At 61.7% G+C, this 65570-nt stretch overlaps 5 protein-coding genes across 7 annotated transcripts in view; 4 read left to right on the top strand and 1 right to left on the bottom strand.

The window, feature by feature from the left end:
- TONSL (tonsoku like, DNA repair protein) overlaps positions 1-10529 on the top strand; it is a gene marked incomplete at its 5' end in the record, with an annotated part of 12836 nt that extends 2307 nt beyond the window's left edge. The window contains 19 exons of one of the 2 annotated variants that reach the window (XM_079722224.1): positions 440-585; positions 679-831; positions 1002-1127; positions 1252-1441; positions 2371-2450; positions 2550-2639; positions 2914-2986; positions 3086-3249; positions 3338-3461; positions 3580-4340; positions 4456-4532; positions 4946-5096; positions 5178-5256; positions 5656-5957; positions 6114-6285; positions 7015-7190; positions 7655-7728; positions 8065-8198; positions 9426-10529. In XM_079722224.1, the coding sequence (XP_079578350.1) occupies positions 440-585; positions 679-831; positions 1002-1127; positions 1252-1441; positions 2371-2450; positions 2550-2639; positions 2914-2986; positions 3086-3249; positions 3338-3461; positions 3580-4340; positions 4456-4532; positions 4946-5096; positions 5178-5256; positions 5656-5957; positions 6114-6285; positions 7015-7190; positions 7655-7728; positions 8065-8198; positions 9426-9619 (3266 nt within the window). In that variant the 3' untranslated portion in view covers positions 9620-10529. Of the gene's footprint in view, positions 1-439; positions 586-678; positions 832-1001; positions 1128-1251; positions 1442-2370; positions 2451-2549; positions 2640-2913; positions 2987-3085; positions 3250-3337; positions 3462-3579; positions 4341-4455; positions 4533-4942; positions 5097-5177; positions 5257-5655; positions 5958-6113; positions 6286-7014; positions 7191-7654; positions 7729-8064; positions 8199-9425 lie in introns of both variants that reach the window. The other variant, XM_079722223.1, reaches the window with a different exon arrangement.
- A 483-nt stretch (positions 10530-11012) lies between these two features.
- VPS28 (VPS28 subunit of ESCRT-I) lies at positions 11013-16395 on the top strand. The gene is made up of 10 exons (XM_079722782.1): positions 11013-11274; positions 12628-12694; positions 13264-13292; positions 13413-13450; positions 13678-13767; positions 14462-14567; positions 14679-14780; positions 15103-15156; positions 15234-15325; positions 15410-16395. Exons 2-10 carry the CDS (start codon positions 12658-12660, stop codon positions 15525-15527), a joined length of 666 nt encoding a protein of 221 aa, XP_079578908.1. The 5' UTR covers positions 11013-11274; positions 12628-12657; the 3' UTR covers positions 15528-16395.
- Positions 16396-20116: 3721 nt separating this feature from the next.
- Positions 20117-24555, top strand: SLC39A4 (solute carrier family 39 member 4; the record flags this gene model as incomplete). Its single annotated transcript, XM_079722180.1, has 12 exons — positions 20117-20356; positions 20902-21186; positions 21666-21861; positions 21974-22125; positions 22215-22386; positions 22728-22900; positions 23070-23207; positions 23284-23412; positions 23586-23640; positions 23764-23916; positions 24081-24268; positions 24361-24555. 12 exons carry the CDS (start codon positions 20117-20119, stop codon positions 24487-24489), a joined length of 2010 nt encoding a protein of 669 aa, XP_079578306.1. The 3' UTR covers positions 24490-24555.
- A 3806-nt stretch (positions 24556-28361) lies between these two features.
- Positions 28362-43379, top strand: CPSF1 (cleavage and polyadenylation specific factor 1; the record flags this gene model as incomplete). Of its 2 annotated transcripts, XM_079722564.1 has the most annotated exons (37): positions 28362-28505; positions 35367-35394; positions 35487-35629; positions 35709-35789; positions 35875-36026; positions 36116-36262; positions 36412-36551; positions 36625-36735; positions 36822-36915; positions 37001-37088; positions 37159-37281; positions 37364-37415; positions 37499-37593; positions 37673-37747; positions 37828-37908; positions 37983-38072; positions 38284-38394; positions 38470-38611; positions 38697-38875; positions 38950-39086; positions 39169-39343; positions 39427-39633; positions 39703-39792; positions 39872-40015; positions 40099-40251; positions 41037-41153; positions 41253-41343; positions 41415-41499; positions 41586-41727; positions 41816-41968; positions 42045-42221; positions 42311-42377; positions 42447-42494; positions 42578-42733; positions 42811-42940; positions 43024-43162; positions 43265-43379. In XM_079722564.1, 37 exons carry the CDS (start codon positions 28362-28364, stop codon positions 43310-43312), a joined length of 4335 nt encoding a protein of 1444 aa, XP_079578690.1. In that variant the 3' UTR covers positions 43313-43379. The 2 variants fall into 2 exon arrangements, with proteins under 2 accessions (XP_079578690.1, XP_079578689.1); XM_079722563.1 differs by lacking the exon at positions 35367-35394 and having other exon boundaries at positions 35462-35629.
- ADCK5 (aarF domain containing kinase 5) lies at positions 43371-59594 on the bottom strand. Its single transcript, XM_079722565.1, has 15 exons — positions 59568-59594; positions 51196-51302; positions 50562-50711; positions 45872-45947; positions 45558-45758; positions 45328-45468; positions 45136-45249; positions 44927-45058; positions 44775-44858; positions 44613-44694; positions 44441-44519; positions 44258-44349; positions 43943-44195; positions 43721-43837; positions 43371-43635 (listed from the first exon to the last, which is right to left on the bottom strand). The coding sequence occupies exons 1-15, from the start codon at positions 59577-59579 to the stop codon at positions 43530-43532; spliced, it is 1746 nt and encodes a 581-aa protein (XP_079578691.1). The 5' UTR covers positions 59580-59594; the 3' UTR covers positions 43371-43529.
- Positions 59595-65570: the final 5976 nt, after the last annotated feature.

Below are 65570 nucleotides of genomic sequence, written 5' to 3'. Positions count from 1 at the left end.
GGTGGCAGCGTCAGTAGGGTACCCGTCTCCCCCCACCTTTTGTTGGGAGGGACCTCGTTTTTCTCTGAGCTACATTCAGCACAGAGTGTTAGAAGGGCACCCAGGGCGGTCAGGAGGTTAGTGTCTATGCACAAGCCAGCCTCGTTGGCAAACTGGAGAGAGAAGCTGCCCCGCCTAATGGGGTGGGAGCGTGGACAGTGCGTGTGGCCTAGCAGGACTGATAAGTGGCGGTCAGCAGGCCCCCACCCCATGCTGCGGACCAGCCCCTGCCCTGACTTGTCGTTGGTTCTTCTACTCTTGCTGCGACCCCACGAAATAGTTCCTCCCACCACCCCCCTTACCAGCGGGTGAGCGGAGGCTCTGGCAGGTGGCTGGCTGCCTAAGGGCACAGGGTCAGGCCCCAGGCTGTGCCGCCCCTGCACCAGGCTCTTTCTGGCAGTGCTGGCGGTGGTCCACCTGCAGCAGCAGCTGGAGGAGTCTGAGGAGAGTGACCCGCGGGGCGCCATGGGCATCTGCGAGCAGCTGGGTGACCTGTTCTCCAAGGCGGGCGACTTCCCCAAGGCTGCGGCGGCCTACCAGAAGCAGGTGCGTGCCCGGGCTGGGGCGGGGCTGAGGGCACCGGGGCTGTGGGCTGCGGGGTGTGGCGCAGCCCTGGCCTCCCTGTTGCCGCCTTCCCAGCTGCAGTTCGCGGAGCTGCTAAACAGGCCGGGGCCTGAGCTGGCCGTCATCCACGTGTCCCTGGCTGCCACCCTGGGGGACATGAAGGACTACCGCCAGGCCGTGCGCCACTATGAAGAGGAGCTGAGGCTGCGGGACGGCAGCGCCCTGGAGGTGAGGGGTCACGGCACCCTGCCCTGCCCGGGGCTCTGTCCCAGGACTGCTGCCCTTGGGGGTGGGCACGGGAGGGCTGTCGTCCTCCTGTCTCGTGTGGGCAGCCATGGGGAGCCGGGGCCAGCGGGGTGCAGGGGCAGCCGCCACCGAGTTCATGCCTCCTCCTCCAGGAGGCCAAGACCTGGTTGAACATCGCACTGTCCCGCGAGGACGCCGGTGATGCCTACGAGGTGCTGGCACCGTGCTTCCAGAAGGCTCTCAGCTGTGCCCAGCAAGCTCAGCAGCCGCGGCTGCAGGTATGGGAGCCCGCCCGCCCATGCTGGGATCCCCACATAACAGCTTCCCCGCAGCTTGTCTGTCCCCCTGTCCCCCGTCCCCATCTCTGCTCTGGCCCTGAGCTGGGTGTCCCCTGCTCTTCAGAGGCAGGTCTTACGGCACCTCCACACGGTGCAGCTGAGGCTGCAGCCTCAGGAGGCCCCTGGCACTGAAGCCAGGCTGCAGGAGCTGGGGGCGGTTGAAGATGAGGAGGATGAGGGGGATGAAGAGGACGAGGAGGACGAGGGGGACGCCGCCGCCCTGGAGGCCATCGAGCTGGAGCTCTCAGAGAGCGGTGAGGCTCGGACGCTGTGCCGGCGGCCCCGGCGTTCCCTCCCTGACGCCTGCGCGGGGCCGGGCCGGTGGGTCCTGCTCACAGGCTCGTGATGGGAGGGAACAGCCCAGCGCCGGGTGGGTAACTGGCGCAGGCGAGACGGGTGGAGGAGGGTGGAGGAGGGTGGGTGCGGGGAGCTGGGCACAGCCCGGGGACGTCCTTGGAGGGGCCGGTGCCAGGAGGCTGGCGGGCGTCTGCAGGGGAGGTGGCTCGGGGCAGACCTGGGAAAATGCACCGCCAGCAGACAGAGCAGCCGAGCGGGTCCCAAGACCCTCGAGGGCCCGCGCCGGTTCCCGAGGCCGGTGTGCTCAGCTCTGAGGGGCGGCCCTGAGGGTGGGCTGTGGCGGAAGGCGGCTCAGGCAGCGGGCCAGCGGGTGGGCTTCAGGAGGCAGCTGGCTCCTGGCTGCACGGTCCCTGAGGCCAGAAGGAGTGGCTTCAGTTTTGAACTCGAGGGGCCTCCAGAACCTCCGGGAAGTTTCAGCCTTGCCTTAGGGGGGTGCCGAGCTGGTCGTGGCTTGTATGCAGGTGTGCGGGAGGGTCCTCAGGAGGGGCGGGGAGAGAGGACCCAAAACGAGAACTTCAGGCGACGTTACCCACGGAGAAGCCGGGCAGGGCCAGAGGCGTAGGAGGGAGCAGGGGTGGGGGGGTGGGCTGAGAGCAGGCGGGAGAAGGCAGAGGCACCGGGAGTCATGCAGGGGGAGGACGCCTGGGCTCCAGGGACGAGCTGTCTTCACCCTGGGCCTGACGTGGCCCGACAAGGATGCTTCCCAGGAAGGAGACGGCAGAGGTCTGGGGTGGGGGAGGCTGCCCCACAGAGCAGTCTCCTGGGCGCAGCAGAGCTCGGGGCAGGGCCTAGGCTCACTGGGCTGCTGGGCCTGGCTCTGTTCCAGAGGGTGAAGCTGACGGGTCCCAGCGGTTGGAGGAGGAGGAGGAGCTTCAGGGCTGCCTGGGCCGGCGGAGGGTGAGCAAGGTGAGGACAGCGGCTGAGCGGGTGTGTTGCCCTCCCTTGCCCACCAGTGCCGCCCTGTCCCCTCACGCCTACGCCCCCATGGGGCTACTGTGCCCACAGTGGAACCGGCGCAACGACGTCGGGGAGACCCTGCTGCACCGAGCCTGCATCGAGGGCCAGCTGGGCCGCGTCCAGGACCTCGTGAGGCAGGTGGGCCCACTGCCCCACCCCAGTCCCCCTACGGCCATAGCAGGGGCTCTCGCTGGGGTACTGTCTCCCAGGGGCCAGGGCAGGGCACAGGGGCTGGAGCCAGCACTGGGGACTCTGTACTTGTGGTGGGGGGTGTCTCCCTCACTCTGGTGTGACCTGGGCCAGGGCCAGGCTCAGGCGTGGGCCCCGGGGGCCCTCCTCAGGCTTCAGAGCCCCAGGGCAGGCCAGGCTGTGGGGTACTGGGGGCCAGGCTCCTTCCCGTTCTTTGTCACAGGGCCACCCCCTGAACCCTCGGGACTACTGTGGTTGGACACCCTTGCACGAGGCCTGCAACTACGGGCATCTGGGTGAGTGCGGGACTCTGGGGTGCTAGCATACGACAGGGAGAGGGAAAGGGTCCCTCCCAAGGAAGGGTCTGGGAAGTGGCTCATAGCCCCCGTCCACAGACATCGTCCGTTTCCTGCTGGACCATGGGGCCGCGGTGGATGACCCGGGTGGCCAAGGCTGTGAGGGTATCACTCCCCTGCACGATGCCCTCAACTGTGGCCACTTCGAGGTGGCCCAGCTGCTCGTTGAGCGAGGAGCGTCAGTCACCCTCCGAACCAGGAAGGTGAGCAAGGCGCAGGCCAGGCAGGTGTGGGCCGCACGCGGTTGGTGGTACTGCTGCTGCCAGCCCTGCTTAGCTGGGCACCCCACAGGGCCGCAGCCCGCTGGAGACGCTGCAGCAGTGGGTGAAGCTGTACTGCAAGGATCTGGATGGCGAGACGCGAGAGAAGGCTGCTGCTATGGAGACGCTGCTCCAGGCGGCCTCTTCAGGCCAAGGCAAGCGGGGACCTCCTCTGCTTCTAGGGACCTCGCTCCTTAGCCTGAGGGTCCCCGGGCCCTGGGTGGCAGGGATGGTGCCAGGCACTGCCTCACAATAGATTCGATCTCTCCGCAGCTCCCCACAGCTCCCTGGCTCCCCCGACCCTCCCAAGCAACCATCTTTTTGACCCTGAGACCTCTCCTCCCTCAAGTCCCAGCCCAGGACCCCCAGAAGCCTGTCAGGCCAGTGCCAGGGTCTCCCAGGGGCTGGCGGTGCCAGCTGCAGCCAGGCCTTGGAGGAGCAGGCACAAGCTGGCCAGCAGTAGCAGCTCGGAGGGGGAGGACAACCCAGGCCTGCCCCAGCCAACCCAGAAGAGGCTCCGGCACTCTGGCCCTTCACTGCCCGCCACGGCCCGGATGCCCAGCCCTGCCAGTGACGGGGAGGCAGCCACAGCAAGTGCCGGCTGGGCAGTCTACCGGGCGGCCATCCGCAGTGTGGGCAGTGCCCAGAGCTGCCGCCCTGGCCCCAGCCCCCTTCGAGGCCCCGGCGAGGCCCCCACCCCCCGGGCGGCGCTCCTCCCTAAGGAGGAGTGCTTGGCCGGGGACTGGCTGGAAGAGGACTTGCCGCTGGCCCACGGTCACCGGGGCAGCCACCCGCCCCGCCCCCATAGCAGTGCGGATGGCAGCAGACACAGTGCCTCGGGGTCAGGCAGTGAGGCGAGTGCCATCAGGCCTCGGGCCCGGGCCAGGAAGAGCCGGCTGTCCTGTCTCAAGGGTTGGAGTGCACTGGTCAGAGCAGATGGAGCCTTCAGCTCGGCCGCAGAGCCCCTGAGGAGCCCTGATGTCCCCAGGGCCTTGGGGCCCAGTGGGGGGAACCCTGCAGCAGGCCAGCCCTTGGTGGGTGTGCAAACCTGGAGCAGAGCTGCCTCCCAGGCTGGGGCGGCTGGGGATGGTGGGCAGGGGGCTCCGTCTTCCCTGACTCAGGCTGTTCTTCCCTGCCCGCACCCGCTAGGGTCCGGCCCTGCGCCCTCCCATCCGAGTTCGGGTTCGTGTTCAGGATAATCTTTTCCTCATCCCCGTTCCACACAGGTGAGGTGTCACCTGTCTTCTCCCAACCCCTGGCCCCCTCTGCGCCTCTGCGGGTTCTGGGCCAGGGGATGGTGCCCAGGGGCAGCAGAGGGCCCTCGTGGCTGTAGATGGCGTGGGTTGTGCAATGCGAATCCATCTGGTTTTATACCCCACCTCTGGGGGGCTGGTAGCTGGGGGAGGTGATGGCAGACACAGGCTCGGGGAGGCCCTGCGTCCCTAGAAACGGCCCGGAGGTGCTGCAGGTGTGCACGGGGCACTGGCATGTCACACGTAGGGGCAGGGGGAGACGAAGGAGCCAGACGAGGGAGCTGTGGACGCCAAGCTGGGACGCCAGGACCCCGGGGGCCGCTCCTCGGCGTGTGCAGGAACCTGGCCAGGTCCAGGACTCAGCTCGACCTCTGTCCCCACAGCAGGGAGACCCACTCCGTGGCCTGGCTGGCTGAGCAGGCCGCCCAGCGTCACTACCAGGCCTCTGGGCTGCTGCCTCGGCTCTCCCTACAAAAAGAGGGGGCCCTGCTGGCCCCACAGGACCCCATCTCCGATGTGCTGCAGAGCAACGAGGAGGTAAGTGGCAGCCTGGGCCCCGAGCTCGGGGCGCCCGCCTGCGCTGGGTGCCGGGGGCTGCTCACCGCTGGTGCTTTCCAGGTGTTGGCTGAGGTGACTTCGTGGGACCTTCCCCCACTGACGGACCGCTACCGCCGGGCCTGCCAGAGCCTGGAGCAAGGTAAGGGCCCAGGGGGCCCTGCGGCGGTGGCCTGGGCAGCGGGCTGGGTGTGTGGGCTCCACCTGCCCATGCCACTCCCAGGTCAGCGGGCCTCAACTCCCAGGACCCCAGGTGTCCACCAGGGTTCCTTCCCACCACACCTGTTCTCGGCTTTTCCTCCCCTACCTAGTGGCCCTGTGTGTAGGTAGTGGGGTGGGGTGGGGGAGATTGGCCCCGTCTGGAGGTAGGTGAGCACCACCCCCTGGCTGTGCGGCATGGCTCCTGGGGCACGGGGTCCACAGGCCTCTGGTGGCTGCCCCAGGGCTCGTGAGTGAGGAGGGGCTGCCTGGTTTGCCTCTTGTGATGCACAGGGCAGGGCAGGCAGGCTCTGGTCCTGGTGACACCACATGCCCCCTCCAGGGGAGCACCAGCAGGTGCTGCAGGCGATGGAGCACCAGGGCTCGGGCCCCGCGTTCAGTGCCTGCTCCCTGGCGCTGCGCCAGGCCCAGCTCACCCCACTGCTGCGGGCCCTGAAGCTGCACTCAGCGCTCCGGGAGCTACGCCTAGCTGGGAACCGGCTGGGGGATGGATGTGTTGCCGAGCTGCTGGCTGCCCTGGACACCGTGCCCGGCCTGACCCTCCTCGACCTCTCCTCCAATCACCTGGGCCCTGAAGGCCTACGCCAGCTTGCTGTGGGCCTCCTGGGGCTGTCTGCCTTGCAGGTAGAGGCGTGGGGAACGGTGGACCAGTACCAGGGCAGCATCTGAACGTCCATACCTAGCCCATGCCTGGGTGGGAAGGCGCGGTTGAGAATACTGGCCAGCACCCAGCTCCGGGTGGCCCAGACCAGATCCTCTGGGGAACCCATGTCTCCACAGAACTTGGAAGAGCTGGACTTAAGCATGAACCCCCTCGGGGATGGCTGTGGCCAGGCCCTGGCCTCCATCCTACGGGCCTGCCCCTTGCTCAGCACCCTGCACCTCCAGGCCTGTGGCTTTGGCCCCAGCTTCTTCCTGAACCACCAGGCGGCCCTGGGCAGCGCCTTCCAAGGTGAGCTGCCAGGCACGTCCACTCCCTGGCCCCAAGGGCTCGGAGAGCCTCAAGCACGAGGACTCCTAGGGCACGAGCCCAGCTTTCGGGAGCACGTAGGTAGACATGCAGGTGCTGGACCTGTCTGGGCTCAGAGGGACGTCGGGTGCTTGCCTGGCCTGGGTGGCCCCCTCAGGACACAGCCCCAGTCCCAGCTACGCTGCAGGCCAGAGCCCCAGCCCCTCGGCTCTCACCAGGTCTGAGCATCACGTTTGCCGGAGACGATTCCACCACAAGCCCACTGGGGCTGCAGAGACCCACCGTCCCAGCACTGAGAAGCTGGAAACTGGGGTCCTCTAGGGGGCTTTCCACAGAGCTATGAGCACAGCGGCAGGGGAGGAGGGGTCTGGGACTGGGGTGGCAGACGGAGTGCTCCCCAACCCACCCCACCACGTGTGGATGTCCCAGCCTAGGGCCTGTCTCGGGTCACCTGGGGCCATCGTGTTGTGACTAGGGGCAGGTAGAGGACCCCGAAATGGTGGGAAGAAGCTGGGCTCAGGAGTCCAGTTCTGCCCACCGCCCCCCGCACTGCGAGACACTGGGCCGGAGCCACCCCAGTTTCCCTGCACACCAAACCTCAGGGATGAGGACGGCTTCCCGAGGGTCACGAGGGTTCTGGGCCCAGGACTGTGCGGCAGGGCTGGGGGCGGCGGCACGCGGGGCTGACAGAGGTTCTGGCCCTTGATATAGGCGCCAAGTGCCTGAAGACACTGTCCCTGTCCTACAACGGCCTGGGCGCCTCTGCCCTGGCCCAGGCCCTGCAGAGCCTGCCAGCCCGCACCCTCCTGCGCCTGGAGCTGAGCTCTGTGGCCGCCAGCAAGAGTGACCCAGGCCTCACGGAGCCCGTGGTCAGCTACCTGACCAAGGTATGCGGTCAAGGAGGGATACCGAGCCAGAGGCACCTTGGGCCACCCAGGATTGGCGGGTGGTGCTGGGAAGAGGCTTGCACGTTTGGAAAAAACAGGCGGGGAGGGGCTTCCCTGGTGGCGCAGTGGTTGAGAGTCCGCCTGCCGATGCAGGGGACACGGGTTCGTGCCCCGGTCCGGGAAGATCCCACATGCCGCGGAGCGGCTGGGCCCGTGAGCCATGGCCGCTGAGCCTGCGCATCCGGAGCCTGTGCTCTGCAACGGGAGAGGCCACAACAGTGAAAGGCCCGCGTACCACAAAAAAAATAATAATTAAAAAAAAAACAGGCGGGGAAAGCTTTCTGTAGACCTGCCTGCCTCAGGCTGTGAATTCCTGGCCAGCAGGAAGGACGGCTGGGATCCAGGGAGGCAGGGAGGGCAGGTGCCCCACTCAGGCCGGCTCCCCTTGGGCCTCCGCTGTCTAGGAAGGCTGCGCCCTGGAGCACCTGGGCCTGTCGGCAAACCACCTGGGCGACGAGGCCGTGAGAGATCTGAGCAGGTAATGCCAGCCAGCTCGTGCTGCCCCCATCCTGCAGGGGTTCTGATCTCAGGGCCCAGGAGCCCAGCTGGGCCTCGGGTCTCTTCTGCTCCCACGGCTCTCGAGACTTTTTCCCTCTACCGTGTCCTCTCCTGTCGCCCTTTGTCCAGCAGCCCAGGCAAGGGCCACTGCTTCTGTGGCCCTCCAGCCTCAGCTGGCTGGCAGGAGTGTGAGGCACCCGTGCCAGGCTGGGGGCAAAGCCTGTGGGCCTGGCCTGCAGCTCCCCGAGCCTTGGGGTCACCTGGGCAGCTTCCCGTCGTGATGGACGCTGACCCCCAGGCCTCCTCCCCATCTCAGATGTCTGCCCCTCTGCCCCTCGCTGCTCTCGCTGGACCTGTCTGCCAACCCCAAGATCAGCTGTGCTGGCCTGGAGGAGCTCCTGTCTGCCCTCCAAGGGCGGCCCCAAGGCCTCAGCTTCCTCGGCCTGTCAGGTGAGTTCTGGGTATGGTGGCTACACCTGCCACACCGGAGCTGGTGACACAGCTCCCTCCTTGAGGACCTGCCTTAGGCCCAGGTGCCTCCTCTGAAGGGGCCGTCACTGCCACCAGCCAGACCGCAAGGGTGGGCTGGGCCCCTTGGGGTTGCCACAGTGGAGGACGGTGACCAGTGTGGCTGGAAGCGGGCGTGAGCCTTGTTCCTCAAACCATAGGGTGGGAGGACCGTGGGTCTCTGCCTCTGGCCTGGTCAGCCTGACCCTCGAGACCATGGCTGGGGGGCCCAATGCCACAGGGTCTTCCTCGTTCCTGTTGTCCAAAGGGAGGGACATCGGGCTAGGGCGGCAATACCTGCCTCTGAGGGACCCCCCGCTTCCTGGCCAAGGCTGCCCTGACCCCACTGTCCAGACCTATGGCCTGACTTAGCTGGTTTCTCTGGCCACGCCCTGGTACAGGACCCTACCAGAGCTATCTTGAGAAGGACCCCAGGGAGGTGCATTTGGTGAACTGGCCACCCAGCAGCCTGGGGCCACATCCTGCTGGGGCCCAGGGCAGGGCAGACCAGGCTTTGCCCTCTAGGAGAACAAGAGCTGGGAGGGTGTCTACACACAGGGGACCCCTGGGTTCTTCCTGCTCCTTGCCCACGGGCCCACAGGGCCAGGCTGGCTCCTCCAGGAAGACCCCCCTGAAGGTGGGCTGGTAGGAGACCTGCGCTCAGCTGAGGGGATGCTCTCCACACACCTGGCTTCTTGGCACCTGCACCCTCTCACCCAGCTCCCTGGGGTCGTGAGCCTGCTGGGTATTCTCTGGTCTGAGGATTGAGCCTTGTAGTTCAGTGTCTTGAGACTCACAGGTAGCCCATTGGGTCCATTTTATGGAGGGAGAGACCCAGGCATCGTCAGACAATGGCAGAGGCACAGCTGTGAATGCGGTGTTTACTTTAGCCAGCCTCCCTTGTGCCTGACCGCTGACTGGGAAGGGAGTCCACAGTCCTGGGCACACAAGGCCTGGGAGAGCACACTCCTTCCTAGAGAATTATCGGGCTTCTGCTGGCCTTTACTCATGCCCCTCGCTGCAGCCCTTGGGGCCTCAGAGGAAGTGTGTTTCCTCCCGAGGGCCACACTGGTAAAGAGGAAAGCCCCACAGGGCCCCCTCTACGAACACCACTGGTCCCCGCGGGCCCCCGGCCGTAGCCCGAGGCCTACTCCTGCTTCCCCTCTGCAGGCTGTGCTGTCCAGGGCCCCCTGGGCCTGCGCCTCTGGGACAACTTAACAGTGCAGCTGCAGGAGCTGCAGCTGTGCAGCAGACATCTCTCTGCTGAGGACCGGGATGCCCTGCACCAGCTGCTGCCCAGCCAGCTGGGCCCCAAAGCATGCACCCTGGATCAGGGACCCAAGCTCTTCTTCAGGCACTTCTGACTGGCTGAGCCATGCCCTGCCCTCCCCATGCACCCAAGCCTCTAATAAAGGAAGCCTCTGCTGCCGCCTCCCTCCCTGCTGTGGCCTTCGGAGGGGTTCACCTTGCTGTCAGAGCGCTCTGGAATGAGGCCTCCCTGCCCAATAAGCAGTGAGCCACAACCAGCAGAGAAAGGGTTTATTCATATGCAGCCAAGTGAGGGGACAGGAGGACGATCTCAGATTGGCTCCCCCAAAGTAGGGGCGTGGGATATTTACGGGATGAAGAAGCAGGTCAGGGGGATTCCCTGGCAGTCCAGTGATGAGCACTCCAACACTTTCACTGCCGACGGCCTGGGCCTGGCTCCATGTTCGGGGAACTAAGATCCTACAAGCTGCGTGGCCAAAAAGAAAGAAAAGAAAAAAGGGTGACCTTAAGCGTGGGGAAAGGAGATTGGAGGTAGGAAAAAGGTGACGTAATCTGTGTTCTACAGAGGCGTGTCTGAATTACCTGCTTCATGGGACCCATGTTAAAAAATGGACATGATCTGAGGGTGGGGGTTTGGGCCCTCTGATGTCAAAAGGTCATTCACTGGACACCTGTGCAGGCCCAGTTTTAGGGTTGGTGGTCCCAACCAGTCTTAACTGGCTTGAGCTCAGACTGGACACAGGTGACTCCAAGTTCCTGGAAAACAACTCGGAGCAAACATCTTCTTTTTCAGGACATGCAGGTTTTTGTATCAGCAATTAAGGTGCGCTTGATCAGTGGAGGCAGGTTACAAGCGGGAGGTTTTTTTATTGAAGTACGCTTAATTTGCAATGCTGTGTTTGTTTCAGGTGTACAGCAAGGCAATTCAGTTTAGCTCAGTTTTGTATATATGTATTGTTTTTCAGATTCTTTTCCATTGTAGGTTATTAAAAGATACCGAATATAGTTCCCTGTGCTGTACAGTAGGTCCTTGTTTATGGAGGAGTTTTTAAGAAGCTGTAAAGACAAGCTCAAGGATTTCTGTTACCAATTTCTATTAACCCTGTGGGGCACAGTTTCAAGGGCGGATCCGGCCACTTAGAGGCCCTACAGGTGAAGGCAAAGCCTTCTCCCTTCGTTACCTCTTCCGGTTCCTATCAGGCATGGCTGGATCAGACCCGCAGAGTGTTATCCCCGGCCCGGCCTGGCCTGGCCTCAGCGCGGGGTTGGGGGGAAGTAGCCAGAAGCCCAGGTAGACCGGCCCCGCGCGCAGGCGCAGACAGCAGGTTCCGGCGCTGAGAAAGTGCGCGCAGGCGCATACGTCGGGGCCCGCGCGCAAGCGCAGACGTCAGGGAGCGCTCCGCCCCCGCGCCATTTCCGGGATCCGCGAGGCCGCCCAGGTACTCCAGGCCGGGGGCGGGCGGGAAAGGTGGACCTGGCCGAGGCCCGGGGGTGTCGCTGTGCCGCGGAGGGCGCTCCGCACCCGTGCTCCTCGCTCTCCGTCTTGTGGTCCCCTCTCCCGGTGCCCGGCTCTCCTGGCTCCCCCCAGGGTTGCAGAGCCGTTTGCCCGGGACTGGCGCCTCGGAGCGCGGCGCTCAGACCGCCGGGCCCGAAGGTTCCCGCGGCCTATGCGCCCCGCACCCGGCCCGCCCGATCGTCCAGCGCGCTCATTGGGCTTTCTCTAGAAGCTCGCCGTTCTGGGTCGGGGCAGGTTGGTGAGGTTCAGCCGACTATTCGCTTGTGGCCGCGGACGTCCGTTTTCGTGGCTGCGTGGAATCCCGTTGTAGAGCCACAGACCAGCCCCTTTATTCCTCCTCTCCGTTGCACCTCCTTTCGGATGCTGCGGGAGGGTGGCTCAGGGGTATCCATGTCCCCACCCCACCCCCGCGGGCTCTCGTAATTTCATCGGCCTTCTCGGCCCCGTCCCCCCTCCCCTCCTGCTTAACTTAGACAACCTTGGCCTTTCCCAGCCCTGATCCCGCCTTCCCTCTGCCCAGCCTCCGCACGCCGCGGTGCCCGGGGCTCAACGTGGGCTGCTTTCCCTCCTGCCGTGGTTCGCCCTTAGCCATCTCCTGTGGGACGCCATCCACCCCCTCAGTGCCACTGGCTCAGCCCTGCCAGCCCCCGGCCTCTCCCCTGATCTTCAGCCGCCTCAGCAGCTTCCTTGGATGTCTGCGGAGCCTCTCAAAGCCAACAGACGAACCGCAGCGCTTTCCTGCACACCCGCCTGCGCTCTACACGTACTTTGTTCACTTTCTCCATCTCAGTTCACCTCACTGTCTTGGTGCCACTGGCCCCAAAGTAAGGGGTCATTCTTGAGTCCTTTTTAATTTTTACCCCTTTTCAAATTCTCCATTGGGTCTGGTGGTTCCGTCTCCAAAGCACGTCAGGACGTGGCCCCAGCCACCGCATCAACTTCCGGAGTGGTCAGGGGCTCCTGCTTCCACGGTCTGCTCAGCCCACCGCCCACCTGGCGCCTGGAGGACTTTCTTCAGTCTTCCAGTAGTTCCCTCTGGCTGTGCCAGGATAAACCCAGACTCCTCCTCCTGGCCTGTGAGATCTGTGCCCTTTGATCCCCCTGCTGCTCTGTTCTCGTCCCCTAGAACGCCCCTTACTCAGAAGGCTCACCTCCCACCACCACCCCGCTTGTCTGTTTCTCTAAATTCATTTCTGCATAAAGACCTCACATTATACATGCTGTCTATCGTATGTGCTGTTGCCTCTGCCCAAATGTTCATCCAGGTCATTCATCTGATAGCTGCAGCCCCCTCCTCTCCTGGTCACCTGACTCAGAGCAACCTGCCCTGACCATGCTCTAGGGGGCACCACTCCCCCACCCCACCCCCTCTGCCATCCAGCCATTGCTCACTCCTGAGATGCTCACCTGCATCTGCTTCCTCCCGGCAGCCTCCAGGGCGGCGTGGTGTTCCCAGCACAGTGCACGGCACCCTGTGTGTTCATTGCTCTTTTTGTTTCTGCTGAGGGTGGGGAAACTTTTCATGAGTCCCAGCCCTCAGGGGTGTTAAGGGGTCACCTTTGCGTCAGCACTGGTTCTGCTCCCTAGGTCTCTGCTGTGGCCAGCTGAGCCTGCAGGATGTTTCACGGGATCCCAGCCACTCCTGGCATGGGAGGTGAGTGTGGCCCAAGCTGGGCCCAGGGACCCAGAGGGCCTAGGCTTTCAACCTCTGCGGCAGAGGCTGATGGGAGTGGTGGCCGGAGCATTTGGGAGGTCTATAAGTGTCCACCCCCACAAGACCTCGGGTAGTGGCCAGGGGCCCAGAGGCCTCCTCCAGGTGGGGTCAGCTGGGCACAGAGATGACAGCTTTAGTGTGGCTGGAACTTCAGGGGGTCTTGGGTATCCCACAGTCCCCAAGCCAGGGAAAAGATTACGAAGCACATGACAAACGTGTGTGCCCATCACTGCATCGTAAGCAAGGTAGCCCAGAAACAGGTGGAATGGAGGACCAGCCCTGGCGTGCAGCCCCCTGGACCCAGAGGCATGTCCTCTACTCAGGTCACCCCACAAACTGATGGGGATGCTGAGATTGAAATTCCCCCAGCTCCCTTTGGGTTCTTTGGGACATAGCCCGGGGGAGGCCTTGGGAGGGGTGCTGAGACGGGGCTGGGCCAGGGCGGTGGACAAGCTTGCCAGGGTGACCTTCGTAAGCAGCCTGCCAGCTATCTGCCTGTTCTGTCGCAGCCCCTGGAAACAAGCCGGAGCTGTATGAGGTGAGTTGCGGGCACCTGCCTGGCGGCGTTGGCCAATAGTCTTTGTCTGCGTGGTCCTCACTGGGACCCCGCAGCCACTGTGGCGCTGCTGGCCGACCCTCTCCCCTGTCTCCCTAACAGGAAGTGAAGCTGTATAAGAATGCCCGTGAGCGGGAGAAGTGAGTCCTGCACCCAGGCTGCCCGCCTCCCCTGTACTGAGGGTCAGAAGGACCTGGGGTCGGCCCAGGGAAACGGGTCCCAAGAAGCCTCTGCCAGGGGTGGGGTGAGGGGGCAGCCAGACACGGAGCTCTGCGTCAGCGGCACCTTGGGTAGGGCTGGCACCCTAGGCTCCGGGACCCTGGCCTCCCTGCCATGGCGGCCGCGCCTGAAGGATGCGCCCCCTCAGGTACGACAACATGGCAGAGCTGTTTGCGGTTGTGAAGACGATGCAGGCCCTGGAGAAGGCGTACATCAAGGACTGTGTCAGCCCCAACGAGTGAGAGCCCGCTTCCCTGCACCGCCGAGCCGCACGTGGAAGCTTGTTTCTGCCTCCAGGGCTGGGGCGCTCAGTGAGGAGCTGAGGCCCACCCGGCGTGAGGAGGGTCGCCTGGGTGCTGGCAGCCCTGGCGCCATCTCGGGCAGGGACATCCTGGCGGCAGTAGCCCAGCATTCTGGGGAGGGGGAGCCCGGCGCCCTGGCTTCAGGATTCTGCCCCAGCTTTGCTACCTGGGGCCTCATCAGTGCAAAGGCATAGAAGGCAAACAGGGTGGCACAGGCAGGCAGTCCGTGGGGTGCCGCTGGCCAGGCCTGGCAGCCAGGAGGTACGTGGGGCCTTTGTTCGGTGCAGCAGCCCCCCCCCCCATAGGACCATGAGCTGTCGACGTGGAGGCACAGCCAACATGGCCCGAGGAGCGGGCACAAGGGGTCTCGCTGGGCCTCTGCCTGATGTTGGGCTGGGGGCCAACCTGCACAGTCCGGGCCAGGTCCATGTGGCAGCCGTATTTTGGCCATTACCACCTCCTGCCACCTTCCAGAGTTCTTTTTTTGTACAAACCAAGTGGGAAGGCTCGGCCCTCGATGGCCAGCCCTCCGTGCGAGATGCCACCTGTCTGGAAGGGCCGAGGATAAGCAGGACGTGCCAGGCGGCGCTGGCCTGGCAGTGAGGGCGGCAGCCTGACCCTTCCCCCCAGGTACACTGCGGCCTGCTCCCGGCTCCTGGTCCAGTACAAAGCTGCCTTCCGGCAGGTACAAGGGTCAGAGGTCAGCTCCATCGATGAATTCTGCCGCAAGTTCCGCGTGAGTGAGCGGCCCCTCCACCCCGATGGGCGTGGGCGGGCGTGGGCATGGGGGCCATTGGGCTGGGGCTGGGCTGCCCCACGAGGCCCAGCACCGTGCGCCCTCCCTCAGCTGGACTGCCCGCTTGCCATGGAGAGGATCAAGGAGGACCGGCCCATCACCATCAAGGACGACAAGGGCAACCTGAACCGCTGCATCGCAGACGTCGTCTCGGTGCGGAGGCGGGAGGGCCGCGTGCCCACGGCCCCGTGGGCACAGCGTAGCTGGAGTGGGGGGGGCAGGCCTCCTGGGCAGCGTCCGGGAAACCCCCTGAGCCCCTCCCATCCCAAGGCCCACGTGGGATGTGCCCAGGGCTCCCACCCACTGACCGCTCCTCAGCTGCAGGGTCAGGGTTAGGGCCCACGTGACCCCACGGCGGAGGCTGAGGAGGGTGAGGGCCGGCTGGTGCTGCCCCGGGCCCAGCCCTGCAGAGGACCGGGCTGGCGGGGGTCTTTGCTGGGGGCCCGTGTCGTCTCACACACACACTTGCCGCTAGCTCTTCATCACAGTGATGGACAAGCTGCGCCTGGAGATCCGGGCCATGGACGAGGTGCGGCTCCCGGGCGGTCGGGGGTGGGGGCAGGGGAAGCGGGGTCGGCGGCGTCCCAGCGGGTGGCGTTTCTGCAGATCCAGCCCGACCTGCGGGAGCTGATGGAGACCATGCACCGCATGAGCCACCTGCCCCCTGACTTCGAGGGCCGCCAGACCGTCAGCCAGTGGTGAGCGTGCCACCTGCTGAGCCGCCCTGTCCGTCCCAGCCCCATAGCCCCCCACTCGCCCCAGCCCGGCTCTGTGCCCCACAGGCTGCAGACCCTGAGCGGCATGTCAGCCTCCGACGAGCTGGATGACTCCCAGGTGCGCCAGATGCTCTTCGACCTGGAATCGGCCTACAACGCCTTCAACCGCTTCCTGCACGCCTGAGCCCAGCCTCCCACCCCCACCTTCTGCGACGGTCCCATTTCCCCCGACGTCTGCACGCGTGTTGCCATGCACAGTGGCCTAGAGCCCGCTCCCCCAGTAAAGATGCTTTCTGACCTCCCTGCTGCTGTGGGCGCCCCCGACCCGCCCCAGGCCCACCCTGCCTGTTTGTCTGCCGTCTGGGCCTCGGGAGCACGCAGCCCATTCATCAGGGAAGAGCCTCAGTGGCACTTTAGAAGCAGCGGCTTCCCTGGTGGGCACCGCCTGGCAAGCCAGCAGGGGCGCGCCCACCACCCCAGGCCAGGTAGGCTTGCATCTGCCTGCCACACCTTCCCCCACCCCTCGGCTGAGAGCTTTAGGCAGCGTGGCTGCCCAGCTGGCCGGGTCGGCGCAGAGCCTGACACCCGTGCAGCAGGGCCCACACTTGTGCGCTGGCTCAGGGAGCCCCTGTTGATAGCTCACAGTAGCACAGCTTGTCCTCCTGCCCGCCGCCAAGGGTGTCCCTCACCCGGGAACAAGGCCAGCTGGCAGCCGTCACAGAAGCCCCAGAGCTGGCCTCGCCCGAAGCCTGGTGGGGAAGCAGCGCCAGCTCCTCCTTGGGTTCACTACGCCTGCTCCAAGGCCTCGTGCCGTCAGTGCTGGAAGTTGCCTGGCCCCGCGGTGTTCATGTCCGCGTGCTCATCCTCTGGGGCAGACAGCAAGCAGCAAACCAGAGACCAAGGCTCTGGGTTCCAAGGGGGGTTCCAGTTTTAGCAGCTGTGGCGTTGGGATAAGGGACATGCCAGAGTTTCATTGTAGCATTTTCTCTCTCTTAGTGGTGCTTCTTTGTATCTGGCTTCTAGAGGCAACCAAATAAAGTGTGTGGTATTAAGAGTGGTGATGGAGGAGATCCAAGGCTGCCAACGAGGAGGTGCCGTTGCATGTGGGGTGGTCAGGGACAGCTCTCAGCGTTGAACAAAAGGTCCAGGAGAAGTGAGCAGGGCTCCCTGGGGAAGGAGGAAGGGGGTGGGAAGCCGGGTGGGAAACGGGGCTGGAAGGCGGGTCAGGACTTGGGACTGTACCCAGGAGCCCCAGATACCAGTGAGGGACTCAGAGCAGAGGCCCTCATCTCCCTGGTGTGTTAGGGGGAAGAGCAGAGTCAGCAAGTGACGGGGAGAGACCGTCAGCTTCTGGGTGTGGACCGTGCTGTGTGTGGCACCCACAGTCTTTGCTGGATGCAGCGGTGGAATGAGAACTCCGGGGTTACACCCAGGCTTGAGCCTGAGCACCTGGAGGGGTGGAGGAGCTCCTATTGAAATGTGGACACCTGGGGAGGAGGGGCCCTGTGTGCACAGGCTGAGCTGGACTTGGCTCTCCAATGGTCAAGGGGAGCTGTCAAGTGCGTGGCTGGGCACCAGCGGGTGGAGTTCCAGAGAGAAGGGTGAAGGCTGGTGTCTGGCGCGAAAGCACGCTATCATGGGTGCCAGGAATTCTACCCGAGGTGCAGGACTGGTGCTGCATCGATGCGGGAGCTGAAGGAGGGGCGACCAGGACCTGGGGAGGAGACCAGAGGCCCAGGTGTGGAGGACAGTGAGCTCCAGGGCGGACCGAGCCGAGGAAGAGCCCGCGGGGCTCTCCGTGACTTGGACAACAGTGTGGTTGGGGTGAGGCTTCAGTGGAGCCTGGGAGAGGCCACCAGTGCCTGAGTCCCCACGACCTGCTGTCAAGGGAGCTGAGGGGGCAAAGGGCCAGGGAGGGTTGTTTGGGTCTATTATAATTTTTTACTATTTTTAATTTTTTATTGCAATGAAATATGTAAAACATAAGTTGGCCACCTGAAACATTCCTAAGTTCAGCGGCATTGGGTGCATTAGCCACGTCATGCATTCATTGCCACCATCTGTCTCCAGGACCCTTCTCATCCTCCTAAACTAAAACTGTCCCCGTTAAACAGCTCCCTATCCCGCCCAGCCCCTGGCACCAACCATTCTACCTTCTACCCCTGGATTCTGATGACCCCCAAAACCTCAAAGTATGAATGGAATCATACAGAACTCGTTCTTTTGTGACTGGCTTATTTTGCTTAGCATGATTCCATCAAGGTTCATCCATGTTTTAGCATGAGACAGGATTTCCTTCCTTTTCATGTCTGAATAATACTCCGTGGTATGTCTAGACCGTATTTTGTTTATCTGTTCACCCACTGATGGGCCCTTGGGCTGCTTCCGTCTTTGGGCTTCTGTGAATATCCTGCGATGAATGTGGGTGTCTGGCGCTTGCTGGATGATGGACTGATGCTGGAGGGGCCTGGGGATAAGCCCAGCGCTGGCGGGGGACAGGCAGATGTGCAGGGGAGTTGGTGACACACACTGTGGTTGCTCTGGGCTCGGAAGGGAGGGCCTGGGTAAATGGTGGGGGGGACATGAAACGGGGAAACGTGGGCCCACACAGAGGGGCGCTGAGGCCCGAGGGCGTGCCAGCTGTGTGCCAGGCCTCCACCAGGGGACCTGAACGGCTGGGCTGAGACCTTTTCCCTGAAGCTCACCAGGCCTTGAGCAGTGGATGACCTGAGGCAGCAACTTGGTCCCAGGCTCAGCTCCAACCAGCCCCCGGCCCTGACAAGGTGGGGTAGGGAAAGGGCCAGTTTGGGCCCAACAACCGGGGTGGGGGGGGTAGTCCAAACCCTTCCAGCCTCCCTTCTCATGGACTCGGGGGTCCAGGAGTCATCTGAGCCCCTGGCAGACTCTTCCCATCCCCTCCCCTCGCCTGATACCCTGTAGGACCCACCGGGGTCACACTGCAGTGCCATCCAGCATGTGTGTGGGTGGGAGGGCAGGAACCACACCTGAACTCGGGCCCAGGACACCGTCCTCAGCCTGAGGCCCTGCCCTGGGTGGCACAGGATGTTGGGGACAGAGTCCTGGGGCCGGAGCTCCCAGCTCCCCTGGAGCCTCTCCTCCCCCACCCCAACCACGCCCCCTAGGGACAGGGTCAGGGTCAGCAGTCGGTCCAACCGGGTGTGGAAGGGGCCACCCACACACTCCCTCTAGAAGGCAAGGCTGCCCCGAGACTGGGGTGTTGGCTAGCCCCCTGGGGTCTGCCCCTTTCCCCAGACTGCCAACTAGGCAGAGATAAGGCCTAGACGTTCAAAGGCCGGAGCAGGAGCCAGCGGGGAGGGGCAGGGCTGGGAGCCACAGTTCCCCCCTCTCCCCGAGCCTAGTGCCCACTTCCTGCTTCCTGCTGCCCTCAGGGCCCAGGAGACCCTCACTGGCTGGCGAGCGGGGTGGGGGTGTGTGTGTGGGGGGGGTATGAGCAGAGGGCCCAGCCTCCTTTTTGCTCTTGTTTGTTTGGGGCTTTGGCCACTTCCTGGGGAGTTTTCCCTGGAGGGTTTGCACATGACTCAGCCGGCACCTTATCTCAGTTCCCTCGGATTCCAGCCCCCGCAAGGATTTCAACACAGAATTCCACCGAAGCTCAGGACCCCACCCCCAGGGAGGCCTTCGAAGGCTCCGGGGGTGTCTAAGCTGCCTGAGCCAGGGGGTGGGGGGCCCTGCTGGGGATGCTGCAGGGAGCGGAGTGGGGCGGGGCCGTATGGGGGCTTTCAGGTGGGATGTGGGGACCGGGCCTGTGGTGGTGTCTTGGAACCTCTGCACCAGGCCCCCTTGGCTTGGGGGCAGCTCTCAGAGAGAGGGCCCCGGGAAGCAACACTCACACTGAAACGGAGTTCCCCTAAAACCTCTGCCACGTTCCTCCGTAGCCTCTCTATGCAAACCTCATTCCCTGTCTTGTCCGACACCTGTTCCCCTCAAGACTGAGGAGTACCCCAAAAAAGGGGGGGATTGGAACTGAGCAGGACCCTGGGGGGCCTCCTGAGTACAAATCCTTCCCTTGTCCCCTGTTTCTTGTCTGTAGGAAACGGGCTTCATTCAGCCCCCTAAGACCTTCCCTGAGTTCCAAAGGGCAGGTTCAAACCGTTGCTAATCAGGGAAGGGAGGGGCACTCAAGAAACTACAGCCCTGGGGCAAGGTCCTGGCTCCCCTTGGAGCTCTTCTGCCAGAACTAAGGCCCCCACCCAGGTGGAGGATGGCGACTACAAGCTGGGACCCCAGAGCACCGCTGCCACCTCCCCACCAACCACTCAGGAGAAAGTCACATGCCCTGCTGCCCTCACCACAAATTTTGTCTATTAAAGGCTCCCCAGAAACCGCCGGGGAGTTCAGGGCTTTTAAACACGAGCCACCCGTTCTCCTTGCTTGGCCCCGCAGTGAACCCTTCTCTGCTCCAGACTCCGATGTTTCGGTTTGTTTGGCCTCCCTGTGCGTCGGGCACACAGACTTGCATTCGGTAACAATATCCTTGCGGAAGCAGAGGGGGTGGCCCAGGGCCACAGCTCAGTGGGCCGCCCAGTCCAGCCCGGGCTCGCCCCCCGGGGGCAGCAGCAGCACCTCGCTCGCTCGGGGAGGACCTGGAATGGTTAACCTGCGACACCTCCAGCAGCCAATCACAGGGCCCCGCAGGAAATGCCTGGAGAGCCTCGCTGGGGCGGGCGGGTCCCAGCCCAGCCCGAGTCTGGCACCAGGCAGCCCACGCGGCCCGCAGCCACCCAGGCGACCATGGCCTCCCTGGAACTCGGAGCACCCGGGGGCCGCAGCTTGGCTGGCCCGGCCGGGCCCAAGCCGGGGCTGCTGCTGGCCTTGCTGGCTGTGCTGGCGTTGACCGGGATGGCGACCCCACCTGCCCGTCTGCTGACCCTGCTGTCCTCAGGCCGGGGTGTTCTGGACCGCATGGCGCTGGGCGGCCTGTTAAATACACTAGCGGTCCGTGTGCATTGCGCCGACGGGCCGTGTGGAAAGGTAATGGCCCCACCCGACGGGTCCCCCCGGCCCCAGCCCCAGCCTGCCGCTCCACCCCGAGGGCCGGCGGCAAAGGGCTCGGGCAAACTCCAGGAGGCGGGCCGAGTGCAGTGGCCTGGTGCCCGGGCCCTGCCTGCAGGCCCGAGCCCACCTTCCCCCACTCCGCATTCAGACCCACCTGCCCTCCCTGTTGGTGGGATGGTGGCGTGTAGGGACCCACGGCTCCGGGACCCCAGCGCTGCCCCACCCCCACCCCATCAGCCCCCAGGCCAGCAAAGTGGCAGTGGCTCCAGGAAGAAACCACCCTGAGGTGGCGGGACCCCTGTGTGTGTGTGTGTGTGGTGTGCGTGTGTGTACACAGGCGCACGCACAGTCCTGTCATTGGGGGGGATGGTGGGGAGAGCACGTGACTGAGCAGGTGATGGAGGGGTGTCGCTGTGACAGGGACGGAGAGGATGGTGGTCCCTGTGTGAGGCCCCCGCAGGGAAGGGGGCGGCTCCTGGGCCACAGATACCTGGCCCCTGCCCACCTGTCTCGGCCCACAGTGCCTGTCTGTGGAAGACGCCCTGGCCCTGGGCAGGCCTGAGAGGCCAGGGCTCCACTCCGCTCCGGCCCTGGAGCCCAGGCACATCGCCCGCCTCAGTGCTGCCGCCGCGCTCTACCTCAGCAACCCGGAGGGCACCTGTGCGGATGTCCGGGCTGGCCGCTGGGCCTCCCGCGCCGACCAGCTCCTGGCCCTGCTCGAGAGCCCTGAGGCCCTGATCCCAGGCTTGACCGGGCTGCTGCAGAAGATTCAGGCCCAGGCCGCTGGCCAGCCCACTTCTACCGAGGTGGGGGCCCGGACGGGCTGGCCAGGGGCGGTGGGTGAAGAGGAGCCAGGAGGGATTGGGGGGAGGGGGACCCCTTGGGGGTTGGGCCTCAACGCCTTTCTGGGTACTTGGGGGAGTCTGGGCTGGGGGAATCACAAATGGACGCTCACCACTGAGCAGGACTGGACTGCAGGAGCCCCAGGAGGGGCCCTGACCCTGGACGGGGTCTGAGAAAGCTCCTGGGGCTACAGGGAGGAGCCCTGGGGGGAAAGTGGGGGCCTGGACCCACTGGGCCAGGAAGGGGGAGGCCTGTGGTACCAGGGAGGGGCCCCAAGCAGGGGAGGGGCCCAGCCCAGGTCTGAGGTGAACAGGAAGAAGCGGTGCTCCCAGGAGGCTGGTCCAGGGTCGCTGGAGTCCAGGGGGCACCAGGGGCAGGGACAGAGAGCTGGAGGCCGGGAAGTCCGCGTTGCCGGTGAGGCTGAGGTCCAGCTCCTCCCCAGGCCTGTGTAGACCTGCCTCAGCTGTTGGAGGAGGCGGCGGGGGTGGGGTCTCCCGGCAGCCCCGGCCCAGTGCTGGCTGCCCTGCTGGACCACGTCAGCAGCGGGTCCTGCTTCCGAGCCCTGCCGACCCCTCAGTACTTCGTGGACTTCGTGTTCCGGCAGCACGGCAGCGAGAACCCCAACCTCACACTGGCTGGTGAGGCCTGAGCTGGGCCACTGGGCAGGGAGTGCCCTGACCCCAGCGTCGGTGCCCCGGGGAGCGCGGGGCTGGAGCCCACACAAACGGGTCACTCTGTCGTCCCTGCCAGAGCTGGAGGCCTTGATGCAGCGCCTGGGGGTGGGCGGAGTGACCGAGACCCCTGGTGACCACAGTGACCACAGTCATCTGGGAGAGGAGGCCAACCGCCAGGGCCCTGTGCCCCTTGCCACCCCCAACAGCAGCTCCAGCATGTGGGACACAGTGAGCAGCCCATGGGCCCTCGTCTTGGAGAGAGGTGGGGTGCCACCAGTCTGCTCAGGTCCCTGACCCCCAGGCCTGTCACCCCCCAGGTATGCCTGAGTGCTGGAGATGTGATGGCTGTGTATGGGCTGTCTGAGCAGGCTGGGGTGACGCCAGAGGCCTGGGCCCGGCTGAGCCCTGGCCTGCTCCAGCAGCAGCTGAGTGGGGCCTGCAGCCCCCGGCCTGCGCAGCCCACCCAGGACCAGCTCAGTCAGGTGGAGAGTGAGTGCCCACCTCCCCAGCCGTGCCTGGCTGTGCCCAGGGAGCCGGCAGCATGGAGGAGGGACCGAAAAGGGAGGAGGAAGTGGCCGCTGGGTTCTGGAGGGGCGGGGAGAGCTGGGCCAGGGCTGGCAGGACAAAGAGCCATTGGCGTAGAGGGGTAGCAGGGACTGTGGGGGCCTGAAAGGGAAGAGGATGCGGTTTTGAGGCCGGAAGGCTATAGCAGGAGCAGCCTGGCGGGTCTTGCTCACTCCTGGACCCCACCCGGACACCCTTCCCTGGGAAGCAGGGGGTGCGGGGCTGAGGCCGAGAGGGAGGCTCTCACTGTGTCCCCCCCCGCCCAGGGTACCTGTACGGCTCACTGGCCACGCTGCTCATCTGCCTGAGCTCCATTTTCGGGCTCCTGCTCCTCTCCTGCGCCAGGTGCAGCTCTGCTACCCACTACGTCATCCAGACCTTCCTGAGCATGGCTGTGGGCGCGCTCACAGGCGACGCCCTTCTGCACTTGGCGCCTCAGGTTGGCCCCCGGCCCGCCAGGACCCTCCCTCCCCCACCAGGGACTCCCCTACTCAGCCTTCCTTCCAGGCACACCCTCCTGGGGCCCTTCCCTGATCCCTAACCCCATCTCCTTGTCTGGGGGGAGGAGGCCCTGGGGCAACTGGCCCAGTGCCCTCTGCCCCCCCCAGGTGCTGGGGCTGCACTCGCATGATGGCGAAGGCCTTGGCTTGCAGCCCACCTGGCGCCTCCTAGCTGTGCTGGGTGGTCTCTACGCCTTCTTCCTGTTCGAGAGCCTCTTCAACCTCTTGCTGCCCCTGGACCCGGAGGTCAGGTGCATGGGGGCTGGACGCGGTGTGGGGAGGGGGGGGAGGCGTGGTGGACCCTGAGCCGCTGTCCCCGCAGGACCGAAAGGACGGGCCCTGCAGCCACGGCCACAGTCACGGCGGCCACAGCCATGGCGTGTCCCTGCAGCTAGCGCAGAGCGATCTCCGGCCTCCCAAGCAGCCCCACGAGGGCTCGCGCGCAGACCTGGTGAGCTGGCCCTGGCCGGACGTCCCTACCCCACGCGGAGCCCTGTCTGCACCCCCAGCCCCCACGCCAAGGCTTCTGCCCCGGCCTGAGCTGAGGACCTAGCTCCGCGAGCCCCTCCTCACCTCCCCGCCCAGAGGCTCATCTACGCGGACCGCATCCCCCCCGCCCCACAGGTGGCGGAGGAGAGCCCCGAACTGCTGAGCCCGGAGCCCCGGAGACCGAGCCCAGGTGAGCCCTGAGGGAGGCCCCGGAAGCACTGGGTGCCAGGGGTTCGGTGCGCAGCACAGGCGCGGGGGGGCGGGGGCGAGGAGGTGCGAGGCAGATGCCCACCCACGCCGGCCGCGCCCGCAGAGCTGAGACTGCTGCCCTACGTGATCACGCTGGGAGACGCCGTGCACAACTTCGCCGACGGTCTGGCCGTGGGCGCCGCCTTCTCGTCCTCCTGGAAGACGGGGCTGGCCACCTCGCTGGCCGTGTTCTGCCACGAGGTGCCGCACGAGCTGGGTGAGCCGCGAGGGGTTCCAGCGGGGCGGGGCCTGCCTGGGGTGCGGTTGGTTGGGTGGCGGGACAGTTCGGAGGGACTATCGGAGCGGGGCGAGGTCTGTCGGGGCGGGGCGGGCCGTCGGGTGGGCGGGGCTCTCGGCCTGACCCCGCCCCGCCCGCCCCAGGGGACTTCGCGGCCCTGCTGCACGCGGGGCTGTCGGTGCGCCGGGCGCTGCTGCTGAACTTGGCCTCGGGGCTCACGGCCTTCATCGGCCTCTACGTGGCGCTCGCGGTAGGCATCGGCGAAGACGGAGAGACCTGGATCCTGGCGGTAGCCACTGGCCTCTTCCTCTACGTGGCGCTCTGCGACATGGTCAGCGCGGAGAGCGGGAGGGGACTGCAGTGGGCGGCAGCTGAGCAGGAGCTCTGAGCTGACCTCTGACCCGGGGCCCGCCTCCTCCGCAGCTCCCGGCCACAATGAAAGTGCAGGACCGGCGGCCCTGGCTCCTCTTCGTGCTGCACAACGTGGGCCTGCTGGGCGGCTGGACCGTCCTGCTGCTGTTGTCGCTGTATGAGGATAATATCACCCTCTGATAGTCTCTGCCCCAGTCTCGGCCCTTGACTCTGGCTCCTGGCCCTGCACTATCCCAGCCCCTTAGAAACGCAGCCACCGGAGAGCCCCGGTACCCATCTTCAATAAAGACACTCTTGTGCTTGGAGCCCAGCCTGCTCACCTCGCTGGAAGGGAAGGGTCTCCCACCAAGAAAGGTCGACAGGTGGGGCAGTATCTCTCCCCACAGCAGTGCCTGGTGCCTGATGAGGAGCCAGGATAGCTGAGCTCAGGGACCTCCAAGTAGCCAGCCTCAGTCCCCTCATCTGTAGCGCATGGGAAGCAAAGCCAGGGAAATGGGCCAGGGTCTGTGGGCCGCAGGTAGGACCTCGGATCCAATCAGGAATCAAATTTGTTTGCTTGTAGCGGAAAAAACAAAACAAGCAGCAGCACTTACACAGATGAGGGCTTGTTTCTCATGAAACATGGGCCTGGAGATAATCAGACCAGGGTGTGTGGCAACCCTCAGCGAGGCCCGGGCCTCTACAGCTCCACTGTCCTCAGCAGAAGTGTCCATCCTCAGAGTCCCCGTGTGGTAGTTTCCTAGGGTTGTAGCACAGCCCACCACACACTGGGTGCCTTAGGACGTCAGAAATTTATTTTCTCAGAGTTCTGGAGGCAGAAGTCTGAAATCAAGGGGTCAGCAGGCTGTGCTCCTCTGAAGTCTCTAGGGAAGAATCTGTTATGTGAGCTTCTACTGGCTTCTTGTACTGGTAGCCCCATCACCCCTCCCACCCCCCAGCCTTGGACATCCTCCAGCCCATCACTGTCCCTCTCGAGCAACTTTGAGCCACCACTTCCACTGACGGCCTCCTTAAATTTCTCATTGAAGAAGTACGTCCACCAGGCAGGCCCGCAGCTGCTTTCCTGCTGGCAGCCCTACAACTTCCCTGTCCCTCTGCCCACCTTCCCCTCCTGTCTGACTGGAATGGAACCGCGTCCCGCCCGCTGCTGCTCCCCCAGGGCTGTGCTCCTTCAGTCTCTCTGCTTCTCTCTGCACCGACCACCTCTCTCCCACACACAAACTCTCATTCCTTTGTCAGGGCACTTGCCACATGCCAGGCTCGAGTCTGAGGGCTCTGTGGCCATCACAGATGCCCTGCGCTGTGGGTGCCATGACTATGCCCACCTGACTTGGATGAGGAGAGTTAGTGTTCTGGCCACAGCCCCAGCTCCGCCCCTGCTCCCTCCTCTAGTACATCCTCAGGGTGGCTCTGGCTACAGTTTTTCTTATCTTTTTTTTTTTTTTCATGCTATCAGAACTTTATTAGGTGGAGTTTGGGCAAAAGAGAAAACCTCTGAAACAGTCACCCACCTGGTTCAGGATGACTGGAATAGAGGAGCCTTTGCTTGGAGACATGCTCTCACTGAGATGAAAGCATATCTTTGATTTTTTTTTTTTTTTTTTGCGGTTTGTGGCCTCTCCCGTTGCGGAGCACAGGCTCCAGACGCGCAGGCTCAGCGGCCATGGCTCACGGGCCCAGCCGCTCCATGGCATGTGGGATCTTCCCAGACCGGGGCACGAACCCGTGTCCCCTGCATCGGCAGGCGGACTCTCAACCACTGCGCCACCAGGGAAGCCCCATATCTTTGATTTTTTAAAAGGAGAGTTGACAGGCTGAATATCTCTGAGTGTAAATTCAGATTATTTTAAAAATGGTCAGCCAGAGGAAGGCAGATCTCTGGGGTCAAGACCAGAACAGAAGCAGAAGCCACTGCTGTGTATGGAGACAAACGGGTACCACTTTTATGTTGGGCAGGGGTGGGGGTGGGGCAGGGGCTATATCTCTGCTATTCCCAGATCAAGATTTGGAGGGAGGGAAATATGACAAATGACAAAAGGACCAGTTTCTCAAAAATCTAGGGATAGTGCTTCCCTGGTGGCGCAGTGGTTGAGAGTCCACCTGCCAATGCAGGGGACACGGGTTCGTGCCCCGGTCCGGGAGGATCCCACATGCCGCGGAGCGGCTGGGCCCGTGAGCCATGGCCGCTGAGCCTGCACATCCGGAGCCTGCGCTCCGCAACGGGAGAGGCCACAACAGTGAGAGGCCCGCGTGCTGCAAAAAAAAAAAAAAAAGAGAGAGTCAGATTTCTTCAAGGCTACCAAAAAGAAAAAGAAAAAAAAAATCGAGGGATAAAGTAATTACACTAGGACGAAAACTCAAATAATGGTTTACAAGGGAGCAAGGTAATTTGTAATTCTTCATTGGTACCTGACCCCAATACCCAAACTGCCTTAAACCAGCCTGCCAGGGGGCTATGTATTAATAGAAGGCCTGAAGGGAAGAGGGGGCTTATTTTGTTACAGCAAGAAGGGGCTTGAGTGGGGAGAGTAGCAGCTGGCCCCCACTCCCCCAAGACTTCTATCACATCTACAAATATATATATAAATACATTACATAAAATAGCAAGTCTGGGAGGCAGGCTCCCCACAAAGGCTCGGCTGACACAATTACACGTCGCAGGAATTCTAGGAAAGGGCGCGGGGCTCCTAGAGAAATGGGCTGCGGGTGCTCTCTCCTGCTCAGGGTAAGCTCTGCTGCAGCCTACCCCTCTTTTCAGCATTCAGTTTTGTTATGACTTTTAAAGGGGTTTGCTGTGACTTAGGGGTCACACACCTGCCCCGGCATCCAAGTGACCCCTTTGTCCACCGCTCAAAGGTCCAGATTTGAAGTCTTGTTGCTGAAATGAGCAAGTGAGCAGATCTGGATGCAACATGAACACATATTTCTATGCCATTTTCTCGGGTGTGACTATACTTTCTTGTTTTATTTCCTAAGATTCCGTTTCTTGGGAATTCCCTGGCGGTCCAGGGGTTAGGACTCCGCGCTCCCACTGCAGGGGGCACGGGTTGATCCCTGGTCGGGGGACTAAGATCCCGCAAGCCGCGCGGAGCGGCCAAAAAAAATTTTTTTTTCTGTTTCTAAATCCCAGACCTGTTCGCGGGTACCTAGGGCGAGTCCCTGCCAAGTGAGGAGAGGACTGCTTAGCTGTGCATGGTCCTGGCTCTAAGGCCCTTGAAGTGGGCAACTGTGCCAGGCCTCGGGAGGGAGCAATGGGCAAGAGGCGCGAAAAGCGCCGTTCTGCGGGGAGGGGCTCGTAGAGGGGCCGGCGGGACCACCGGCAGCTACGCGACCGCCAGTGCCCGTCAGGGCCGTGCGTCGTGAGTACGCGTGTTTTGGAGGGGGTGGGGGGTCGCTCTGCGGGGGAACACTGAGCAGGGACGGGACACGGCATCTCCAGGAAGCTCTCCCTGGACTAGTCGGGCGTCCGCCACACTAGCGGCACCTGCCGGGGCGTAATTTGGCGAGTGTTTATGTCCGGGGATCTCTGCCCTCCCGGCCTCCACACTGCGAGGCTCGCCTGGCTGAGCTGGGCTTCGGCACCCGGCAGGGCGCCTAAGACCTCGCCTCTTCCTGCGGGCGAGACCCTCAGCGGTGACCCCATTCTGAGGTCCTGGGGCGGGCAGGGCCCTGACCGGCGGCCCTGAGCCGTCTCAGCGCCCGTCCGGCTTCCATCCTGCTCCTGCGTTCGCCCGCAGTGGGATCCTGGATCTGGAGAGAGCTCGGTTTTCGGGACTCCGGAGGCGGAGCCTCGAGTCCGCCCCAGACCACCAGGGGCCGCTGTCGCCCCCGCGGCAGCTGCGCCTTGGCGGCGCTGCGTAAGCGCAGAAACGCGGAACCTCGGCGCGCGGCTTCCGGGCCCTGCCGGACCGTGTTCGTTGCCGTACGAGTCCCCCGCCACCGGGCTCCAACTCCTAGGTGTGTGGCCGGCGGGCGGGCGGTCCTGGGGTCGTGCGCCGGCGGCCCGGCTCATCTTGTCGCCTTCCGGCCCTGTGCAGCCCGGGCTCGGCGCCATGTACGCCGTATACAAACAGGCGCATCCGCCCACCGGCCTCGAGTTCTCGATGTATTGCAACTTTTTTAACAACAGCGAGCGCAACCTCGTGGTGGCCGGGACCTCGCAGCTCTACGTCTACCGCCTCAACCGCGACGCCGAGGTAGGTAGGCCCGCTCCAGCCGCAGCGCCACGCGGCGAGGGGTGCCCGGTACAGACAGAGAGGCAGGCCAGACGGGCCCCGTGGTTGGTTGTGTCCAGAGCCCGTTCTCTTCGCTGCCACGTTCCTCGACCTCTTCCCACGCCTGGCGGGCTCAGAGGCCTTCCCTGCGCGTCTCATTTGCTCTTTCGTTTTTTAAGCAAATTACATGAACACCTGCTGTGTGCTAGGTGGTAGCGATGCAGTAGTGAACAAAACCTGCAAAAACTTGGGGCAGGAGGACACCCGCTGACCAAATGCACACGTGCGAACACACCTGTAGACACTGCAGCCTGCAGAAGGGGCAGCTGAGGAAATGGAGGAGAGAATGAGTGATCAGAGGAGCCTCTTTTAGGCAGAGTAGGAGTTTGTTGGGGGAAGAACTTTCCTGGCAAAGAGAACAAGGCTGGGTGTAGGTGTGGGTCGGAGGTCGGTAAAGTGTGATGAAGCCATCAGTAGGGGAGATACAGGGGTGCTTTGGTTGCCGGAGGTGTGCGGCTTGGTCCAGGGGGACTTCTTGCAAGAGGCGGCTTCTCATCTGTTCTTGAAGGGGGAGTAGGAGCCGGGAGTAAGAGCCAGGCGCAAGGATGGGGAGGGGGTAGGTTTCAGGCAGAAGGAAGGCCTGTGCGCAGGCGTGCGCAGGCCAGAAGTAATTGGGGGGGGGAGGGGTTGGACTGGGGTGCAGAGTGGAGGTAGGGAGGGAGGGGTTGTCGTCTGCGGGGCAGCAGGTGGTCAGAGCCAGAGGGCAGCCAGAAGGACGCCGCCTTCCTGGGCACCTGCCTCAGGACATGGGTGTTTGTTTTGTGTTAAACGTGTGTACTGTTATACTAATTCACACGTGACAATGCAAGCAAAATATAGAAGGATGTGAGAGCTTTGCGACTGAATACGTGTCATTAAAAAATCTTAGTTTAGGGCTTCCCTGGTGGCGCAGTGGTTGAGAGTCCGCCTGCCGATGCAGGGGACGCGGGTTCGTGCCCCAGTCCGGGAAGATCCCACATGCCACAGAGCGGCTAGGCCTGTGAGCCAGGGCCGCTGGGCCTGCGCGTCCGGAGCCTGTGCTCCGCAGCGGGAGAGGTCACAACAGTGAGAGGCCCGCGTACTGCAAAAAAAAAAAAAAAAAAAAAATCTTAGTTTAAGTTTTCACGATACAGCAGTTTTGAGGTCAGTATTTGGCTTTTGTCAAAATTGCAGTCAAAACTGAAAAAGAAATTTTGCAAATAAATATATATGGTTCCACACTGAATAGGAGGATCTTTGCTGTTACTAAATCTGAGACTGGTTTTCAGTCAACTTTCAGAGACAGATTGGCAGTTTTTACATTGTTAACGTGTTTTACAGATGGGTTCACAGCATCTTGGGAGGGGTTGCTGAGCGCTGCCGCAGAGCACCGCCGCCGCCGTGGTGGCGCTCCGGTTCTGGTTGGGGGGGCAAACCACACGCTGCCAGCACGTCACATGCTGGAGGCGAAAGTGCCTGCGCCCCCCAACAGGATGGGATGGAGCCAGGCGTGGTTTAAAGCCCCCCTCCTTGGGCAGGTGAGATTTGAGTGGGCGAGGAGGATGGTGTGGGGAGAAGAGCTTCCAGGCAGAGCCCAAGGTCCCAGGGCAGCAGGGGCCTGTGTTCCGGGAACAGCCCAGCGGCAGAGAGGGAGGGAGGAGGGAGCCGGTGAGAGCAGAGGGTCAGAGGGGTGACGGCCCGGGGGTGGGGCATTGGCACCGAGGCCTTCTGGGCCACTGTGGGAGCTGAGCGGTGACTCGAGGCAGATGGGGAGTTAAGGTTTGGGCAGAGGAGCGAGCTGACCGGACAGTGTCTCCCGGGGCTGCTGTGGCCGCTGTGCGGAGGAGCAGCGGGTGCTAGAGGTGGCAGGAAGCGCTTGGGTCAGGACGGAGGGACGTGGGGATGTGGGCTGGGCAGGGGAGAGGAGCCCAGGGCGATGCCGAGGCTCTTCAGGGTCGAGGCTTTGCCTGGGTTGGAATTTCGGTCTGAGCGCCCGCAGGGCGCCTGCGGGGCAGAGTAGCCGGCACCTGAGAAGGGAGAAGGCTGCAGGGAGGGTGTGGGGACTGGGGTCACGAGCTCATTTTGGACATCGTAAGAGTTACTTGTTGCTGCATCACAAGGTGCCCCAAAGCTCAGCAGCGTGAAACAGCGGGCACTGCCTCACAGGGTCTCGGGGTCAGGAAGCCGGGAGCGGCCCCGACAGGATCTCTTGCGGCTGCAGTGAGACGTCGGCTGGGGTCGCCGTTCTCTGAAGGCCCCACTGGGGTTGTGTTTTCTGCTTTCTTTCGAGGCGTCGGTTCCTCACCGCGTGGCCTCTCCACAGGGCTGCTTACCACACACAGCCTCCCCCAGGACGACTCAGGCTGCCGGGTTGGAAGCCCCGTGTCTTTTGTAACCTGATCTAGAAGTGGTCAGGGCCACGTGGACCTCCCAGCACAGGGAGCCGCTGGGGCCACCACAGGCCCTTTGAAGTGCTCACTCCACAGCCGGAGTTGATGTCCAGGAGGGCTTGGGGGCTGGAGCTGGAGTCGGGGTCTGCAGCCTGTGGGTGGTGTTTAGACACGGTAGCAGCAGGTTGCGATCACCCCGAAGATGGCCCCTGGGGCGCCCCAGCATCAAGGGGTAGGAGGAAGAGAAGCCGTGGATGAGTCTGGAGCGGCATGGTCAGGGAGGTGGCAGCCAAGCCAGAGAGCGTTCTGGCGGCCGAGGGAGGGCAGCATTTGGGGACCTGATAATGGGTCCCGTGTTTCTGAGCCTCAGGTGGGTCCTGAGGCCTGGAGGCCCCTGGTGACCCCGACGAGGAAGTCTGGTGGCAGGCAGGGGTGCGGGCCAGTGAGGCCAAGAGCCTAGTGCAGGAGGAGGGTCAGTACCAGTGGGCAGAGACAGCTCCCTGGGAGAGGTTTGCACAAAGGGAAGAGAAGAAATGGAGCAGAAACTGGTAGGAAGAGCAGGATTTTTTAAGGGGAGTGAGACGGCACATTTTGCTCGTGCTCCGAAGGGAAGGAGCCGCCTGTGCAGGGCCCCCGGCACAGCCCCACTCTCAGCCCACCGAGATCCAAGAGAGCTTGCACGCCTCTGAAGGGCTGTGAACAATTCCAAAGAAGATCCTTGACAGACCAGATGCGGCTGCAAAGCCTGAATCAGATACTTGCTCCCCGGCCCTTCATAGGAAATTTGCCAACTCTTACACCAGACTGGAGTGAGTGGGAGCCGGAGATGGAGTGCGGGCTGCGGTGGGGTCCTCGGGTGGTTGCGGTTGTTGGGGGCCAGCCTAGTCACTGCTGCGGGACAGCCCGCCCTGGAGCTTCAGACAGCGCTGTCACCAGGGTGGCACACACCTGTGGGCGGCTGGGAGCTTGGATGGCACAGCAGGGACCGTGGGGACGCCTGGCCTCTGCTCTGTGAGCTCTGGGTCTTGTCTGGGTGACTCGAAGGGCATGTCTCTCCCCTTTCTCTCCACGTGGCTGGCTTGGTTTTCGTGGCAGGCGGCCTTGAGGTAGTTGGGCTTCTTACGTTGAGGGAAGCGGCCGGTCGTGGCCAGGGCCAGACCCTGGGGGCACAGCGTCCTTTTTGTCACTGACTGTCCTTCAGAGCACCACCCCCAGCCTGGATTCAAGAGGGGGTGGAAAGCCCCCTCTGGAGGCTGTCTTCAGTCTGCCCCAAGGAATCAAGTGCAAGTGCAGGGGCTGCCGTGGTGACAGGAGGGAAGCAGAGAGTGGGGAGCGGGTGGGGGTGGGGAGGGGCGTGTGCCTGGTCCCTCAGTCCTGGGGGAAGCAGACCCCACGCAGCTGCGGGAGCAGCAGGTCTCGCTGCTTTGCAGGGCCGGGCAGCCGTGACCTTCGGGAGGAAAGAAAGTGGATAGCACTTGCTTGAAATTAAGCACAGTCTCAAGTAAATAGAAAATGTATCATGGATGGGAAGTCTCAATATCGTAGAGATGTCATACCCTCTCAAATGAATCCAAAAATCGTGTCCTTTTTCTCAAAGTTGCCATAAGACTTCTTGTTAGATTTCATAATCTTGATTCTCAGATTTACATGGAAGAGCCAAAACTCAAGAATGTATAATTTTATTTATTTTTAAGAATTTCTAAAAAAATTAATTTATATTTTATTTATTTATTTTTGGCCGCATTGGGTCTTCGTTGCTGTGCGCGGGCCTTCTCTGGTTGCGGCGAGCAGGGGTTACTCTTTGTTGTGGTGCGCGGGCCCCTCATTGCAGTGGCTTCTCTTGTTGCGGAGCACGGGCTCTAGGTGCACGGGCTTCAGTAGTTGTGGCTCACGGGCTCTAGGCGTGCAGGCTCAGCAGTTGTGGCGCACGGTCTTAGTTGCTCCGTGGCATGTGGGATCTTCCCGGCCCAGGGCTCGAACCCGCGTCCCCTGCATCGGCAGGCGGACTCCCAACCACTGCACCTCCAGGGAAGCCTGCATTATTTGCTAATTAGCTAATACCTTTGAGGCCACAGCAGGTCTCTGTGGTTTATTACAGTCTGGCTCCACTGAGCTTCCCCAGAGCACAGAGTCCTTGTGAGCCTTCATCCTCGTGGCCCCCACGCTTTGCTCTCTGGGCACAGGTTTCACTCCCGCATAGGCCAGAGGCTCTGCAGAGCATCACTGTTGTTGTGAGCACTGCGGTTTTACATAATTTCAGACCCAGAAAAGTTGCAAAAGCACCAAGATTTCCTGTGTACGCTCACCCTGAGTCCCAAAGGTGAACACTCTGCCGTATCTCTGTCTCTTTTTCCTGCACCTGGAGGATAAGTTGCAGGCGGGGACCCCTTGGCTCCTAGAGGCCAGCATGTCACGTGCGTTCAGACAATACCAAAGTCTCTGCAGAACCACAGGCCAGTGGTCTGAACCAGGACGCCGGTGCTGGTGTGGTTCAGGCCTGGGCACATCTGGCCAGCGTGTCCTGTGGTGCTCCTCAGTGCAGTCATTGGGTGCTGGTGTAGGTGGCTTGGTGGGGTGAGCAGCCCGCCAGCTTTCCCCCTGGGATGTTGGGACTTGGAGACCATAAATGCCATCTTACTACTCAGACCTTCCTCTTCCAGTTTCAGCAGCAGTGATTGTGTTTGTCACCATCACCATGGATGCGGTGCTTTTCCTGACCCCACCCTCTCTGCTACCTTCTTGGTGGGCTTTCCTTTCTCCCCATATTCATTCCTTTCTTTATAACACCACAGGCTCACGGATTCTTATTCTATTCAGTAGGTTGTAGTCTTCTTTTATCCTCTGGGGTCTTCAGCCTGAAGACCTTCCGTTAGCAATTCTTGAAGAGTGTTTCCGCTGTCAGGGAACTTGTTCCACTTTTGTTTGTCTGCACATGTTTTTATTTCAACTTCCCTTTTGAGGGATATTTTCATTGGGTTTAGAATTCTAGGTTGACTTTTTTCTTTCATCACTTAAAGCACTGGCTTCTGTAGTTTTTGTTGAAAATCAGTTTGTTTTTAAAAATATTTATTTATTTATTTATTTTGGCTGCACCGGGTCTTACTTGAGGCACGTGGGATCTTCGTTGCGGCATGCGGGCTTTTTAGTTGTGGCATGCGTGTGGGATCTTAGTTCCAGTTCCCCGACCGGGGATCGAACCAGGGTCCCCTGCATTGCGAGTGTGGGGTCTTAACCACTGGACCACCAGGGAAGTCCCTGAATATCAGTTTTTATGAAGGTGTTGTCTCTTTCTGCCTCTGACCACTTTTATGATACTTGTCTTTGTCTTTGGTTTCCTATCTTTCAACTGCGATGTGCCCCTTTGTATTTACCCTGCCTCGGGACTTGCTGGCTGGCTTGAATCTGTAGGCCGACGCTTCTTATTGGAATATTTTTGGTCATTTCTTCAGTTACAGGTTCGTCCTTTTCCTTCCTCCGTCCTTCTGTGTTGCCAGTGGTGTGTTAGACCATTTGATTATGTCCCTGTGTCTCTTAAAATGGATTTACACTTTTACTCTGTGTCTTGCGTCTGTACAGAACTGCAGTTGGTCTCTCTCTTGACCTTGTGTCTGGCGAGGGGAGAGGGTGTCCAGGCCTAGCCCTCATTTCACATTGTAGTTCACGTGCGACACTTGTTATAGATTTACTGTGGATGACCTTTATTTGATTAAGGAAGTTGTATTCTTGGGTTAGTAAGAATTTCTATCATGAATGGGTCTAAATTTTATCAAATGCTTTTCATATCCATTGAAAACAATACATGATTTTTCTCCTTAATTTTGAGACTCTGGTTGATTGTAGCGATGGGCCTTCTTGTGGTAAACTGACTTTGCATGCCTGGAATAGCACCTTGGTTGTGGTGTGGTATCCTTTCAGATGCCGCCAGGCTCACTTGGAGACACCCTCCTGCCCTGGGGAAGGCAGTCGGTAGGACACAGATGGGGCGAGGGTCATAGCCCCATGTTGGGGTCACCGTCACGCCCAGTTTGGGCTCAGGGCTGCGCCCTGCATGTCAGCAGAGCCGGGGTTCCTTCTTCATAGCGATCACGTGTCATTGGCAGCTGGTGGCAGCCATGGCTGGGCCCAGGGTGAGTCTGGGGTGGGTTGGGGGTGCACAGAGAGTGCTGTCCATCCTTTGACCCTGAGCGTCCCGTGTCGGGACGGCTGCTGGGGAAGCTGGGTGGGGAGCTTCCTGAGGAGGAGCCCTGGGGCGGGCTGGGGACCCTAGATGCCAGTGTGAGTCTGTGGCACGGCCGTCTCCAGCAGCGTCTGGTTGCACACTCCACTGTGGCGAGTCCCGTGGGGCTCCTGGCTGCAGGGCCGGCCTTGGGTGGTCTTCTCCTGTCCCTCCATGGGGTGGGCCCCTCACTGCCCTCCCTCCTTCTCCCTCCTACAGGCGCCGACCAAGAATGACAGGAGCACAGGTGAGTGAGCACAGGGTGGCTGCCTGGCCACGCACCTGGGGGTTGGCGGCCGGGGCCTGGGGCCCAGATCCCTACCCACTGGCTCTCTGCAGAGGGGAAGGCCCACCGGGAGCACCGGGAAAAGCTGGAGCTGGTGGCTTCCTTCTCTTTCTTCGGCAACGTCATGTCCATGGCCAGCGTGCAGCTGGCAGGAGCCAAGAGGGACGCCCTGCTCCTGAGCTTCAAGGACGCCAAGGTGGGAGTGGGAAGCGGGGGGCTGGTGGGGGGCAGGCGGGGCTGTGGTGGGCGGCCCGGTTCTGACCTGCCGCCCCCAGCTGTCAGTGGTGGAATACGACCCGGGCACCCACGATCTCAAGACCCTGTCTCTGCACTACTTTGAGGAGCCTGAGCTGCGGGTAGGCCTAGCCCCGCCCCCTGTCCCGCCCCATGGCCCCCTGTGGGGTCCCCTGCCAGGGCCTGCCTGATGCCCCTCCCCTGCAGGACGGCTTCGTGCAGAACGTGCACACGCCGCGGGTGCGCGTGGACCCCGACGGGCGCTGCGCGGCCATGCTCATCTACGGCACGCGGCTGGTGGTCCTGCCCTTCCGCAGGGAGAGCCTGGCCGAGGAGCACGAGGGGCTCGTGGGTGAGGGGTGAGTGCCCGGGCGGGGTGGGGGGAGGCGCTGCCGAGCCGGGGTTCCCCTCCCTGTGCCCCTCCCCAGCTGAAGCCCTTTGCCCCCAGGCAGAGGTCCAGCTTCCTGCCCAGCTACATCATTGACGTGAGGGCCCTGGACGAGAAGCTTCTCAACATCGTCGACCTGCAGTTCCTGCACGGCTACTATGAGCCCACCCTGCTCATCCTGTTTGAGCCCAACCAGACCTGGCCTGGGTGAGGCCCTGCGCTGCTGTGGCCATGGCTGTGGCTCTGACGGGGGGCGGGGAGGGAGGGAGGGAGGAGCCGGGCGAGTCTCAGTGGGGCGGGACTGGGGACTGACGTGCTGTGACTGGGCCCCTGGCCGACCGCTGTCGTGGTCCCAGGCGGGTGGCCGTGCGGCAGGACACGTGCTCCATCGTGGCCATTTCGCTGAACATCACGCAGAAGGTCCACCCCGTCATCTGGTCCCTCACCAGCCTGCCCTTTGACTGCACCCAGGCCCTTGCCGTGCCCAAGCCCATAGGTGAGGTGGGGCTGCTTGGAGGGGGTGGGTATGGAGAGCGCTGGGCCCCACCCACCAGCGTGTCCACCTCCAGGCGGGGTGGTAGTCTTTGCTGTCAACTCGCTGCTGTACCTGAACCAGAGCGTCCCCCCCTACGGCGTGGCCCTCAACAGCCTCACCACTGGCACCACTGCCTTCCCCCTGCGTGAGTGTCGGGGTGACGGGGCCGAGGGGTGGGTGCGGGGGGGGAGGGGCGGGAGGCTGCTGGGTCTGGCTGACTCCCCACCACAGGCACCCAGGAGGGCGTGCGGATCACCCTGGACTGTGCCCAGGCAGCCTTCATCTCCTACGACAAGATGGTCATCTCCCTCAAGGGCGGCGAGATGTGAGTCTCCCCCTCCAGGGAGCCCCGTCCTCTCTGGCGGGTGGTGTGGTCCCCCCGCGCCAGCTCAGCGTGTCCCTCCCCGCAGCTACGTGCTGACGCTCATCACGGACGGCATGCGTAGCGTCCGCGCCTTCCACTTCGACAAGGCTGCCGCCAGCGTCCTCACCACTAGTGTGAGTGGGGTCTTGGGGGGCGGCCCCGGGTCCGGGCTGGGCCCCACCCTCACCCCCATCCTGCCTTCAGATGGTCACTATGGAGCCCGGATACCTGTTCCTTGGCTCTCGCCTGGGCAACTCTCTGCTCCTCAAGTACACGGAAAAGCTGCAGGAGCCCCCGGCCGGCACCGCCCGAGAGGTTGCCGACAAGGTAGGTGCGGGGACTGTGGGGACGCTGCCCTCCCGTGCGGGGCGGCCTCGGGGGGCTGCTCACCACCCCACCTGCCTCACAGGAGGAGCCGCCCTCCAAGAAGAAGCGCGTGGACGCCACCGCGGGCTGGTCAGGTGAGGGCCGTCAGGTGAGGGCCGAGGGCGGGGGCTGGACTGGGCAGCCAGGTGGGCTCAGGTGGCCTTTCCACATGCTGTAGGGGGCAAGTCAGTGCCGCAGGACGAGGTGGACGAGATTGAGGTGTACGGCAGCGAGGCCCAGTCAGGCACACAGCTGGCCACTTACTCCTTTGAGGTGAGCCTGGGCATAGAGGGGTCGCCGCCCGCTGGCCCTCCTGCCCCTCCTGCCCGCCTGACCACTGCTGTGCCCGCAGGTGTGTGACAGCATCCTCAACATCGGGCCCTGTGCCAACGCCGCCATGGGCGAGCCCGCCTTCCTCTCTGAAGAGGTGCCCGCTCGGGCGAGGTGGTCGGGGGGCAGGTTGCACAGCAGGGAGGTGCCGTCCTCACCCCCCGGCCCCCCATGCAGTTTCAGAACAGTCCCGAGCCAGACTTGGAGATCGTGGTGTGCTCCGGTTACGGGAAGAACGGGGCCCTGTCAGTGTTGCAGGTGTGTGGGGGGCAGGGGTGGCGCCTCCTGGCGGGGCCCGGGTGCGCTTGCTGACACCCCTCGTGTCCTTCCAGAAGAGCATCCGGCCCCAAGTGGTGACCACCTTTGAGCTTCCTGGCTGCTATGACATGTGGACAGTCGTCGCCCCTGTGCGTAAGGAGCAGGTAGGTGCCCCCAGGTTGGCGAGGCCTGGGTGCTGCGGGGCCCAGTGTGGCCGTCCACCTGGCCCGTGGCGGGGGGCCCGGAGGCCACCGGTCCCAGCACGGGGCTCTGCCGTGCAGCTCAGGCGGGCTTGGCCACGGGCTTGCTCTGGCTCGGCGCTCCAAGCACCTGGGGCTGGGCGGTGGGCTTCCTGCTCTCCTTCTGCCTTCGCAGGAGGAAAGCACCCAGGGGGAGGGGGCGGAGCAGGAGGCCAGCGCCCCCGAAGCGGATGACGACGGGCGGAGACACGGGTTCCTTATCCTGAGCCGGGAAGACTCCACCATGGTAATGGGGCCCGCCCAGCAGCCTGGGGCGGGGGCGCCGCTGGTGGGGGTGCACCTCACCCGCCGTCACCCACAGATCCTACAGACGGGGCAGGAGATCATGGAGCTGGACACCAGCGGCTTCGCCACGCAGGGCCCCACGGTCTTTGCCGGCAACGTCGGGGACAATCGCTACATCGTGCAGGTCTCGCCACTCGGCATCCGCCTGTTGGAAGGAGGTGGGCTGGGCCACGCGGACAGGCGGGATGGGGTCTGGGGCTAGCGCGTGCCGACTGCCCTTTGCTGACCAGCCCGTGTCCGCAGTGAACCAGCTGCACTTCGTCCCCGTGGACCTGGGCTCCCCCATCGTGCAGTGCGCCGTGGCCGACCCCTACGTGGTCATCATGAGCGCCGAGGGCCACGTCGCTACGTTCCTGCTCAGGAGCGACTCGTACGGGGGCCGCCACCACCGCCTGGCGCTGCACAAGCCCCCGCTGCACCACGTAGGCGCCCTCCTCTGTCCCCGGGGCCGGCCGCCCCCCGCCGCCCCCCGCACTGAGCCCCCCTGTCCCCACAGCAGTCCAAGGTGATCACGCTCTGCGTGTACCGGGACGTCAGCGGCATGTTCACCACCGAGAGCCGCCTGGGCGGGGCCCGTGACGAGATGGGCGGCCGCAGCGGCTCAGAGGCCGAGTGCCAGGGCTCGGAGACCAGGTGCGTGCGGGGCTGGGCCGCAGGCCGGGAGCGGGGTCCCTGGGGCAGGCTGCCTGTGACCGACGTATCTGCTGGCCCCCAGCCCCACGGTGGATGACGAGGAGGAGATGCTCTACGGGGACTCGGGCTCCCTCTTCAGCCCCAGCAAGGAGGAGGCGCGCAGGAGCAGCCAGCCCCCCGCCGACCGGGACCCCACCCCCTTCCGGGCTGAGCCCACCCACTGGTGCCTGCTGGTGCGGGAGAACGGAACCATGGAGGTGGGTGGCGCCCCGTGTCCAGTGTGGCCCCCGTCCCCTGCTTGTGCCCCGCCCCGCCCGGCTAACTGCCGCTGTCCCCGCAGATCTACCAGCTCCCCGACTGGCGGCTGGTGTTCCTGGTGAAGAACTTCCCTGTGGGGCAGCGGGTCCTGGTGGACAGCTCCTTCGGCCAGCCCACCACCCAGGGCGAGGCCCGGAAGGAGGAGGCCACGCGCCAGGGCGAGCTGCCCCTCGTCAAGGAGGTGCTGCTGGTGGCGCTGGGGAGCCGCCAGCGCAGGCCCTACTTGCTGGTGAGTGTGGCCCCGCCTGCGCCTGGGCTCTGCACAGCGCCCGCCCCCTGACGACCCGCTCGCCCCCAGGTGCACGTGGACCAGGAGCTGCTCGTTTACGAGGCCTTCCCCCACGACTCGCAGCTCGGCCAGGGGAACCTCAAAGTTCGCTTCAAGAAGGTGCAGCGTCTGGGCCGTGCTGGGTGTGGAGCAGGGGTCGGGGGAGGACGTGGCCCTCACGGCCACGGTGCCCCCCCAGGTCCCGCACAGCATCAACTTCCGAGAGAAGAGGCCAAAGCCGTCCAAGAAGAAGGCAGAAGGCGGCAGCGCTGAGGAGGGTGCTGGGGCCCGAGGCCGTGTGGCGCGGTTCCGCTACTTTGAGGACATTTACGGCTACTCTGGGGTAGGCTGGCAGCTCCGAGGGAGCCTGGGCTGCGGCCGACAGGGCTCCGGCCCCAGCAGCCTCCTCACACTGCCTGCCCCCAGGTGTTCATCTGCGGCCCCTCGCCCCACTGGCTCCTGGTGACTGGCCGGGGGGCCCTGCGGCTGCACCCCATGGGCATCGATGGCCCCATCGATTCCTTCGCCCCATTCCACAACGTCAACTGCCCCCGCGGCTTCCTGTACTTCAACAGACAGGTAGGGTGGCCCCATGCGGCCCAGCCTGGCTCTCTGACACTCGCCGATGCTGCCCAAGCAGGACCAGGTGCTGGGGCCCCAGAAAAGAGGCCCTCGGTGTCTCGGGATGGGGGGCACCCTGGAATGGAGAGCCAGGGGGTGTCCAGAGGGTGGTGGGAGCCAAGGCCGAGTTGGGGAAGTCGGGGCTGGAGGCTGTAGCCCACAAGGGCACCCGCCTGGGCAGCCAGGGTCCGGTCACTGCTCTGCTGGCCCCAGCTCTGCCCCGTAGAAGCTGTGTGACTGGGTGAGACGCTCACCCTCTCTGAACCTGAGTTTCCTTACCTGTCACCAAGGTGTCAGCCCTCTGAGGACTCAGTGATGGTGACGTGGTAGGTGCTTTGTAGGTGCTGGCGCGCTTAGAACCGTGGGCGGAGGAAACCGGCTCGGGGCCCCGGCAGGGCACCCGTGCTTCTTTGTGCAGACCCTGGCGTGGCCTGTGTGTGTGCCGCCCACCCTTTGCCTGCGGCCTCCAGCACCCCCTGAGCCTGGCTCCTCCCTTGTCCCGGCCCAGACCACAGCTGTGGCCGGTGTCCCAACCCTGGGCGAGCTTGGCTGAAGGGATGGGAAGCCCACAAAGCACAGGACAGTGGGCCGTGGTCTCTCCAAGGCCTTGCCTGGACACTGCGGTCCCTCGCCACCCATTCCAGCAGAGCTGAGGGCTGACCCAAGGGAACCCTTGGAGGCCTGGGTTCATCGGCTTGGCCTTTGGGGTGTGCCAGCCCTCGCTAACCCCCTGCCCCACCCAGGGCGAGCTGAGGATCAGTGTGTTGCCTGCCTACTTGTCCTACGATGCCCCGTGGCCCGTCAGGAAGATCCCGCTGCGCTGCACGGCCCACTATGTGGCTTACCACGTGGAGTCCAAGGTCTGACACTGCCCCCCCGCCCCGCCGTGCCAGGGGCCTTTGGGGCCTGGGGGCCCGGCCTCTGGCATGTGACACCCTCCCCGCCCCCCCCCCCCCCAGGTGTATGCTGTTGCCACCAGCACCAACACGCCGTGCACCCGCATCCCGCGCATGACGGGCGAGGAGAAGGAGTTTGAGACCATCGAGAGAGGTGCGCGGCGCCCCGGGCTGGGCCCGTTCTCGGGGCCGCCCTCCCTGACTGTCACCCCTCTGTCCGTGCAGATGACCGTTACATCCACCCTCAGCAGGAGGCCTTCTCCATCCAGCTCATCTCCCCGGTCAGCTGGGAGGCCATCCCCAACGCCAGGTGAGGCTGGGCCCAGGTTGGGGCTGGTGTCCTGGCCTGGACTGCTGTCCTGACCTGGGCTGCTGTCCTGACCTGGGCTGGTGCAGGATCGAGCTGGAGGAGTGGGAGCACGTGACCTGCATGAAGACGGTGTCGCTGCGCAGCGAGGAAACCGTGTCGGGCCTCAAGGGCTACGTGGCCGCCGGGACCTGCCTCATGCAAGGGGAGGAGGTCACGTGCCGAGGGCGGGTAAGCGGCCGGCAGGGGGTGGGAGGCAGGCCGTGCCCAGAGGCCTGCACGCAGCCCCTGTGAATCACCCACCCACCTTCCCTGACAGATCCTGATCATGGATGTGATCGAGGTGGTGCCCGAGCCCGGCCAGCCCCTGACCAAGAACAAGTTCAAGGTCTTGTACGAGAAGGAGCAGAAGGGGCCCGTGACCGCCCTGTGCCACTGCAACGGCCACCTGGTGTCGGCCATCGGCCAGAAGGTGTGCCCCTCTCCGCCCACCCCAGTGCCCACCGCTCACTGCCCACCCCTCACCGCCCACCCCTCCCACCCCCCAGATCTTCCTGTGGAGCCTGCGGGCCAGCGAGCTGACAGGCATGGCCTTCATCGACACACAGCTCTACATCCACCAGATGATCAGCGTCAAGAACTTCATCCTGGCCGCGGACGTCATGAAGAGCATCTCGCTGCTGCGCTACCAGGAGGAGAGCAAGACGCTGAGCCTTGTGTCCCGGGTACCGAGGGGCTGGGCTGCACGGCAGGTGGGTGGGTGCTGCCCCAGGCCCACCCTGACGTCCGTCCCTCCCTCCCCTCCCGTCCTCAGGACGCCAAACCCCTGGAAGTGTACAGCGTGGACTTCATGGTGGACAATGCACAGCTGGGCTTCCTGGGTGAGCACGGGGGCTGGGGTCCCCGGGACCTCGCTGGGGCTGGGGCTGACTGTGGGCTCTGTTCCCTAGTGTCCGACCGTGACCGCAACCTCATGGTCTACATGTACCTGCCAGAAGGTGAGTGTTCCCTCCACCCTCTCCTGGGCAGGGGGTCGGGCATGGGGCCGGGCAGGCGGTGACCTGAGGTCCCTCTGGCCCAGCCAAGGAGAGCTTCGGGGGCATGCGGCTGCTGCGCCGGGCGGACTTCCACGTGGGCGCCCACGTGAACACGTTCTGGAGGACCCCCTGCCGGGGCGCTGCCGAAGGGCCCAGCAAGAAGTCCGTCGTGTGGGAGAACAAGCACATCACGTGGTTTGGTGAGTGGGGGGCGGCGGGGGTTAGGGTGGCAGCGGGGCGTGGGGGGGTCCACGGGGCTCACAGCGTGTCGCTTCAGCCACGCTGGACGGGGGCATCGGCCTCCTGCTGCCCATGCAGGAGAAGACCTACCGGCGGCTGCTGATGCTGCAGAACGCGCTGACCACCATGCTGCCCCACCATGCCGGCCTCAACCCGCGAGCCTTCCGGTGAGCCTGCCGCCCCCGCCCCCCCCTCTGCCCCCCACCCCGCACGTGTCCCGACTCCTCACTGGCTCTGCGCCTCCCCCCAGGATGCTGCACGTGGACCGGCGCGTCCTGCAGAACGCCGTGCGCAACGTCCTGGACGGGGAGCTGCTCAACCGCTACCTGTACCTGAGCACCATGGAGCGCGGGGAGCTGGCCAAGAAGATCGGCACCACGCCCGACATCGTGAGCCGCCCACCGCCCGGCCCCTCCACGGCCGGCCCCTCCACGGCCGGCCCCTCCACGCCCCGCCCCTGGCCCCGCCCTCACCCAGCTCTCCCCCCACAGATCCTAGACGACCTGCTGGAGACGGACCGAGTCACTGCCCACTTCTAGACCCCTGGATACTGCCACTTCCCCCACCCCCCTTTTGTACAAAACACGAAGAAAAACATTTGTTTGATTTGAGAAGAGCGTGTGGTCATTGCAGGCCCAACTCCAGGCCACAGTCACTCCAGTGCCCCCAGGTCTTTCTTAGGCGTCTGTGCCTTGGCCCTAGCCGGGCCCTCGGCCTGCGGTGGGGCGAGCTCTGTGGTCCTCCTGCCGGGGCTCCCTAGGTCTCCAAGTACTCGTACAGCTCCTTGGTCTTGGGCATGAGGCCCAGGTGGACCAGGACTCGGACCAGGAGGGCAGTGATCCGCATCGACAGGGTCTCCAGCCTGGGGTGGGGGAGTCAAGGGGTTGCAGGTTGGCGAGGGGGTAGGCCCTGGCTACCCGCCCTTCGGACCCCGCGCGCCTGCTCACCTCAGGGCCACTTCAAACTTGAACGACTCCCAGATGACCCTGATGTGGCGCAGGACACTGGCGCCATAGACGTTCTGGCCCGTGGCGCCCGCCAGGCGGCTCCAGCCCCGGACTGCGCTGCACAGAGACCACCGACCCACAGGCCGTCAGCCCCGCCTCCCGGCCCCGCCCCTCCTTGCGTGGGCGCCTGCCGCCTGTGTGGGGTGGAGGGTGGAGGCGCACCTCTTGGCCATGAGGAAGTAGCGGTCCACCGGGGCGCCCAGAGCGGTGTTGATGGCGCGCACGGTGTTGAGGTTGCGCAGCACCAGCAGCATGGACCGCGGCAGGGCCTTGAGCACCGCCATGACCTCCTCGAAGTGTGCCCGCGCCATGTCCTGCATGTAGGCCGCCTCCTCACGGCTCAGCAGGTGTGAGCGCCACAGCTGCCCCAGGCGCACAGGCCGCTGCATGAGCACCTCGGAGAACAGGAAGTAGTCTGGGGGGGCCTGAGCCAGGGCTGTGCACTCTCCCCGCCTCACACCCACCCCCCGGCCTCACCTTGCACCCCGAGCTCAGCTGCGTGCGCCTTCATGGCAGCCTCGTCCCTCAGAATGACGGCCCGCCACAGCTGGCACAGGGCTGACCGATCCCTGGGGGGCCCAGCAATGAGCGGTGTGGGGGTGGGGGAGGCCGGCCTGCAGGGCGGGGGGTGCCCACCCAGCCCGCACGCCCCCAGCTTACTTCTCATCCAGGAACTGGTACAGCCCGTGGTCCAGCAGCACCAGCTGTCCCTTCCCATCGGGGCCTTTCCGCACCAGAACTAGGGACAGGGCGCGCCGTCTCACACCGCCCCACCCTGACCCCTGACCCCTGACCCCTGACCCGACTCCCACCCCCTCAGGCCTTTTCCTACCATTGCCAGGGTGGGGGTCAGAGTGGACGAAGCCTGTGTAAAATATCTGCTCGGCAAAGGCCTTGATCAGTTTCTCTGCTATCTGGGGAGAGGAGGCCACATGCCATCATTCTGGGCCCACGGCACACGTACCCTCCCCCGCCCCTGGCACACAGCACTCACATCCCGCACCGCCAGCCCCATGGTCTTGATGGCCTCCACGTCGTTGACCTTGCAGCCCTCACAGAATTCCGCCGTCAGCACGCGCTGGGAGAGGACAGGTGCCTCAGCTCAGCAGGCCTGCACACCCCCGCCCAGGAAGGGACCCAGCCCACCTTGCTGGACACGTCCCAGTGTACGCGTGGCACCACGACATAGTGGAAGTGCTGCAGCTCCCGTGCACAGCGCTCGGCATTGCGGCCCTCGTTCTCAAAGTCCAGCTCCTGGGCCAGGGTCCCCTTCAGGTCCTGGGGGCCGCATGGGAAGCTGGAGGTCCAGCTCAGAAGGCGGCCCACCCCCAGCCCCCTCAGGCCCCCTCGGTTACCTGGAGGACCCAGCTGAAGCCGAAGCTGGGGTGCATGAGCTCAACGAGCTGCAGCAGGAGCTCCAGGGTGTGGATGTCGCCGTCGAAGCGGTCCCGCAGGTCGATGTACTGCACCTGCACGGGAGGCTGCAGGGAGGACTGGCCACTGGCGCCCGGGTGCCCCCCGCGGCGCCCCGCGGGGGCCCCGCGTACCTTCACGGCCACCATGGTGCCGTCGTGCAGCCTGGCGCGGTGCACCTGGGCCAGGCTCGCCGCCGCGATGGGCTGGTAGTCAAACTCCTGGAAGAGCTCGTGGGGCGGGGCCTGGAAGTCTTCGAGGAACAGCTCGTCCACCTGGCAGGACAGCGGGGTGGGGTGGGGGGCATGGCTCGGAGCAGCCTGCGGCCGCTCCCTGCCTCCACGCTCCCGCGAGAAGGGCTCACCTCCCGGAAGCCCCGCGTGAGAGCCCTGTCCTCCAGCACCCGCAGTGTCTTGATGTACTCGGGGGGCAGCAGGTGGTTGAAGGAGCACAGCCCCTGGCCCAGCTTCACGTAGAGGCCCCCGTTGCTGATGGCCCCAGCCACCAGGGCATCGGCCGCCCGCTGGTGACATGCAGACATCACCTCCAAGTACCCCGGGCTGTTCTGACCACAGGTATAGAGGGAAGAGATGGGGGCGGGCGGGCACCTCCACCTGGGCACCCCCATCCCCCCAGGCCGCAGGCCAGGACCAGCCAGGCCAGGACGCAGGAACAAACCTCCTCCACCCCTCGCAGGACGACATTTGTGCACCACCAGTAGTCCAGGGAGATCTGCAGGCCGACCCTCAAAGACCTGTGGGCAGAGGCTGCCCTCAGCCCCAGCGGGCACTCACCTCAGATCCCCGCCAGCACCCCGGACCGCTGTGAGCACCTGGCAGGGCTGCTGGGCTCTCGGGGCTGCGTGGCCAGCGGGTCAGTCTCAGCCGCTGGGCTGTGGACTGGGCAGCCTGCATCCACACCACCCCTCAGCCCCTCAATGTGCACCCAGGGGCGCCTGGGACAGGAACGGGGGCCTCGGGCCCCAACAAGCAGGCGTGCTCTTTTCATTCTTTGATAACACGTGTTACACTAGAAAATCCATCCACGAGCTAGCACAGCTGCAATGGCCGCTCCGTCTGTGGACATGCCCTCGCTCAGGCCCCCATGCACCACTGGTCCTGTCTCCTCTGCACTCCGACTGGAGTGGACAGGAGCCCCTGGGGCTCAAACCCCAGAGCTGGGGCCTGCTCTCCCAGCTGAGGGCACGGCCCCGGGAAGTCCCGCAGGCCCAGGCCTTCTGGTGTGGGCAGGGGTCCTCGCTCACTCCCATGCCCCAGGCTATGGACAAGGCGGCCCTGGGTCTGGAGAGGGGAGGATCCAGGACCAGAATCCAGGCCTTCAGTGCCGCAGACCCCAGCCCCTCAAACTGTCACAAGCAGGGTGTGGGGCTCCTGCTTCTCGGGGCCCCGGTGCAGGCCGAGCCTCCGCCCACCCCAGCATGTCCTGTTCCAGCCCCTCCGCCACGAGGGGCCAGGATGAAAAGGTGGGAAGGAAGAGGCTGCCAGATCCTGCAAAGGCTTCCTACCCTCCCAGCAGCTGTGGAGACCGGTGTCTTAGAGCAATGAGGTCAGCCCAGACAGAGTGCCACGAACCGGGTCTGTCCCACCCACCCCAGCCTGACACAGGAAGCAAACAGGGCTGTCTGTGAGGCAGGGTGAGCAAGGAGACAGGATTTCTCTGAGCACCCCGAGACCCAAAGAGGAGCTGCCCTCCTTCCTGAATAATTCGTCCAAAAGCTAATGCAAGGTCTGCACAGGGGTGAGGGTAGGGGTGCAGGTGAGGGCAGTGGGGTGATGGCTATACTCGGGTGGCCTAGCTAATAAGTCAGTAAATTAGGGACAAGGGGAGCCGGGCTTCTCCCAGTTGGAGAAGGAGTTACAGACACAAGAAAGGGAGAAAACCAGAATGACCCGTGTGGGAAAACGGAACAGCGGGGCTTGCCGTCAATGGCTGGCCACAGAAGCAAACGTATGGCCCTGGGCGTGTGTGCTCACAGCCACACACGCGCGCATGCCCGCAGCCCTTGTCCATGGAGGAGCCTGGGGCAGACAGCCCAGAGTGGCGCGCACACTGGCATCCTCACCGTGGCCCGAGCCCCTGCTCCATCCCAAAGAACCATCAGGAGACTAGCTGCTTCCATGGCTGAGCCTGGAGGGACTGTGCTGCCAGCAGGAGTAAAATGCTCAGAGGACAGAGGGCGTTGGAAGGGTTGCGAGATGCTATTGATAAAAGCCAGACTCATCAGCTCTGCTGTACGTTTGAAACAATTTACAGTCAGAGGCTGGAGATTAAGAGAGAAGGGTCAGGGGCTTCCCTGGTGGCTCAGCGGTTAAGAATCCACCTGCCAATGCAGGGGACACAGGTTCAAGCCCTGGTCTGGGAAGATCCCACATGCCGCGGAGCAACTAAGCCTGTGCGCCACAACTACTGAGCCTGCGCTCTAGAGCCCGCAAGCCACAACTACTGAGCCTGCATGCTGCAACTACTGAACCCACGCGCCTAGAGCCCGTGCTCCACAAGAGAAGCCACAGCAATGAGAAGCCCACACAGCGCAACGAAGAGTAGCCCCCGCTCGCCGCAACTACAGAAAAGCCTGCGCACGGCACTGAAGACCCAACGCAGCCATAAACAAACAAACAAATAAGTAAACAAGTAAATAAACTATAAATAAATATAAATAAATATACATACATACATACATACTTTGGGCCTTAGGGGCATCCTCAGGAGGGTGAGGGGGCGTGGCTGCCGCTCCAAGGAGCTCTATTTATAGAACAGGCAGCACCTCTGACCCTTGTATTTGCCACAGGGCCAGAGTTTGCTGACACCCTGTCGTACAATATTATGGCCTATCTGCCCACAAATATGTCAAGGTCGTCATGTGACGAAGAATTAACGTTACCCAGCTCCTGGGAGGTGCCCCTAAACCCATGAGATTTCCTGGACACCAAAGTGATGGCAGCATCTGAGCCGCATAACAGCCTTGACGGCTCACACCAGTGAGGGGCTCTGCCAGCCGGAAAGGACAACCACGGGGTTAGAGTTCAGGGTCTTCAATCAATCAGGGCTATGAGATGAAACTCTGGACACCAAAGCTTGGGGGTGACCCACGTGTACTGTCAGAGGGGGATGAGAGGCGGGGGATGTGTCTGAGGACATGGAAGTTCCGAGGCTGGGAGCCTCCCAGACCTCACCTCACCCTGGGCATCTCTTCCTTTTGCTTATTCCGACTTTATCTTTCTGCTAAGATAACACCATAATCGTAAGTACAGTATTTCCTGAGTTGTCCTAGGGAACTATCAAAACTGAGGGTCTGTGGGGACCCCCCAATTTGTAGCCAGTGGTTTGAGGTGAGGGAAGCCATGGGGACGCTGGAACCTGCAGCTGGTGTCAGACACCCTGGGCAAGCGGGGGTCTGGGGGGCCATGCCCTGACCTCGAGTTTAGCCATGAGAGCTGAGGAGACGATGAGGACTCTTCCAGCCTGGAGACTAGACATGGGCCCAGGTGGGATCTTTGTGCTGAAAAGGTTGTTACTGGGGCACCTGGTAACACAGGGTCTGAGGGTTAGAGGGTCACAATGTATCAGTTTCCCGATTGTGGCCGTGGAGGAGAATGTCCTCGTTTAGGAAATAACTCAAGGTTTCAGGGGTAATGGGGCATGTTGACAACTTATTTGTCAATGTTTCAAAAAGAAAAAAGTTCTTTTATGTTATCAGTCCAACTTCTTTGGACATTTGAAATTGTGTCCAAAAAAAGCCCACAGGATCTTTAAAAGTTAAAATTAAGTAAGGGGTGGGGGCAGAAATGGACCCCGATGCCACCCTCCACCACCCCAGCCCCTGCGAGTGAGCCCCGGTGCATGCGGTATGTTCTGGTCTCCCCTCCCACAGCAGGATGAGCCCCGCTGCCCTTGGGCGAGCTGGTCCTGAATTACTCACCACCCACGCTCCTTCCTTGGGCTCCTGCATGTACGTTGCCCTGTTACCCAGGACGCGCTGTGGGCCCCGAGGTCTCCAGGGGCCCTGTGGTCACCCTGCGCCCAGCCAGGGATGCTCCGTCAGGCCTGCCAGTCCTGGCAACTGTTAGGGCTGAGAGCTGACGAGATCGCCCAGATTGTTGGGGAAATAGTTCTAGCTCAGCCTCTGAAAGCAAGCTGTGAAAATACCCTTTTCGGGAGGGAAGTGGAGAAGGCAGGGGTATACCAAGTCTGCCATGGGGTATCTAATGCTGGGAAACAGCAGCATGTATGCAGCAGAAGGTGAGATGGCCCAGACTTGCTCAGTGTCATCTTCAGAACCAGGCTGCTTGGGGACAGTCCCCACCGGTCCTGTGCGGTCCCTCATGGTGGAAAGCCACAGGAGAGCCAACCCCAGGCTCTGCCCTCATCAATCTCTAGGCTGTGGAGACTGGGAAACCCTGCAGGACACAGAGGCCACTGCCTAGAACCTGCCCAGGAGGGCAACTAGGAGCTCCAGGCAAACCCAGCAAACAACCACCCTGGAAGACGGCGTGGGCACAGCCGCTGCCAGCGAGCTGAGGACAGAACGCCTTGTTTCATCCTGAAGAAGGAATGAGGTAAAGCGTTTGGCCATCTGCCCACCTATGGCTGCCACTGGGGTAAATTTCAACAAAGCTTCAGCCAAGTGCCCCAAGCCCTTGGCATCCTGAGCCTGCCCTGGGAAACCGACCCAGGCTCCCAAAGGGCAGCAGGAGCTCAGAGCTGGCAGAGCAGGACACCTGCAGCGGCCTCCTCAACCAAGGTCTCATGTGAGCCCCCTCCCCAGGCAATCGTGCACCCCCAGTCCAACCATGGGTTTGGGTAAGCTCAAGTTTCACTCAATGCCAAGAGCTGGCTCTCAAGACCCTGTGGCTGTAGGAATTCCTGGATCTGACTGGAGCAGGAATGCCTGCCCAAGCTGCTCCAATGGGAAGACCGCCCCACAGCCCCAGAATCCTGCCCCGGGAGATACGGGAGTATGAGAGACCCTGCAGCTTAAGGCGCCCTGGACGCCGATGACCAGCAAGGCCCGTCACTAGTCCAGGACACTGGGAGTGGAGGCGAGAGGCAGCCCTCCCCTGTGAGCCCCAAACTCTCCGCCTGGATGCCAACTCTCCTTGGAGTGCTGGGGCGGCCCGAAGGGAGGTGAGGTAGAGGCCTGAGGTGGGGCCTGTGGAGGCCGTGCCCAGCGTGGATGGCGTGGGCACCGCGGCGCTCAGCTGCCCCACTGGGCAGCACAAGAGATCCCTGGAAGGCAGCTTCAGAGTTCCCAGCAAGACCCTGCTGCCCCTCCCAGCCCCCGCACAGGCCCCGCACGCCTAAGAATGGGACGCAGCGGGGAGAAGCCGCCACCTTGCCGGCCCCCTACCTGCTGAAGCGCCCGATGCCGTCCGCCACGAGCCGCATCCGCCTCCTCTCCTGTGGCTCAGCCATGAAGTACCTCGCCCCGAGGAGCAGGGGCGCCCCCAGCACCGCGGCGGAGAGTGCCTTCTTCCACAGGGGCCGCGGTCTCGAGGGCCTGGAAGACGACAGGCACACGGCCGGGGTTACTTCCCGTCTGCCCCGGCCCCTCCAGCCTTGGCTCTCCAGGCCCAGCCCACGGCCGCTGCGGCCTCACCAGGACCTCGGCAGGCAGCACCGACTCCGGACGCCTGTGTGGTCACCGCAGTGCTCTCTGACCTCCGGGTCCGAGTCACCTCGCCTGAGCCCCCCAGACCCCCAGACCCCAGGGCTCCAAGTGGGCTCCAGCCTGCCCACTGCCCACCCGGCCCTCCAACCCCTTGCTGCCGCTCTTGCTCTGGCCCGCCCTCCCCCACTCTCTGAGCCCACAGCCCTGGCCGAGTCCCAGGCCAGGACCCTGGCGGTGGGGCAGCCGCGCACCGCACATGGGAGCAGGCGCGTCCCGTCTCGTGGGTGGCGTAGAGGAGGCACGGCCCCCCAACGGAGGTCGCCCCTGCCTGATGAGGGGCACATGCCCTGGAGGGTGCCTGTGGCCAACTCACCACCTTGCAGGCGGTGCCCCGAGGTTTCTCCTGAAGAAGGCAGTGGGGGATGGCCAGGGCTTCAGCCTGCCCTGCAGCAGGGCCGAGTGGAAGTGGCAGAGCTGGGACTGCGAAGTGAGCAGAGGGCACGGGGTTGGCGGCGGGAACATGCCCCCTGGCCTCACACAGGCAGGGACCCTCCCCCCCGCCCCAGACACGTCACTGAAGAGCCCTGGTGCTTCCTGGGCCCTCGCGTGTCTGACGCAGGGAGGCAAAGGCTCCGCCGGGTTAAGAGCAGGCTGAGGGCCGAGCACCACGCGAGGGAAGGGAAGGCTATGTGCATCTGCACACGGGGCGTCCTCCTCGGAAGCCCCTCCACAGGCCACTGGAAATGCCCCTCGGTCCCTGCCCCTAACACTCTGCTGGGCCCTGAGAGCCCTCGTTCCCTATTTCCCGCTGCTGAGACCAGCGGCCTCCCAAGGAAGGGTCGAGAATCTTCACCACACGATCAGAAAGGAGGCAGAGGGCCTTGGGGTGGTGCCTGCTCGGAAAGCAAACGAGGGCACAAGGAACCTGTGCTTGCTGAGCCCCCAGCGGTCAGACCTGGAAAGCTTCTGCCTGGAGGAGGGAGGGGAAGGCTGGAGGTGCCACAGCCGAGGGACAGGTAGAGAAGCAAAGTGCCGGGGAGACAGGCCAACACGCTGCGCTGTCTCAGGGGCCACGGAAGAAACATCGCGGCGCTCCTGCGCTCACTGGCAGCCTTGGTCTCCCAATCTTATTTGAATAAGACCTTAAAGAGTTCCTCAACCACAGACTCCCCAACTCTAAATTCTCAGTTTTTAGGGAAAAAAAAAATGTGCAAAGTCAGTCACAGCCCACAACACAGGCGTTAGCGCTATTATTATGGGCCGAACGGGGAGCTGACGTTCCCGTCACTTTCCGGCCGAAGCACACGGCACACGGCACATGGCACACAGCACCTGGCACACGGCACACAGCACACAGCCCTGAAGACAATTTCGAGGATGCAAAACTACACAAAAGTCAGAGGAAAAGGTCCATGACCTGCCGTCCCAAGAGGAGAACAGGACAGAAAGTTCCACCCCATAAGGCCATGCACAGCAAGTGCAGATCCTCAAGGAAAACCCCGCAAAGGCAAGAGAGGCAGCGGCGGGCGGACTCGGGCATGCAGAGCCCCAGGCCTTCTGTGCCAGAGGGCGGCCCAGCCTGCTGTCCACCCCGCTGCCCCCCTACCTGGCCCGCACGACCTGACCTGGCCTGGGGCATGGCACACACGGCAGCTGCAGGCTGGGACCCCAGTCACCTCCCACCTCACAGTTGACAAGGGTCTGTGGTGCCAGCAGGCGTGGGGGGCGGGGAAGGCCCGGCTGCTTCCACACCGGGCCTCCCCCTCAGGCAGCCCTGCCTGGCTGCCTGGCGCTGCCTGCTCTCTGCGAGGTGTCCAGACCCCTGTACCCCTCATCCGAGCCCACGTCTGCGACCGCACACACCCACCAAACACACCCTGCCCGTGAGGAGCCACGTGCGACCAAGGACCACAGCCAGAACCCTCCTGCCCGCATCCCTGCTGCCCTCCTCTGGCTCTGGCCCCGTCTCCAGCAGGCCCGTCCTCCCCCACTCTCTGAGCCCACAGCCCTGGTTGTGTCCCAGGCCAGACCCTAGCGCGGGGTGGGGGGGGGGGTGGGGGGCCGCACGCTGCACGCAGGAGCAGCACCAGGTGAGAGGGCGGCAGGGATCCCACGGCCTGGCAGCAAGTGGGTCTTCCACCCGGACGCTGGGGCAGAGGAAGCCAGGAAAGTAAGGGCATTGCTGGGGAGGAGACAGGCCCGTGTGGCTTGTGACTGGAAAACATAACGTGTGGTCAGAGGTGGGGAGGGGCGCCGACAGAAAAGGGTGGGCAGCAAAGTGAGCTGCAGCGTTGGCGGGGGGGTCCCAGGGTTTTCATGCAGGGAGGGGGCGTACGCTGGAGTGGTCAGCCTGGGAGGAGGCCGGGCCAAATACCCAGCAAGAGGGGGCTGGAGCCCGAGGCGGAGCTGTGGCCTGGGGGCGGGGGTGGGGTGTGGGGTAGGTTCAGGGCCAGCGTGAGGAACCAGGCAAGACGGCCGAGGCCCGGACGCCCCGCACGCCAGCTGCCTGCTCCTCTGGCCAGCGAGCGCTCTGCCGCGACTCTGGCCTTCTCAGAGATCACAGGCCCACGGAATGAGGAATGACAACAGCCCCGGGGCTCCTCGATCGTCATCAGTGACCCTGAGGATTCCCAAGCCTGGGGTGTCTCTACACAGCAGCCTGGCCGCTCCAGAAAGCCATTAGCATCCACGCATTAAGAACTACTGGTGCCCAGCACCGTCATTTATCAGTTCTCTCTACTTCCGTAAATATTTGCAATTTTCCCTTAGAAGTTAAAAAAAAAAAGTCACGAGAAAAAACGTGGGACGACTTTGCACCAAGTGCAAAGCATGAACCCTGACTAAAACCTCAATCTTAAAGAAAGCACCTATGGGACATTTGAGGGACCCCAGACACCAGGGAGCACAAAAATTAGGATTTTTAGGCCTGACGGTTACTGTGGTTACATAATATCCTTGTTTAGGGGCTGCACACTGAAGTATTTAGAGATTATGTGTCAGAATGTCTGTGACTTACTTTCAAATGATCCAACGACAACAAAATATATATTTTCAAATAGAAATAGATCCACTAGGGCAAGATGTTAATAATGGGTCGATCTAGGTGGTGGCATCTGGATAATTAACTCTCTGGGACCACGCTGTCAGCTTGTCCCTACGTGTAAATGTTTTCATGATCAAAGGTGCAATGCGTCTGCTATACTCTCAGATTCCAGTCAGGAAGGCGGCATGTGGAAGGCGAGGTAGCTGGTACAGGAGAGGCAGACCTGGCACTGTCTGGAGACACTCCTAGTTGTCACAACTCGGGGGAGGGGGTGCTCCTGGCATCAAGGGGGTAGAGGCCAGGGACACCACGCAACACCAGACACGGGAAGGCCCCGCCCCAGAGACTCAAGTAGAGCCTGGAGCCAGACTTCTGGGGCTGGAGTTGGAATCTGGGCTCCAGCACTTACCAGCCACGCGGCGTGGGTAAGTGCCTTCCCTCTGTGCCTCAGTTTCCCTGTCTGTAAGGTGGGGACTGCGGTACTGCTGAAGTGAGGGTGAGTGAGCTGACATCTGCAAAGCCCTCGAGCAATGTCCAGCCCAGCGTGCAGGGCAGGCGGAGGCACACGCTGAAGCTACCTGCCGCTAGGCCCTCCTCACTGCACTAAGCTGCCCGCTGGTCCCCAGTGCCCTAACCCTCCTCCCAACAACCCTGACCCCCTTGCTCTGCAGACCACCCCACCTAACAAGAAGGACGTATTTGCTGGGTTGAACTCAACTATTTATATCGTATTTATTTCTTTGGTTGCACCAGGTCTTAGTTGCGGCAGGTGGGTTCCTTAGTTGCAGCTCCAGGGCTCCTTAGTTGTGGCATGCATGTGGGATCTAGTTCCCTGACCAGGGATCGAACCCAGGCCCCCTGTATTCGGAGCACGGAGTCTTATTCACTGCGCCAGCAGGGAAGTCCAACTATTTATATTGAAAGATCGTCAGCTGCCCCCTGCTTTTTCAGAAGGAAAAAAGGGTTTGTTTAGCCCAGAAGAGAGACTACAGATCCTCCTCGACTTATGATGGGTTAGGGCTAGGGTCAGACCCACTGTAAGCTGAGAACATCGTAAGAGGCAAAAGTGCATTTAATACACTGAGCCTACCGAATGTCCCAGCTGAGCCTGGCCTTCCTGAAACGCGCTCACAACACTCACATTAGCCTACAAGGGGGCGAAACCACCTAGCACAAAACCTGTTTTATACTAAAGTGCGGACTATCTCATGTAACTGATTGAAAGTGAATACAGAATGGCCGTCAGGGCACCGCTCTGCACCCTCGTGACCTCGGGGCTGCCGGGGAGCTGCCCAGCATCAGGAGAGAGTATCCACCCTGCATCACTGGTCCAGGAAAAGATCAAAATTCAAAATTCGAAGCATGGTTTCTACTGAATGTGTATCACTTTTGCAGCATCATAAAGTTGAAAAATCTTAAGTCAATCCATCATGAGTCAGGGGCCAACTTATGAAAAGCTTGGAGTACATTATATACAGACATAAAGAAATGCTCAGCTACTGGAGTGGACGGGCAGCAGAGAGGGCCTCGCTGCAAAGTCCCATGGGGACTGCACCCTGTGACAGAGAAGGAAAATGGCCAAAGCTGGTTGATAATGATTACATTCAGAGGGAAAGAAAGGACGGATCCACGAGTTATTCTAGCCGACGGGCCAACAACCTGGAGGCACAGGGTCAAGAGGCTGCGGGCGCCAACGCTGAGGTGAGGGCTGGCAGGGGCTGTCACACCCAGAGCCCGGGCACAGCTGCTCCAAAACCACGGCTGAGCCCAGCATCACACCTCCTCCCCCAGAGGCCCCGCACACGTGGTCTGCGTATTTCTGACTTAGAAGCAGCAGAAGACTGCGGGAGAGGAGGGCGCCCCTGATAGAGGGCTCATCCTCCAAGCCCTGCCACCTGGGGCAAGACCAGAGTCCATCAGGGAGACTCTGAGGGGCACACGATGAGGACACCCCAGAGGAGAAGTGTGTGCAGCCCCAGCCGCTTTTCTGGTGACCCCAGTGGAATGGCACAGAACGGCGTACAGACGGCACAGAACTCAGCGCCCTCGTGCTGACGGGGTGCCGTGGAGCGGGGCAGGGCCCACGAGGGCCGAGCGCTGCGCTGCAGCAACACAGGCCCAGCCCGCCGGCCTCACCAACCTTCACCCTCTGCCTGGGGGCGACTCCCCGCTGACACCTTGCCAGGCTGGAAAGGTGAAACATGGTAGAAATAAAGTACCTCGCTCAGGGTCTGGCACCTAACAGGTGTTCAACAAAAGGTGGGCATTTCTGACGGTGGGGCTTTCACACATATCTCCTCACATGGTCCACAGCAGAAACGCCTGGCGAATCTGGGGGTGGAGCCCAAGTCAAACCGCTGCCCCCTAGTCGTCACCCTGTCCTTCCCCAGATGGCAGGTCCTGACAGCCACAGGGCGGAGCACACTGTCCCCCTGAGCCATTAGTAGGAAGGGTCTGGTGAGGAAAAGTCAAGTCACCTAAGTGACAAATAAGTTTACACATCAGGATCATATTAAAACATACAGCTCTTTTACAGGAGGATGCTGAACCTGAATCGTTTAAGGCACGAGGCCCCTGCTGCGCCCGCAGCCTCCTAACCGCTATCCACCACCAGCAGGGGCTCTGGTAGGGAAGCTGAGGACCAGCGTCCACAGCCTCCGAACACACGGCCGATACAGAGGGGGCACGGCCAGAAGAGTAACCGCCCCTGACCACGGTCCCCGTGACAGTTTTCTGTTGTTTTCGGAGGAGCCACCACTGCAGCAGGAGCTCTGGCTGCAGCTCATCACTCCCAGCACTGACTTCTCACTCTCTCTCCTGGGCTAAACATCTCTCTGGCAGACCTTGGACAGCCGCGCGGAGCCCGGCCCAGGCCTGCTCCCCAGGCTGCCCTTCTGCCTAGAAGGCCCTTCCCCCACCCTGATTCACCACGGTTACCACCCCCCCACTCCCCCCCACTGTCCTTATCACACAGGACTGTGCCTGGTAGTTTGCAGTCTTTCTCCCCACCAGCCTGAGGGCCCACCCGCCAATCACCTCCGTACTTCGACTAGCCCTGTGCTTTCTAAGATAAAGCAGAAACTCCATGAATGCTTGCTGAATTAAGATAAACGGTGAATGAGCCAGAACCCCACCTGGCCCAAGCGAGGATGTCACTGAGCAACAGGGCGAAGGCCACCGTCAGGGGAGAGACAGCCCCAGCCCCGACCGCAGCCTGGCCCTGGGCCGGCCTCCAAGGATGAGGCCTCCTGCTGACGACGCCAGAGCGCCCCCAGGGCCCCCAGTTGCCTGGCTCCGTTCCAGCTGGGATGCCCAGCGACTCCCCGAATGTCCCCATCACAGAGACATCCCTGAAGCCCAACGAGGTCATGTAGCTATAAATGTAGGGCAGAGCCCGCAGCCAGACCTTCCAAGAACCAGTCCGGCACGATTCCCACCACATCACAGGTAACCCAAACCACACCCGGAGCTCAGGCAGGAGCGTGGCAGCAAACATGTTCAGAGAGGGCTGTGGGTTCCCAGGACACGCTCCCGCACACAGAGCCTTCTCACCAGGATGACCGCGCACGCGGCTTTCCTGGGGCGGTCCTGGCTTATATGGGTTGTCCCAGCACCCCTCTCACTCCAAAAGCCTCCCAGTTGGGACAAGATGAGATGGGCCTCCTCTACCCCGGCCTCTAGTGCTTTCTTTTTTTTTATTTTTTTTTTTTATGCGGGCCTCTCACTGTTGTGGCCTCTCCCGTTGTGGAGCACAGGCTCCGGATGCGCAGGCTCAGCGGCCATGGCTCACGGGCCCAGCCGCTCCGCGGCACGTGGGATCTTCCAGGACCGGGGCACGAACCCGTATCCCCTGCATCGGCAGGCGGACTCTCAACCACTGCGCCACCAGGGAGGCCCTCTAGTGCTTTCTTAACGGTGCCTGCACAGTCTGTCGGCAGAAACAGGGTGCTCGTCGGGAACTCAGCTAACAATCTACAAAGTAGCAAAAAGAGCTGTAGTAGTAACACTCAGATAGATACTACAACCCTCACAAACTCTGTGTGTGCTTTAACACAGCACTCATGTTTTCGGCACAAGCTGAGTTGTCTGTTTTTCTAACACTCTACTGATTAGACACAGCAGATTAGAAGGAAGGTGAAAGGTCACTGCAGGACAAACCAGCCCCCCCCCACCAGCAGTAAGAAGCAACTGCTGAGTTTCATGAGGCCTGAAACAGAGAAACTACAAAGAGGTGACAAGCACCTGGGCAGTTTAATGGTCAACAGCCCTGCGCGCACACCAGGAGAGGAAGCCAAAGCATAGACACGTTCTCATGGTTAGGAAGAGAGAGCCCGGGAGTCTGGGCCCAGAAGAGGTGGTGGATGACCGTGATGCCCTGTCCTTTTCTTTTCCAAGGGTCTGTGACCCTCTCAACACGAGTCAGGACTTAGAAGGCTACTGGGCCCCGCTCCACTTACTGGTCATGAGCATCTCCTCATCAGGGGCTAAAGCAGCCTGGAGGATTGAGTGAACTGACTGTGTGAAGCAGCTTTATAAACTATAAAAAGATAAATAAACTATAAAAGACCAACTCAGTGTCTCTCTGCCGCACTCTCAGACTGCTTCACCATCTCGGCCCATAAAACACCCCTATGTAACGGAGCTGTTCACTGCAAGCCACAAAAGGTAACGGGCGTTTATTTGTATTAATACCTAAACCCACAAGGCTAGGCTTATTAGAAAAAGACAAGGTCTACAGAAAATTCCAACTTGAAAACGCTGATGAGCCGCCCTCAGTCTCTTCAGCTCTAAACCAACCACAGGAGAAAAGGGCTAGATTCCTGGGGAGGGAGTGGCTAAGATCTGGGTCAATGACTATGACACCCGGTTTGAAAGGTGCTAATCCAAACCGCAGAGGCGCAATAAAACGGGGAGGCCCGACCAGGAAAAAAACTGGTAAGTCAGCTGCCACGTTCAGGATCAAAAGAAGCCTGAGTTAGGAGGGCAGCCCAGGGCCAGGCAGAAGCCTAGGAAGGCCTGAGAGGGGCTTTCGGAGACGGGGTGGGAGGAGGGGTGGCTCTGCGCCGGGCTGGTGCAGCCATCAGCCCACCTGCCGCCCCTCCCAGCCCCCAAAGTCCTCTGTCTCCCCAGAAGCAGGGGGGCAGCTGTCAGCCCAGGATGACCCAGGGCGGGGGGGTTGGTGACCAGGCGAAAAGGGTGCCCAAGGGAGCAGGTAAAAAGAAAGACGGGGGATCCGGTCTGGGATTCTGGCAGAGTCTGCAGCAGCGACGGGTCTAAGGGAGACACGGGGCGGGAGGAGGGGTCAGGCGCTGGGCAGTCGCCTCGGGACAGTGTCTCCTTGGGGAGGGGAGCCCGTGAGGGGACTAGAGGGCCATCCTTCGCAGGGTTGGAGCGGCTTTGGAGAGGCCGCCTCTGAGACAAGGCTCCACCACGGAGAACGTGCTTCTGAGGAGAAGGGGGGCTGTGGGCTGCGTCGGGAAGGCAGCCTCTCCAGTGGGCCCCTAAGTGGCTCCCGGAATCTCCCCACAGGGCCTGGGGGCTGAAGTGGGGGCCCGAAGGACAGGGCGCCTGAGGGCTGTGACGGGCTCCTTCCAGAGCCCTGAGGGTCCCTGTCGGGCGAGAGGACCTCTGGGGGCAGGGTCTCGGGGCCCTGCGGGTCCCGGCCGGGCCGCGGGAGGGGCGCGGGCGCGCGGGGGGCTCACAGGTCTCCACATCTTCGGGGCCGCAACTCCGCTCCCGCCGGCCGCACGCTCGCGTCGCCGGACCAGCAGTCCCTGCGGGCGGGGCGCAGTGCGCACGCGCGCACCGCCCCAGTGGGCGGGAACTGGAGGCCTTGCCCCGAGCGGGCCCGCAGCCGCGGCCCAGCAGCACCCCCTGGCGGCCCCCGGCGACCTAGCTTTAGGACAAGGTCTGGTCCTCGTGAAGGCTGAGGACGGCGGCGAGTCCCTCCCGCAGGCACGCCATCGGTTCCTGCCGCTGGTGTCTTTTCCCACCCCCGATAGAAGCTGAGGCTCAGGGAGGTCAGCTCATCTGTTGCCCAGGAGCTCACAGAACGGGCGGAAGCTGAGAGAGAGAAGGGACCCCACTAGGAGGTCAGCGCCGAGGGCTGGAGCTGGACCTGGGGAGGGGGAGGGGCGGCCAGTCCGGCCCAGCACTTCCGTGCCACGGATTAGGGTGAATCTCTCTAACTGCTCAAGCCTTATTTTCCTCGCTGCAAAATGAGGTCATAACTCACAAGCTAATAGAGCTCCCTGTCCATGCAATGCCTGCTGTTCACCTGGATCTAAGCCACTGATGCGAGCACCTGCTGTGTGCGGGTGGGCGGCCGGGGAGGTGGACACTCAGTAACCACGCCGTGAACAGTGAGCACAGGGGAGGCGAGGCCCGCGGAGAAAGCTTCTGCCTCCCTCACTGGCCTGCCAGCCTCTCCCGCCCCTCCCGCCCCTCCTCTCCTGCCGCCCTCTGGGAGGGCAGGACCCATCCTCTCTGCTCAATGGCCCTCCCAGCTGATGCCACATCTTCTCTCCCCTCCCCTCGCCTGCTTCCCTGTCACCTGACAGGTAGCACCCACTCGCTCAGGTGCTCTCCTCTGGCCGTCGCGGCCCCCTTTCCGAGGTTCCACCAGCCCCTGGTCCCACTCCGCATAACTTCTTCAAGGGCAGATCCACCAGCCAGCCACGTGCTAACCTCAGCGAAGCTCACGCCCTCGGGGTCGGGGACAGGGGTTTGTCCTGAGTGCTCCTGTGGCCTGGCCATTCTGCAGTGGATGCCCTGGGCCTCGTGTCCCCTACCCCACACATACTAGGACCCCACCTTCACACTGATGCCTCAGGAAGTTTTCTCCTTGAAGTCTGGTCCCACCTGGTGGCTCTCCTGTCAGCCCCTTCTCCTCCCACGTGGCCCCTCCCTCTCCCACGTGGCCCCTCCCCTCCCACATGACCCCTCCCCCTCTCACATGGCTCCTCCTCCCAATGGTACCTGCTCTTTTTTTTTTTTTTTTTACCCCCCCACACCCGTACGCGGGCCTCTCACTGTTGTGGCCTCTCCCACTGTGGAGCACAGGCTCCGGACACGCAGGCTCAGCAGCCATGGCTCACGGGCCCAGCCGCTCCGCGGCATGTGGGATCTTCCCGGACCGGGTAACGAACCAGCGTCCCCTGCATCGGCAGGCGGATTCTCAACCACTGTGCCACCAGGGAAGCCCGGTGCCTGCTCTTTTGGGTATCCCTGGGCCCAGGCAGGCCTGTGCCTCCTTCCTTCTCTTCTGCTACGATGTACCTCAATGTCCTGAATCACCTCGTTCCCATTGTCCCCAGTGTAACAAATGCTGGGCTCCATACCCTGGCTGAATACAGATGGCTGTCCTCACTGATTTTTTGCCTGCCTTGCCAGGAGGACAGGAATGTGGCCTCTCGTCTCCACTGCTGTGTCCTAGTGTCCAGGCCAGGGCCTGACAGAGTGGATCTGGAGCCCCTCCCAGGGCCAGGCTTTCCGGAAAGTTTCCAGTTGTACACATTTGACCTCCCCACCTAACCCCATAACATTTAATGAACCAGTTCCAGGAGATAGGGTGGGTGTAGCTGATACAGGAATGCCTCCAGGACGTCTGAGAAGGGACAAAAAGCAAGGTGCAAGGTAGCAGGATGAGCTGACCGGGTACTCAGGTACAGATGGCACTGGAAGCGTGGGCCATCAACTGCCCTGGACTGGGAATGGGGGTGGGAGGAGGGTTTATAGCTGTTTCCCAGCCCCCAGATGAACAAAGGAATGAACTCTGACCTATTTCCACATCAGAGGACCCTGGTACTAGCCTGGGCTCCCACCAGAGCTGAGGGCTGCAGGTCCTCCCTCTGCATGGCAGGACACAAGCCCCTGGACTGAATCAGGGGTACCCCACCCCTGGTGGTGCTGTATGGGGTCAGTTCCCTCAGACTGGGACTGCTGGGCCCCAGGGGCACCAAGGAAACCTTGCCGCAGTGACCACCACTTCCGTTCCACTCACACCCCAGACACAGTCTCCTCCAGTCTCCCCCAGTGGGTCCCCCACCCCCAAGCATATCTGCACAATCTCCTAGCACCCTGTGTTTCCAGGGCCTTGAATCTTCAAGCTGCTCTTAAAGAAAAAGAGTGCAGGTGTATATTAAGAAGCATGACACACAGACATGATGGGAGCAACGTTCCCCCAAAAGGTTTGTCCAAGTTTTAACCTCTGGAATCTGTGATGTGACTTTCTTTGGAAATAGGGTTGTTACAGATGTAATTAAGTTAAGGCTCCCTAGTTGGGATTGTCCTGAATGAGGATGGGCTCTAAATCCAAGGACTGGTGTACTTACATGAGAAGGGAGAAGGCGATCTGAGACCCAGAGGAGAAGTCCATGTGAAGACAGAGGCAAAGACTGCGAATGTGGCCACAAGCCAAGGGGCACCGAGGATGGCTGGCACCACCAGAAACTGGACGGGAGCCTGGAACCGATCCTCCCAACAGCCCTCAGAAGGAACCAGCCCTGCCAACATCTTGATTCCAGACTTCTGACCTCTAGCACTGTGAGAATAAATTTCTGTTGTTTTAAGACACCAGATTTGTGGTAATTTGTTCCAACAGTCCTAGAAAACTAGTACAGTGTGTCAAAGATTTACTTAACTCATTAACTAATGAGAGAACCAGGAAAGGGGTTACAAATTCAAAAAAAGAGGTTCGAAAACCACAAATTTATATGGAGTAAAGGAATGCTAAAATAAACTTTAAAATAGATGGAGATTGGCTTTTTTTCACAGGAAAAGTACAAGTGAACCTCTACTGGAACAAATGTATTTGTATGTCTATAAAAAGGAAGTATTTTCATTGCTGTTGGTCACTGGCAATTTACAGAGCTGTAAAATAGCTCACAGACAATGAAAGGCAGGGAACTGATGAAGTCAGAATCAGATAACCTGGAAGGGCATGCGCTAAACAACAATGGAGATACCAGTATGATACTTTTTTTTTTTAAGTAAGACATTTCTGTATTGCTTGTTTTTGGTTTTGTTTTTTTTAAATATATTTTATTTATTTAATTTTGGCTGCATTGGGTCTTTGTTGCTGCGCGCAGGCTTTCTCTAGCTGCGGCGAGCGGGGGCTACTCTTTGTTGAGGTGCGCGGGCCTCTCATTGCAGTGGCCTCTCCTGTTGCGGAGCAGAGGCTCGAGGCACACGGGCTTCAGTAGTTGTGGCCCGCAGGCTCAGTAGTTGTGGCACACGGTCTTAGTTGCTCCGCGGCATGTGGGATCTTCCCTGACCAGGGCTTGAACCCGTGTCCCCTGCACTGGCAGGCAGATTCTTAACCACTGCATCACCAGGGAAGCCCGCAGGTGTCATTTTAAAAGGCTGCGTTTCAGTTTACAAAAAGAGTCTACTAGGGCTTCCCTGGTGCAGTGGTTGAGAGTCCGCCCGCCAACGCAGGGGACGCGGGTTTGTGCCCCAGTCCGGGAAGATCCCACATGCCGCAGAGCGGCTGGACCCGTGAGCCATGGCCGCTGAGCCTGCGCATCCGGAGCCTGTGCTCTGCAACGGGAGAGGCCACAACAGTGAGAGGCCCGCGTACCGCAAAAAAAAAAAAAAGAGTCTACTAAATGACTATGGGTTACAGATAGCTTGAGGAGAGGGAAAGGGCTTTTTTATGTATCCAGTGTTAAAAAGAAAGCCACAGCCCCCAAAGGGAATCACATATGCTCAGCCAGGCCACCAAACCAGGGCTTAACACCAACCCTCACTGAAGCTTCAACCTCCCCCAGAAATGCAGTCTTAACTGGTCAGTCAGGAATTCTCTGGTCGGCACCAATGAGGTTACCTGACACATGGGCCCTTGCCACCCACAGAGGAAGAGGAAGTCATCCGCCACAATGACCCCTTCCATCCCCCATAAGTAGGTGACCTAAGCCTGACATCGTCTTTTTTGTTTATGAGTTTTTTGTCTTGCTTTTAAAAATCTTCCCCTTTCTGGAGCCCTTTGGAACTCCCCTATACTTGCTGGATAGCATGCTGCCTAATTCATTAATTGGTCAGTAACACCAATTAGACCTTCAAATTTTAGTTGGTTGAATTTTTGTTTTTTAATACCAGGAAACAGAGCATTGAAACAACATCAATGGTGTTCAGGCAAATGACCACGGAAGCATTTCCCTCACCTGCTCACACTGTCCTGTTATCAGTTTCTGGTTAGCTGGGTTTGGGGTGAGCAGTCCAAGGCACGGGCTTCTTCTCCATGAGAGGCTGGAAATGGGGAATCCACCTCGAGGTATCCAAAGGTCATCCGAATGTCCATCCTCAGATAGGTCAATAGTTTGAAGGACATGGTCCCAACTTTTTCTCAGGGACTCTGGGGCTATCCTCCATTGAAGGCTTAGTCTCTCTCCTGTGGCTGATGGCAGAGCCTCAGGTGAAACAGAAGATGAGAGACTCAGTGGGTGTGGCTAATTTACTACCTAACATTTTCAAATGAAAGAGGTCTGATGAGGGTCAAAATAAGAATGATGCAACTGACAAAAAAATTTGGTTGTTTCTGTGACATGCAAAGATAGTAAAACAAATTAAAAAAATTTTTTGGCCGCGTGGCACATGCAATCTTAGTTCCCTGACCAGGGATCGAACCCACACCCCCTGCATCGGAAGCACGGAGTCTTAACCACTGGACTGCCAGGGAAGTCCCCAGTAAAACCAATTTTTTAAAAACTTAGACAAAGAGTTCATGCAGGCACCAAGCAAAGAGTCCAGGCAGCTAGTGCTTAAAAGGCCCAAACCCCCCAAAGGCTTTCAGGGAAAGGTTTTTAAAAACAGGGTGAGGGACAGGGTTGTGCGGTGAGTGGTCAGCTTGTGGACATTCTCCTGATTGGCTGGTGGTGAGGTAACCGGGAGTCAACATCATCAACTTTCTTGTTCCAACCGGTCTGAGGTTCATGGGCTTGTGGGCAGCAGACAGTTAACGTCTTCCAGCTGGTGTGGGTTTCAGCATCTGCAGATCAGCTCAAGGACATGGCTCAGAATAGTCTCTATAGTCCTTGAGGAGGAACTAAAGGTCCTTGACTTTAATGGCTAAACTATTATTATTTTGTCTTGCTTGACTGTTTTCCTTTCTTTCTGCATTTTATCACTTCTCTGATTAAATTTACTCTTTAGAACTCAGGGAAGGGGAAGGATTAGGATGCTAAAGTTTTTCTACAGACAAGAGGCAGGCAGAGGTGTGTGTGTGTGTGTGTGTGTGTGTGTGTGTGTGCGTGCGTGCGTGTGTGTGTGTGTGTGTGTCGGGGGTCTGCTCCAAGAAGATCCCGTAGAGTCCTGCTCGGTTACAAAATGTCTACTCAATATTTTGCCCATTTTTAATTGGGTTATTTGTCATTTTATTGTAAACCTGTAAGAGTGCTTTATATATTCTGGATACAAGTCCCTTATCAGATAGATGATTTGCAAACATTTCCCCCCATTCCATGGATTGTCCTTTCAGTTTCCTGATAATGTCCTTTGAAGCACAGAAGTTTTTAACTTTGATAAAGTCCAGTTTATCTAATTTTCCTTTTGTTGCTTATGCTTTTAGATTGTTAAGATTTAATCCTACGTTTTCTTCCAAGAATTTCAGTTTTAACTCTTAAATTTGTCTACGATCCACTTTTGAGTTAATTTTTGTATATGGTGTGATGAAGGGGTCAAACATCATTCTTTTGTATATGGATATG

This window comes from Hyperoodon ampullatus, assembly GCF_949752795.1.
Source record: "Hyperoodon ampullatus genome assembly, chromosome: 17".
Classification (NCBI taxonomy): Eukaryota; Metazoa; Chordata; class Mammalia; order Artiodactyla; family Ziphiidae; genus Hyperoodon; species Hyperoodon ampullatus.
Note: the sequence above shows the minus strand (reverse complement) of the source record. Positions and strands in the feature narration are given on the sequence as shown.

Coding starts and splice junctions, on each gene's coding strand:
- ADCK5 (XM_079722565.1), bottom strand. Junction 44,196..44,257: donor AGCTGAGCTCGGGGTGCAAG/GTGAGGCCGGGG, acceptor AGGCCCCCCCAG/ACTACTTCCTGTTCTCCGAG. Junction 43,838..43,942: donor TACTTCCTCATGGCCAAGAG/GTGCGCCTCCAC, acceptor GTCTCTGTGCAG/CGCAGTCCGGGGCTGGAGCC.
- VPS28 (XM_079722782.1), top strand. CDS start 12,658: ATGTTTCACGGGATCCCAGCCACTCCTGGCATGGGAG. Junction 12,695..13,263: donor AGCCACTCCTGGCATGGGAG/GTGAGTGTGGCC, acceptor GTTCTGTCGCAG/CCCCTGGAAACAAGCCGGAG. Junction 13,451..13,677: donor AATGCCCGTGAGCGGGAGAA/GTGAGTCCTGCA, acceptor GCGCCCCCTCAG/GTACGACAACATGGCAGAGC.